This window comes from Arvicanthis niloticus, chromosome 8 (assembly GCF_011762505.2).
Source record: "Arvicanthis niloticus isolate mArvNil1 chromosome 8, mArvNil1.pat.X, whole genome shotgun sequence".
Lineage (NCBI taxonomy): Eukaryota > Metazoa > Chordata > Mammalia > Rodentia > Muridae > Arvicanthis > Arvicanthis niloticus.
This window is the reverse complement of record NC_047665.1, coordinates 35499155-35571243: the sequence shown is the minus strand read 5'-3', so window position 1 is coordinate 35571243 and position 72089 is coordinate 35499155.

The window sequence follows — 72089 nt, the reverse complement described above, 5'->3', positions numbered from 1 at the left end:
TGATATCAGTAAATGTACAAAAAAAAATGGATGAGCAAAATTCTAAGAGGTCTCAACCCTACACAAGAGACTATAGGCAATTGTAGTGATGTGAACAAAAATGGCCCCAAAATGTTCATAGGGAGTGGCTTTATTAAGATGTGTGGCCTTATTCCTTTGTTGGAGGAAGTGCATCAGAAGGGCATGTGCTTGGAGGTCTCTAATGCTAAGCCCAGGCTCAGTGTCATTCAGTTTTTCTCCTGCTACCTTCAGATCACAGTGTAGAAATCTGAGCTACTTCTCCAACCTTATGTGTACTTGCACACTATCGTGCTTCCTGCTGCAGTGATAATGGACTGAACTTTTGAAACTATAAGCCCACCCCAATGAAATGTTTCCCTTTATAAAAATTGCTGTGGACATGGTGTCTCTTCACAGAAATAACAATCCTGATTAAGACAACAACTAAGAAAAACTTAGAGCAAGAGAGATTGTCTTCCTTAAAAAAGAATACACAAAGTTGTTGTCCAGTGCCAAACATTCAAAACTGAAAACATTCATTAACTTATCTTATATGGGCTGAGGAGATTTTCTTTAGGAAATATATGTAGTTGGATGGCTTAACAATTAGTGAAAAAGAGACCATGAGTTAAAAATAGTATGGTGTGAGGAGGACTATTTGGCAGGGTTTAGAAGGAAAAAATGGAAGAAATAAATATAACTATATTTCAATGTCAAAAAACAAAAAATAGAATGATAGTTTAGAACCTTTATGTTTCTATAGATTACTACACAGCCACACAAAACCAAAACATCTGTATTCCCTTGACTGCATTTACTTATGGGAATTAAATGGGATACTTTTTCAAAATCATCAACACACTGAGTTGATACTTTACTCCAGCAAACCAAGTGTTTGCTCTATCTCTCATATTTAAATGGAAATGGCCTAGAGTACATGATGATGATCCTAATGAAGTCTTAAATAATGGTGTCAAAATTTTATATTAGGAATTCAAATAATGAGGAAGATGGAATCTCAATGGCCATCTTTTGTCATACAAAGGACTGTGTTTCATCCAATTGATTTGTTGACCAAAAGAATCTTATGGAAATCTCAAAAAAAACCCAAGCTGTTTCTACAATAGGTTGTTTTTCACAAGATCATTGCAAGACCCTATTGCTAAAGATAACACCCAAGCAACTCACATGATTTGGAGAGATGGAGATGATGCGTACATTGAACATTCACCCCATGTTCTAGTAACTTTGATACAGGAATGTGTTCTGCAGGCTACCAAAAGAGAAATGTAAACTCCATCCTAACCATGAAGCATTTGAGATACCTATTCTGCCTGAAATATGCTAGGGTAATGGTGTCACAAACCTTATGGCAGGAACCAACTAATGTCTGATTTGAATTAAGGCTAGTTCCATTAAATGAAACGCATACCTAATTTTTTTCGATGATGAAAGACCAGAGATTAGATAGCCAGAGACCTAGGGTAAAGCCAGTTACAACTGGTCTAAAAGCACCAACAAAAATGTATTCTGCTATACTTATAAATCATAATCTTATTCAGCCATCACATGAGAGGTTTTCTTCTATAGCAGATATAAAAAAATATAGAGACATATGAAGAAGAAAACATTAGAGCACACAGAGTAAAATGTGTTTCCAAATCCCTTCCCTAAGAGCACAGGGAATCTTATGGGAGAAGAGAGAAAAGGAGTGGGGGAGACAGAGAATAACAGGAGAACAAGGCCCTCTAAAACAACTAAGAAAGGGCTCATATGAACTCACAGAGACTGAAGCAGCAACAATGTGGCCTACAGGGATACGCACCAAGTCATCTGTATATGTGCTACAACTTTCAGTTTAGTAGTCTTATATGACGCCTGAATATGTAAAGGAGTGGGTCTCTGATTCTTGTCCCTTCTCTTGAGGCTCTTTTATTTTTGTGTTTGCTTGCCTTGTTCAAAATTGATATGATGATTTTTGTTTTAGGCTTATTATATTTAATTTTGCTCCATTTTGTTGTCATATCTTAGAAACTTGTTATTTTTAAATAAGAGACAGAAAAAATGTGGATCCAGATGAGAAAGGAGGTGAGGAGGAACTTGAAAGAGTAAAGAGAATGGAAACTGAATTTAGATTATAGTGGATGAGAAAAGAATCTGTGGCTTAAAAATGGGGAAACTATAAATGATACATGAACTTATCAAAGCACATTCCAGTCCAGAACATAGAATTCTCTTGAATCCCATGATCTTCCTAGGCTCGATAGCACTCAGATAGCATTTCATTTGTTTGTCTGATTTATTAATTTCTAGAGATTTCAAACAAATGTGTACTTTTTAAAATCTACATTTTGCTTATTTTAGCCTAAGGTATTCTTCAAATATAAAGCATTTAAGTTCAAACCATGTATTTCTCTCCTATCCTTGGGCATATGCAATTTTTCAAAGTTCAAGATTGTTGGAACGTTGTTCTGTATTGTGTGTCTTCCAGCATTTACTATGGACCTATTGAGAAAGAAAAAGCATACAAATTAATGAATGGATGGTTATGTAAGTGAATATATGAATGTATGAATAAATGATGCAAAGCTCAAGAGCACAGGAAGTTTCCATGATGTAGAACTCTTCACATGACTTATTCAGGATCTTCACTAGAAGATAAAACAGAGCCAGATTATGAAGACAAGGCAGGAAGATTTTTTTTTTTTTTAGGTGAAGAATCTCTCTTGTTCCTTTGAGCAGCTTATAATTTATTGAAAAATAAATCTTGCCTTGGTGTTGGATTCAGTACCCTAAAATAACATGATAATGATATAGCCACTTGATCTAAAAGGAAAACTGGAAGTTTTAGTCAGCTTTAAAATAAAACAGAAGAGCAAAATGAGTTTCTAGTTGTGTGAGGAAGGAGTTGGGCAGATTCCAGAGAAACTTCTGCTCTGCAGGATTATACAGAGGCATAATCACCTCTTGGCTCCATTCTAGCATTTTCTGAGACTAGAGAAGTAAGCATGATCCCCAGTGCTTGCATAGCCTCATCCTTACCAGGATGATTCTAACATTTTCCCATTAGAATCCATTTTAATACTGCTTATGAGGAGAAGATCATAAAACTGAATTCTAGAAATGTTATAAAAAGATAGAAAAGACTATCTTTTTAAAGGCTATGCTTGTATCTACTGATTAATGTCACAAATGAGTAATATAGTTAGAAGAATTGGGAAAACACAGAAAGAAAACTTCAGAGACATAGCCTAGAAAAACCACGTGAATGAAAACATCGTAATAGGGATCTGAAGGAGTAACTTTATCTGTTGCAGAAATAAAATGGAACTTGTAGTTTGGAGGATGGATAATAATCTCTCTTTGTGATAAAGCCTTTTATTCTCCATGCCAAATAACAGGCTACCATGAAACTTGGTAGGCTAAAGAACCGCTTATGTGTTCATGAGAGTATAATCTGAGCTGAATTTGGATTTGGTGCGGTGTCAGTCGGGTGTCCCAGCTGTTACTAGATTGTCTACTGTGGTAACTGATCCTTTACTTGGCTGCAATGTTGATGCCATGCCAGTTGTAAGCAAAAGTTCAATGACTCCTGCTAGACTAAATAATGCACCATTTAGTCCTTCCCTGTAGGGTGTGAGGGGGCGAATCCATCTCTTAAGTCAATGATCCTGACTTTTTCTTCCCCAGTTTGTAAAATATCTTCTCTTTTGAATATAGCTTTTCAATTGAAATGCAGGTTCTTGGTGCTTGTTGTGATTTAAAAGTAAAAGGTTTTTCCACAGGCTATACGGTTAGAACACGATTTCCAGCTAGTACCCTTCTATTGGGAGAATGTGAAACCTTTAGAAGAAAGAGACTCACTGGAGAAAGGGAGTCTATGATGATGGGTCCTTGAAGCTAATAATATCATGTCCCTGCTGCTCTTAACCTCTCTGCTTACTATCCAAGTATGATGTATAAAAGAAGGCATCTTATGTGTCCCTGTCAGCATGGATCAGGCCTTCTATGCCATGAAGGCTTCATTTCCTCAAACCATAAACTTTGTAAACAAACTCCCATTTCTTCCTTCACATTGTTTCCTGCTGGATAGCTAGCTGATCACAACAATGAGAAAAAAATGCTAATTCATTCTGTAGGTTTCTGTGTAATGTCGAGGAGCTTCCTAAGCTCCTATAATTCCTCTTTGTCCAAAGACCTGTGAGCTAGTGAGACAACATATTTTTCCTTCATATTCCGAACAAATAGTATCCAAACCAGAGTATGTATTGGTAACATAACTCAGTGGCTTTAAGTCATATGCTAGGAACCCAAACCATCTGATCCCCATCTGCAGGAATCATATAATGGAATAAGAGTATTAACACCCACAAGTTGTCCTCTGACCTCCACAATCACAATGGCATGTGCACATGTACAAACACACCCACACACATACATACACACACACTCACACACACACACACACACACACACACACACCAGTAAATGAGTGTAATTTACTTTTTAAAAAGACCAACTACAAGAGGTATGTAGCAGTCAGTGGTCCAAAGCAATTCTTGAAAGATTCAGAGTATATGAAAACAATTTCTCAAAAGGACTCAGGCATGCTGCCTACAAGTGCCCATGAGCTCCACTCCCTTAGCTTGTGGCAATATCCATAACAACTCACCACACACTCACCAATGCTTAGCTGTGTCAGCCTCTTTCCTATCAGCCGAAATTTGGGGGTTCCAAAGTCTTCAGTTTATTTTTAACTCCACTTTCATTGATAGACTGTTCTGTTACTGTAATTACATTCCAAACTTTACTGGTCTCCAAAGACTCATTTGATACCCCATTTTATTAAAATGAAGTAGATAAAATAGACACATCTCCAACAAATGTATTGGACACGGGTTTTAAGACTTTTAGAAATCTCTTTTACTAGGTGAGGAATTTAATGAGGCTCAGTCCTCATATTATTAAAAGTCTTATGACTCAGGAATCATCTAGAAGTATCAGCTAAAATATTATAAGGGAATGTTCAAAAGGTTTTGAAGCATGACATTAACTAAGGTGCTATATTCCCCAGTCTGTGACCTGGTTTGGTGCTTGTTGTCAGGACAATCCTTACTTTGAAGAACATTTGGAAGATCCATGAGGTAGAAAGAGATTCACATATATATCCCTGGCTTCTTTATGTTGATACTTCATGTTGCCTGAAAACTAAGATTTCTTACTTCAAGCAAAAACTCCTTCCATCTTTGTTATAAATGAGAAAAAAAAAAAAAACAAAAAAAAAACGTAGATGTTTACCCGTGTCTCCACTGGGAGCACATCTCTTCTTCCTCTGGAGATGTACACACATGATATTCTTTCTATCCACAGTCCTGCAGAAGAAGGTCATGCTTATAGTTCTGACAGGATCATTCTTTCCAGCCACTAATGACAATTTCCTCCATACTTTCTTGGCATATGGCAAAAGATTCCTTGAGGGTTCCACCTGTCCCCAATCTGCAAGTTCAATGATTTATACACAGATACACACACACACACTCACATGCACACACACACACACACACACACACACACACACACACACACAGAGTCTTCTTGATATCAATATCCACCCAAATTATTGGCATAACAATGTATTTCTTAATGGCAAGAGTTCACTCAGATTTCTACGCCCAACCTGAAATCATCTGATCAGAAATCTTTTTTCAATTGACAGGCTGAGAGAAAACTTGCTCGGACATGTTTGCCAGACCTGAACTCTTTGTAGTAGCTGAAGTTTCTACCTGTCTTCCACTTTGCTTCTCCATAGAAGACTTTGAATTTACACACATTGGTCTCCAGGTACTTAATTTAACAATGGTTTCTGCTTTCACAAAAGATAGCAACGCTGTCAGGTCACATTTTTTTTTCCTAGAATGAGTATTAGATTGTGACCTCTGTGACATTCTGTAAGCATCAGTCAATCAGTGCAAAAGCCCAGCTGTTATTTATGTAAAATGCCTTGGCATGAATATGTGTCATTCATTAGAGACCAAATAAGTTTACAGATTATCACAATAAAATGCATTACCATTGTTTCAAAGAAATGCTATATTAATAGTTTTTCTGTTTTTTAATTAATTTTAAAAGCTATCCTTCAAACTAAGAGGGCCTCATATGCATTTTTTTATACTTTGTTCTCATTTACGCCTCTTTCCCTCCCTCTCTCTTTCCCCTAGTCTTCAGTTTTGCTTTGTGTCCTGTACATTTATTTGCCGTCTTGATTTTTTTCCCTCTGCTAAGATCTCCTCTTCCTCTTTTATGCCATAGAATAGTCATTCTTAAGTCCCTAAGCTGCAACATCAGCACCATCATGAAACTTTTCATAAGTACAAATACTTGAACTCCATTTTAGACTTACTGAACAGAAACTTGAGGAATAGGCCCAGGCGATTAAACCTTCTAGGTATTTTTGCAGCCTGGGAAAGTTTAGGAATCTAGTGGAAATAAAATGTGTTAAATTGAAATACTGCTGCATATGTAGAATGGTAACGGGAGCCATCTAGCTGACTTTTGCTATGAATGAGCAATTTATACTCAATTAAGATCACCTTTGCTAACAATGTTTATGTGACTATTAGTCTATTTGTATAAATCATCCCCCAAAACAGAGGAGGCAAGTAAATTCATCAGGGTAAATTAATAGGCGATATAAATGTCAAAGTGAAAAATCTCTGAAACTAGTTGACTATTGTCTCTCCTGCTCTTTCCAATGGTTGTGTGTGCACACACACATACACACCACACACACACACACACACAAAGATGGACAGACAGATTAAAGACTTTACTTCTTCAATTGCCCTTTTGTTATATTTATATTTGCATTAATATTATTTTATCTTTGGATAATTTTTGTTTATCAGTAGTTTCTTCTCGAGGATATAAGAGAGTAGACATAGTTTAAAAACAAAAGAAGACATATGTGATAAATACTGTCACAACATGAACATTGTTTACAGCAACAATTTTTTAAAACAACCTCTAATATAAATCTAAGATAAAGATTCTAAGTCAGTAGAGAATCAGCAATGTGTTCAAGAATATTGGGTAGAACAAATATTCCCTCTTTCTCAGTTTTTCCTTGTTCAATCCGCTGAGGTTAAGGATATGCTGGAAGTTCAGTTACTGTGGAGTCTCAAGAGTAGTCAAGTGTTTGCAAAATTAACCTCTCTAAAAATTGCAAGTGGAAATGGCCTATTGAACTCCATTAATTGACTAAATTCTACATGCCATTAGTACAGTGCTTCTTTGATTGCCAATAAAAATGAATCATGGGGAGTGGTTTGCTAGGAACAGGAAGGTAAAAATAGAAAGGATTCCAGTCATATTCAGAGTGTAAGAAACATGCATTACAGATTCTCAGGCAAGACTTCTAAGACCAAATGCTATCTAAAACCAAAGACCCTCAATTAGAATATTAATTAGGATCGTTGTGCTTGTAGAAGCCCTGGGCAGGTCACATTTAATTTTACTATCAATTTTTAAAATGTTTCTCGTATTTAGTAAAATCTTAAGGCATACACATTATAATAGGCAGCAAAGGGGAGCCACACACTCCTCAGATCAACCGTCTTATCAAAACAGTATCTATGACCATGTTTTAAAAATTTAGAAAGAAAATAAAAATGGACAAAATAAGATGAGGACAGAGAGCAACTGGATGTAGAGTCCTGCTCAAGCAACAAGATAAAATGCACTCTTGAGCAGTATTTTAGATTCTCACTCTGAATTTCTGACTGAATGTTAAGAGGATGAAGTCTGAAGGGGTTGAGAAAATATGCTTTATAGTTTATGCAAATAAAACCAAAGCTTTGTCCACTGAGAAGACCATGAATTGTCACTTCATTTGTAAAGATTTTAAGCACATTTCATCCCATTTGATTCTTAGACTTCTCTAAAGAAAATCTTTTCAATTTCATCACTATGAAAAGCAAAATAAATCTCCCATCCCCAGAGCTTAGGAAGACAGAATAACTTAGTCCAATGAGAGATGTACAAGGAGGCATGGGTCTTAATTTACAACCTGTCCTGTTAGGACTGTGATACCTTCTAAGTGTCATAGAGGAGATAACTGTTGAGGAGTCATAACCATGGGGACATAGTACAGCTTTGCTTTGTTAGAAAATATAGACCAGCACCTAGTTTTGTGGTACTTCCTTGTTCTGCCACCTGCCTTATATCTATTTGCAATGAACAATTAAATTTCATCAACACATAATCATCTCCCACACTTGTTTTCTAAGCAACAAGGAAACTTAGAGTAAAATGATAGTAAGGAGTTTGCACAACTAAAAGCTTTATTAGGGAGGGCATACACCAATGCGAAAAGGAAACATCAAGGAGATGAATGATCGGTAAGAAAACAGGTGGATACACTTTGAAGAAAGGGTCTGATTTAAGAACAATCAAAAATAGATAATCTCAGTGAAACAAGCTTGTAAATACTAGACTCTGCTCTGTTTGTGGGTGTGACTGGTCATTACTGAGTTTATGTTTGGGGGTGCATGAGATTCAACATCAAATTCTATAAAATACATGACTATAATATATGATCCAGTCATTTGGGATGGCATTGTTACTTTTTGTCACCTCATCTCATATCTCCATTGAGAGCTTTGTCCTCATAGAGTCAAAATTGTGGGCACCAATTTAAATAAGCAGTGAAACAAGAACTGGAAAGCCTGTATCACTTGCATCTGCTTCTCTCATTTGCAAATCAGGGTACAGGCAGCAACAGGAGCTACTAAGTTTAGCAACAAGGCATCCTGTGTTTCCATAAGTGTCCCATTTAAACTAAGAGGCCACTGTGTGCAATTCCTTCAGAGAGGAGCTTGCTTCTTGGAAGACCATTGGGAACAGGAGCACCTGCACAGTAGAGGCCCATGATGCTTCTTTCTGTGGAGGGTGCCAGCCATGGTGATTCCTCATCACATGCTCAGCATCTGACCAAGGATGTCAGAAGTTTCTGAAAGCCAGTTGGCAATAGAAAATAATGACAGCTCTGTTGAAGCTCTTTCTTTGCTTTTCTCTCTGACTCTGACTACCCTCTTTCATGCTTTGACCTATCTTCTTCTGTATAGGCCAAAGCCTGGGACATTTAGCCAATTTATAACCGTTCGATGCAGAAGGAAACATCAAGACAGCTGTATGGATAATAGGAATTGGATGCCACTTAGTGGTGCTCCTCTTTTGAGTGTTAAGCATTCAGGGTAAGGGCTCTTTGTTGGTTTCAAACCATTGCTTTGTAAGGCTGGAGTCATTTCTGTCATTTTTCCAGCTCTTAGTGCGTTCCTGGCAGAGTGAGCAACAGAACTACCAAATGGACAAAGGACAGCATGCTAATTTATGCAAATGTGAGTCAATCTGAACATGCATTTTGCTTTTACACGTTACTTGGATAACTATTAGAAGGGAACCCCTTAAGTGTTATCTCTTCCTTCCTTTCTTCTTTCTCCTTCTGTCTCCTATATTTTCCTTTCTCTTTGATGTACCATAAGAAGAAAATGGGTAATGGGTAATAGATCCATATCTGTCGATGTTAACCACATTTTATTTTATATTTGAAAGCATATTAGGCAAAAGACACATGGATATTCTGTAAATGGGATTGTCTTTCCTACTGAAAGTTTGATTTTTGAGGGTATCAGGAAAAAAAGTTGAGGAAAACACACACTGATTCTTTTCTGTGGACCAGAACCCAAGTTATATCAGGTATGTCGGGGTGAGTCAGTTTCCAGTATATTTTAGAACCCCTCCACCATCAACCACCCTGAGATAAGAGGCCAAACAATCTACCATCACTCACGTCTTTACAGTTTTTATTAAGTGCATCATTAAGATATAGCTTTGGGAAAAAATACTGTAAGTTATTGCACATCAATCGAGTTAATTGTGTTCCCTTCTGGGAATTTCTTAGTCATTGAAGATCAATTTATATCTAAAGAAGAGGTCAGGTCACATATATGTTGTCAATGTACTTTCAGCCATAGAATTTCTGTCTGAGGTGTTTTCAATGGAAGCTAATGATGTTTCCTACCCAAAGCCCAATGACCTAGTGTTAAAATAGAACACAAAAAATAAAGCTGCTGTGCTTACAAACAGAGCCGTAAGCCTCTGTGATAATGCCATCACCCCACAAACCTATGCACAACACAATATTTGGAACCCAGGACTATTCCCTAGATTCTATCCTACCCCACGACCTAATTCTATTCTCCTGTGGTCTTCTTTTCAAATTTTAGACTATATCCATACTTACACCTGCTAATCCATATACATAAATACACTATAGGCTAGGATCCCCATGTGAAAGAGAACGCATGAGTTACAGGGCAGGAAATGCAGCTAACTTCTTTTTCCAGTCACAGTTTCTGCCTTCCATAGTGAATATGTGAATTCTACTTCCTGTGTACTGAAGCAGCAAGAAACATGTTTGCCTTCCAAAAGACTCTGGCATGTGTTTGTTGTTCCTTTGAGGCAGCAATTGTAAAAAATCAAGCTTGGTTTTTAGTCCCATTGCCATTGTCAATAGGACTTAGGTATAACTAGTCATTGAACACATCTCACAACGACCCTTTTAGAAAAAATTATTTTTTTTTATAATCATCTGGGCTTTGAGGGGGTTGAAACTCTGAAATCTCCTTTTTCTTCTGTTTACAACTATATCCAAATATTTTATTATACTGCTAAATCACATGTAAGTCACATTGTTCTACATACAGTAAATTATGATGTAAATTTATAATTAAGTAGTTTTGCTATATATAACAAAAATAAATGTTAAAAACAAAAAAAATATTTCCATTGTTTTGAGCTTATCCGTACACATTGCGTTATGATTCTTTTTGTAACCATCCTTTTCTCTCACTAATTCCAAAAGGATCTTCCATTCTCACATTTTCTTCCTAGTCACTCTATTAACCATTACTTACCATATTCATATACTGTTCTGTTATTAATATTATAAGGCTTTGAATGAATCAAAATAAGAAAGATGAGATTTTTTTTGTACTTAAAAATATAATGGGTCAAAGAAAGCAAAGTGTTTTAGGTCTTTCAGTGTCCATTCACCTGGACACTGAAGCAGGTGGGACTTCATGAGTTTGAGGCTAACTTATTCTCCATAACAAGTTGCAGAATATTCAGGGATAAACAGTGAAAAATCTGACTCATTAAAAACTAAAATAAACTATATGTCAAGTTGCCGAGCGAAAGGAGACATTAGCAAGTTGCAATAGATGCTTACGTTAAAGTCAAAGGATTCCATTTCTTTTACAGGGGTAGTTGAAAACACCTGGAGCTTTCATGTTAACATAAGCAGATTTTTTTTTATTATTTCATTGTGTTAATTGTGAGGGTACCACAACAGGGACGTTCTGACCATCTAGATTAAAATAGCAGGGGAGTTGGCATGATGAAACTCTTTTTGTCTCTCTTTTCCGGAGCAGAGTTTTATTTTTGGAATTTTGAAAGTAACTTATTCCTGAGAAATGATTTTTTTCTATGAAAAAAAAAGGAAAAACAAATTATTTTCTGTATGTTTTAACTTTTTATTTTTTATGAGTTTCACATCAAGTACCTCAGTCCCCTCATGTCCTATCATCTCATATCTGCCCTTCACCCAGGAAACCATCCCCAGAAAAGTAAAATGTACACACACACACACACACACACACACACACACATACACACACACACACACCACTGCCGCCACCACCACCACTACCAACACCACCAACAACAACAACAACAAAGAATAAAATCACCTCAGTATGGAAGCTGTAGTATATAACAGTGCATCTAAGATATATCCCTCTATCCACACATCTTCCCTTGCAAGTGTTCATTGCAAGGAGTCATTGGTCTGGTTTAAGATCTTGTTTCTGTGACACCATCAATATTGGATGTCATAATTTGGATGCCTACCAGGTATCCTGTTGTTGCCCTGTGTCATGGAGATCCTGAAAAGTCAGAAGAGCAGGATTGGCCATTTTATGTGTACCATTTGCAGATAATATAAATTTTGGGGAGGTCCAACTTAGAGCCCTGGATCTGGACCTGGGTAGTAGCTAAGCCGGTCAACTCTCCAGCACTGCTTCAGCTAAGCCATCCAGTGCTGCCATTAGCAGGAGGCAAGGTCAATTCTCCTGCTCTAGTTTCCTTGGGGCCTTCTCGGCTGCACACATGTCTCCAGAGCTAGCTCCACTGTGCTACTCAGTTGAGGGGTGGGGCCCATTCTCCCACATGCTGTAGACTGTGAGGAGCTGGGCCAGCTCTCCCACGCAGACATCCTTGGGGCTGGTTCATCCTTGCCTTCACCATCATGGCCAGCTCCACTGTGTGGAGTACTTACTACTCTTAAGTATTACAGCCCATGAGAGGGCATAGAAAAGTCTCATGCTCTCATGACTCCAGTGCCAACTATCTAGACTATTGCAGTGCCCAGAGAGGGAAGGGAAGAGAATCGCAACCACACCCATGCCATCTCTTGGCAGAGCTCTCTCACACTCACTTCTACCTTCAGGACTGGTTCATCTGTGACTACTCCACCAGGGCCAGCTCTACTCTGCTGCCCAGATGAGGTGCAAGGCTCTTTCTCCTGAGTGCTTCAGCTAGTGAGAGGCAAGGCCAGCTTACCAGATCTCATGACCTCAGGGCCAGTCCTTCCAAGTGCCTCAGGTGGTGAGGGGGCAGAAGGTATTTTCTCCACCTCCTTCCCAGGATACCTCATGGCAGACATGTGGTGGGGTCATCTCTTCCACACTCATACCCTAGGGGATGGCTCACCCACACCCTTGTCCCTAGGACCAGATTTACTGGGCTGCTTACATGAGGTGCAGGGCCTGCTCTCCTAGGTACTGCTGGAGGTGAGACATGGGGTCAGCCCTCCAGAGCACTGTATCTAGTGAGGGACAGGGACAATTCTCCACAGTCCCTGGACATCTATGTGTTCCCAGCAGCAGCCCCAACCATGGACACCCCCGTGTTCTCTATTGGTAATATGAGCCACAGACATTGACACTGATCCTTGCTGCTTCATAGTCATGGACTCCGACATGATCCTTGGTGGCAGCTCAGGCTGGGACCTCATCATGACCCCAGATGGCAAGGCTAGGCATTCACAACAGGCTACTCTGTTCTACCCTTAACTCTTTAATTTCATCTTTCTTCATAATGGTCAAACTGATCTACTTGTCTTTCTCTCCCATCTGACCACCACATACTAACACACTGTGATGGCTCTCACTGTAGGCTGGCCATATGGCAAATAGGCCCCTGGGAGACATTCTTTATCCATGTTGTGTGGTGTGGCAGCAAGCAGGTGTCTATGCCCAACCTGTGCTATGCACAGTAGGGCAGGTGTGTTGGTGGCATGGCAGTCCACAGGCTTCTTCTCTATGTCTTGTGAATATTCTTGAAGACATTAGGTTCGAATGGTCCTTTTTTAGAAACAGCAGCTGTGGAGCCACCCTAACATTGTAACTGTGTGCTTAGAATCATTTTGATATTTCAAACAACAGTTGGAAACAAAAACTCTCAGTTCTACTGTACTTTCTATTCTGGATAGAATTTGATTATCACATTATCTGGAATATTCTGCAAAATATTTGCTACCTGGGATCACAGCAACTCAAACATAGAAATGTCTACTTGATTAATAGTAAAAATTGAAACAGAGGAAAAGTATAATCTCTTTTTAATATTTACTAGAATGCAGGGAAGATAAGTGTTTTTAGAAGATCCTATCATGCCTCGTTGGTTGTGTTTTTCATGCTAGTTGGTGTATGTGTGTTAGAAGAAGCACAGTGACAAGATGAAGCACAGGAAGAGGCCTCATGTTCCTGTTTGAAGGCTTGATGTAAAATATTCACATGCAATTTTTAATCTGTATTTGTAAAAGCCAATGCAATGATTATATATATGTATATATGTATATATATAAATATATGTGTATATATACATACACATGTATATTTTTCCATGTAAAAAATTATGTAAAGGGCTATCGTTTAGCTTCTTCTATATAATAGTGTATAAAAATTTCAACCTTTCAAACAACTGAAGAATCTAATTCTTACAAAAGATATATATGTATGTGTTCATTTTTGTGTATATATGCAGAATATGTATATTAATATCTATAGATTATACTATGAATATTATAATATGTATATTATCATATGTATATATTAATGCAGGAATGTGCTTATATACTGTGAAAATTTAATTGCTTTAGTAACCTAGATTAGTTAATGTATTGTAGATCCATCTTTGAATATGTGTGAGACCTGATAGTTTTTCTTCAATGTCAAACAAATGAAAAGCTTGCAAAAGTGGCAGTAGAGAGAATAACCTGCCACGTCACTCCTACTGCTGTAATCCATCTTAACATTCACTTATTTTTTTATGGCTCTGAGAAGCAGTGCATAATACACTCTCACCAGCTGACAGAAAAAGCATGACTCTGGTGTGGAGTATTTCACTATGTAATATCAAAATAGAAATATTTAAAATATTAAAAACATTGTGTTATGTTTCCTTTTATAAAACAGATGAATGAGAAGGATGTTGGTTCAGTGTTATCCTTTGCCTTTAGACATTATGGTTTCCACGAGTACACAAATCATCTAGTAAAGGATTCAGTTAAGTTTGAAACCTAATGGCACTCTGAGAGCTAGCTGTTTTAAGTGTGGCCCACCCAGTTCTGAGTGACCACCTATTTAATTTCTCAGTATTTTCAGAGCTTCATGGCAATATAAACATAAGTTTCCCTGATGGTCACGGAACCTCTGTTGCAGATGTTCTTGAGCATGCCTATCTTCCCTTTCTGTAGCCATCACTTACCAATCTACTTGACTTTCTTCCCTTTCATAGTAATTGCTCTTGTACAATCTTATCAGGTCACCTCTCAGTCCTCCAAACACCTAAGTAATGCATAGAAAAGTGGAACATTTCCCTCTCAGTCGTATTTTAAAAGAGCTGAGAGTTCTCTATGCTGAAATAAAAGGAATAACATTGAAAATGGACAAACACAGTAAAAATCAGTTGAGATATAGTTTTCTAGAATAGAGTTCCAGGGACACTAAGACCAAAAATCATCAAAACATTAAGTATGTATTAGGTTAATAAAGCGATCAGAATTATTACAATGTTTGCATATTTTAGAGAGCTATTATGAGAAAAACTGATGATAAGCAATTAGCTTCTAAGGTAGCACTGAGAATGTAACTGTATGGTGGTATGTTCTCTGATGAAAAAAAAATCAGCCCTGCACAAATTGTTATTTTTTATATGTGTTATTGTGAATTAATTATTCCTAATATAAATGTAACAGTAAATTAAACTGGTGTCTACATTTCTTTACTTTATGCTATTTCACAATAACCACCAAGAAGAAATAACATTTATCCAAAACTGCACCTCAACAGCTTAGCAGATAAATGATTTACCTTTATCTCCTCTGCTAATCTGGCTACCTCCCAGTCCCCTCCATTAATACTAGTATATTATTATTGATCTGGCTCTTCAGACCTCTTCTTCATGACTCTAATTCCTCCATCCTTTCTCTGACCTGCCTTTCCTCCTCTATTTCTCCATTTCCTCTGCTGGTGGACATCCCACCCCCATTCTTTATTCTGTCCAGCCATTGGATGATCAGCATGTATTGACAAGGCAGAGAATAAATGGTAAGAACCATTTACACAAACTTGAGCAGGAGATTCTTAGAATAGGTATTACAATGTCATGTCTGGAGTAAAACAAGATACAAGGGCAGAGAAATCAGCTTTTGAATAACCCAAGGGTAAACTTTCCATAGCATACAAAACATTATGCCTGCATTCTATTGTGTGTGTGCATGCATACCTATGTGTAACCGCCCATGGAGTCAAGAAAGAAGCATGAGCCTAATTGGACAGCTGTTTGCATGTTACTATGTTAGCTGTGAAAACTGAACCTGGTCTTCTGCAAGAGTAGTCAGTGCTTCTTAACACTGAGCTATACCATCAGCACCCTAAGCTCGGTTTTCATCAGCAATAACAACAGCAAAATGAAGGAAGCTTTTAACATGGTGTACGCATAGAAAGGCAGATGATAAATAACCCTAGAAATTTAACAGGCTCTATAAACATTCATACCAACCCAGTTCATCTTTTCAAGGATATAGTTCTTAACAGCCAGCTTTCTGTCCTGTAGAGGTTACCAATACATATTTCTGACTAAATTAATCCCTTCTTATTGATGTTCATATTCTCTTCATTGTTCCAGATGGGCAAAATTCTTGACATTGAGGCACACCCTACAGAATACACTCTATTAAAGTAGGCTAATGTGTCACAGTGCTCACTTATAAACAAGCCTTCATATCTGTGTGTGGAAAGAGGGAAGTATGGTTACTATACTAACTTCACATAATCTAAAATTACCCAGGGGATGGATCTCTTGGCATGCCTGCTGGAGATATTCTAGATTCCATTGCCATGAGGGGACCCATCTTGACTGTGGGTAAGACTATTTCCTTGGCAGAAGATCCTGGATTACATAAATTGTAGAAAGCCAGAGGAGTACCGGGAGGCATGCATGGCTTTGTTTGTACTACGACTAGCTGCTTCCAGGTCTTCACTTTTCAGCTCTTACTTGATATGTGAGACAAAATAATGTTTTTCTCTCTTAAATTTATTTTGTCTGAGAATTTTTATCACAGCAATAGGAAGAGAAACTAAGATAATTTTAAAACACTTCTTTTCTAACCACAAACTCAAATACACATGAAAGAGTAACTGGAGCCATACAAATAGATCTTCAAATCTTTCAAAGTAAGAATTTATAACATGTTAGACAGGTGTCCTTACTGATCCACTGCTTTCCTACCTGTGTTGTCACCTAACAATGGATCACACACACCAGGAGCAAACACTGCATTGGTATTGAGTTTCTAAATATCCCAGCCTTTTTTGGCATGAAGGTAATTGACAATACAATGTAGTAGCTATTTATATAGCATTTGCTTTGTTCTAGATAAAAATCTAATGTGTATGTATAATTATATGTAATTAATATGTATAAGAAGATAATCACAGCTTAAATATAATATCACTTTCTTCAAAGAGCCCGAGATCTCAGGGATATGGGTACCTATTGGGGGTCTGAGAACCAATCACCTATAGGATGGACAGCTGTAATAACTACAGAGTTTGTAAAAAGAAAACTATTGCCTATGCCTGATCAATCCCAATTGTGAATAAAGCACATTACAGCCCTAATTTCCCTAAGTCCACAAAGGAATTTGGGTAGTGGAGTTCTGTTCGCTGACCATTGCCCTCTTGGACTCTGAGCAGCTGTGATTACCTGAAGGTGACTCACACAACATTGGTACAATTAGCTGTCTGTCACACAGTGGGAGAAGGTATACAGGCAGTTTATGGTTGCTGGCTGACTAGCCAGCTAGCAGCAAAGGTCACATACAGCTCTGTCACTCTCTAGATGGTGCCATGGAAGAGCTTTTCCTTAGGTTTAGTTTCCAATGGGTTTCCATAACAACATAAATGATTCCAATAAGAGTACTTATTTCAGTAAGCTACATTACAATGGAGTAGGGTTTTGGTTTTCACTGAGCCTTGTTTGTCTAGGGTAAGCAGACATTTATTTAGGTTTCTAAAACTAGGCCAGGAACTCAAGTGATGTAAGATTGACCTTCTAGTGTATGATACTGTGTTTGCATTTTGTGAATTCCTTCATTTTTCTTTGTTGTACTTGTACTCTTTGAAGTGTTTTCCAGTTCTGATATTGACGGGATACCATAGGCTACTTCCCTACTTAGTCCTCTTACTATCTTTATTAATGTCCCAAGAGGCTAGTTTATGCCATTATTAACCAGCTTTTGGTTGAATACAGAAGTTCAAACAAGTTTGGCTAATTTGGTGAAAAGTCCAATTGCATGCCATTTGTTAATCACAAGAAAGACTGGATTCACATCAGTTTTGAAGAGAAAAATCCTCCAAAAGCAATTTATTGAAAATGTTGTAGATTCTGTTTATTATGTTATGTCTATGTTAAAGATTCTAGTGAAAAATTAGAAAGTTATCCTTAATTAAAGAGTATAATAATTTTTTATTCTGGATTTCCTGTTAGTGAAAACTATAGAAAAGACCTGAGATCTTTAAGTTGAATTTTAAAAGAGAATAGGTGGACTGAATTGGATCACATGTTTCTTTATATTTCCAAAATAAAGCATGAGAAGAGTGAATGAATTCAAACTTAGCTCTCCAAACATTATCTCGCTTATTGGTCTGTTGGAAAGCACAGAGAATGTCCTTAAGCCACTACTACCCATCAGTGTTACAAAACTTTGTTATGATGCCACAATCAAGACCTCATTTGCCTTAGTTTGGAATTAGACATAACAACCTTCATTGTGTAGCAATACTAATACTTGAAAATTAAGAGTTTAGTTGGAATTTTATTATACTATATTACAGTAATACACAAACAGTGGTGTTTGTCTCTGAGTATGTGCATTTGGGTATATGTGTGTCAGTAAGCCACATTATTCAGTAGCTTATGTGACATAACTACTAAACATATGTGAAACTGAAATTTTTATGTCAATCTAAGCATGGTGATTCAGATCTATACCTCCAACATTGAAATGGAGGAAGAAAGATCAGGAATTTTAAAACCAACTTCAACTATATTAAAAGTTGGAAGGTAATCTGAAATACATGAGATTTTATCACAACCACAAAGAATTCAACCTCAAAGTCAGCTCTACTTTACTAAATTCTCTCTTTGTTCCTCTTCTGTTATAAACCAGAGGCACAAGTATCTAGCTTGGAGAGTCTCTATGAGAATATAAAGTGCACCTGTAAAAAGAATAAGGGAAGATGCTGAGGAGGAGGGCGACCCTATAAGAGGACCAGCAGTCTCAGTTAACCTGAATCCCTGAGATCTCTCAAGCAATGGACTACCAACCAAGCAGCATACATCAGCTGATATAAGGTCCCCAACTTATACAGCAGAGGACTGTCGTGTCCGTGTTCAATCAGAGAACACGTAACCCTCAAGACACTGGAGGCCCCAAGGAGTCTGGTGGGGTAGGAGGTAAGGAGTGGGGACATCCTCGTGGAGACAGTCGGGTGGGGAGGAGGTATGGGATGTGGAAGTTGGAGGGTGGACTGAGAGGGGAATAAAATTTGGAATTTAAAATAAATAAATAAATACATTTTAAAAAAGAATAAGGCAACTGGCAGACTCATTGTCATCAATGAAGAAAACATTACCCTTGAAATAAATTATAAGGCATTAAATACATTTACTTAGAATTTTAAAGTAATCTATAAAGTACATTGAAAAAGAGAAAGAGAAAGGGGGAGAGAGATGTTTTTTGGAGGACCATTGCTTTTTATAGAGAGTAGAGCTAAGTATTAAGCCTTGCTCAGAGGCCTTTTGTTGGTGCCATTGTCAGAAGCATGTGTGTAGGTAAAATCACAGAAACTCCAGAATAAGAAATAATCCTTGACCTAATTCTGTCCACCTGACATCCTGCTGCAAGGACTGTGCTGTTCCGGGCATGTTGTTTGCCCATTCCCTTGACTCTCTGCTGTCACAGTAGTCATCTTACCCAGGTTAAGTGTTGTCCTCTGTCAAAACTTTTGTCTTAGTGACCATAGAGAATAAAAGAAAATGATGGACTTGATTACACACTTATCACTCCCTGGTCCTCAATATTCAGTTTTTAGATCAACCTAAGACCCAATGATGGCAAAGATGCAGGCTCAAGGTGGCACATGTATCAAATGGATATGATGTTTCTATTAGGGTACGATTTCTCCTAGACTCTGGAAACATTTCCCCAGAAATCATCTGAAAGAGGTATATCCTCTTCCACATCTTCTGTGCTTGTAAGTAGAGCAGGTCTAGTCATTCTGCCAAGCAGAATGAGAGCAGCTAGACACAATCTAAGGCCGATATTCCTAAAGCAAATCATAAATGTGCCTACAAGTTACAGAAACATGATGCTCAAAAGGCCCACTGCTCTGTGTGAGAGCCAGATTGGAGAGCAGCTATAATTTTTGTTTTTCCTTGAAAAGTCCTTCAACAAGCATTCCTCCACGCCTCAGGGCAAATACGTTTTGCTGAGGCACACAAACCTTGGCTAGCTTAGGGTATGTTTGAAAATATGTTTGAAAATATTAAGCAAGAATAAAAGCAAATGTCTACTATCTTTCTCCTTTCTTATTCTTAATTTTCAAAGCTCCATGTGCCGAGAATTTCTCTTAATATTTCTAGCCCACTAAAAGCAGTAATGTTTAAATGGAAAAAGAAATATTCATTTCTACTTCTGGAAATGATAAAACACCATCAATAAATATGATGTTTAAACTCTTAGAAGGGGAACTGTCAAAATTATTACTAGAAAGTCAGGCAGGATTCTTAGTGCTCATGCCAACAGGAGCTTAATGTGAATGGAGTCCAAAGAAAAGAGGTTTAGGCAAATATTCCCCCTTAGAATAGTTATGAAGAGGACACACACACCATATGTTTTCCTGGGAAAAGTGCTCTTTCACTGTATTCATTAAGGTACTTGTTAATATGAAAAAGTGAAGCCTCTTTTTTTTTTTTTTTTTAAATAGACTTCACTTTACTCTTGGAACAAAAGGTTATGATTTTTTTGCCTGCATTTTGTTAAGAATACTTGAGCAAATCAAGGTTCTTGATAAGCAAAGAAGCCAGTGAAAATCAGAGGCTAGCTCTCAGTAAGTACTTCATCCTTATCTTTCAATACCTTTGAAGTCCTCTTACAGAGGTGAACTTCTAGGGGTCTAAGAGGCATATTTGCCCGAGCAGTGATGCCTCTTCAACACTTAACACATCCTGTTCAGACATTTACCGTCCTCTACTCAAACTCATCCAACCAGCCTATTTAGAGATTAAATCTTTAGGATACAAGAAGTGACATCTGAACATCAGCAACATATCTTCTCTCTCCTTACCCCAAGAAATTTAATTTTAAACAGCCAATGCAACTATTATCTGCAATGAACGCATTTCTGGTGGGGAAAAATATCAATTGAATTCTAGGAGATATGTCTTACATTTTAATTGTTGGTGATAAAGTCTCCCTGATTCAAAGTTTATGAGCTTTTATATTACTCAGGTAATTTCCTGAGAATTAAAAAATAAAAAACTAAGATACTCTGTAGAAGAACTGAGAAGTCACTGTGCCAGAGCCTCTAGAATCTTTGCCTGTGCCCATGATGATAAATACATCATTTTCCTGCACGAAACTTTGGCAACAAATAGCACAGCCCAGTCTTTTCCAGCTCTATTATTCTGTTTTAAAAAACACTGACATTTTCTTAAACAGACATAATTTACAATTTTAAAGAGCACAACAGTGCCTTGGTGTTTGAGGGCCAGAAAGCAAACAAGAGTCCATTCAGTTCGATTATTTTTTTCTAAAGGACAGTCCCATGCTTAGTGAGTTTGCTGTAGCCTAAGGCCAAAGAGACCAACCAGAGGGAGAACAGAGCCCCAGCACAGCAAGTGAAGGTCATGAATAACTGGTCACATTTCATGGAGAGTCAGTGCAAGACGACGGGCTGAGCAGCGAAGAGTCATGACCAGTGCAATGATTTCAGAGGCATCTCTTTCCCTGGACACAAGTAGACCAAAGTTTTCCCTACCATCCCACTGAGGGAAACAGCAGCTTTGTGGATATGTCTGTAGTTCAGAGCTCCATCTAACAGGCTCTTCTGTAAATTTCAAACAAAGAGAGCCTGACCAGTGTCTATGGGCTTGGATCAATATCTGTAGCAACGTTCGATTTCCAGTGGGGTCAGCTCAGCTCAAGTAGATAAATGCAAGGCTGTGTAGGATGATACCAGTGTGTTGTTTGAAGGAGACCTCGGAAGCAAAGGTCATTTGTAAAGGATAAAACTCCTAAGCTATTATTTGTACACTTCCTCATGAGTTGTAGTGTCCTGTTAAAGTTTTTTTCTAATAATCTTTGCTTAAACGGTGGCCAGGGTCTTGCCACAGAAACAACGGTACCTGAGAGGAAATAAGCGTGTGCACCTGTGTGTGTGTCTAAATTTTCTAGGAAGACATGAACAAATGTCTATATATCACAGATAAAACACCAAGATATATTAAAACAAGAATTCCACACAAGTCTGACTTGCGTTTATTGGATTTACTTACAGAGCACAGATGAAGAGTTACAGGAATATGAGTGACCCCAAAACATCTGTGTCTGGGCAAAGTCTAACCCATTCATAAATGATGACTTCATAGAAACTGTCTCAGTTTCAGCTAACCTTCATTATACATACACACAAACACACATGCACACACATGTGCACACACACACACTACACACACACACACTTCCAAGATTGCTTGCTTATTTAAGGGACAGAGGAGAGTAATGACTAAAATTGTGGTGGACAGTCCTACATCGTTGTTCTTTCTCCTTGTCTGATTAGACTTTTAACAGATCTATCTCCATCACAATACACCCAGCTACCACTGCATTTTGTACTTTTCTAAAACGATGGATATTCAGTTATCTCTAATTCCAAGATGGAGGTGAGATAATGGTATGTCTGGAATTTAAAAAATCTATTTTCTCTCTGTTTATCTCTGTGTCTCTTTTTCTGTGTCTCTGTGTCTGTCTCATGTGTGTGTGTGTGTGTGTGTGTGTGTGTGTGTGTGTGCGCGCGCGTGCGCTCGTGCGCGCGCTCATGCAACATAATGAGATTTTAGGCAACAAGGTACAGTAGTAGTGGTCCATAAGATTAGTTAAAAAGTTCTTATTATCCAGTGATGGTATTATCAATTAACATTGTAGAATGACTTGCTACTCATACGTGTCTGGTATACTGATTGAAGTAAGCTTGTATTACAGGCTGAATAGCAGTACAGCACCCACATTTATGTGCAATATGTAATAGCTGATAATGAGAATAAATGAAAGTCTTACTGCATATTTACTCTACTTCACATTTTATTTCTTTATAGAGGACTCCTAATTATTTTAAAAACACTTAATGCAGAATAGAATTCTATATGTTTTGCAACAGCAGCAGCAGGTTCATCTTGTTATTCTTTCTCTCTCTCTCTCATGTCTGTGTGTGCACACATGTGTGTACATGTGCATACTCATACATGTATATGGGATGCTACATATGAGAAGGTCAGTGGTCAACCTAAGGTGATTTCCTCTCTCTCTTTCTCTCTATTTATCTGTCTCTCTTCCTCTCTCTCTTCTTTTTTTTGAGGGTCTGATGAAACCAAACCTGGAGCTTTTAGCCCAGCCAATGATCCCCAGAGATTCTCTCTCTCTCTCTCTTATTTATTTTATTTATTTTTTTTTTTTTTTGGTTTTACGAGACAGGGTTTCTTTGTGTAGCCCTGGCTGTCCTGGAACTCACTCTGTAGACCAGGCTGGCCTCGAACTCAGAAATCCTCCTGCCTCTGCCTCCCAAGTGCTGGGATTAAAGGCATGCACCACCACTGCCTGGCCACAGAGATTCTCTTGCTTGTGCTTCACAATACTGGAATTACATACTCACACCTCTTAGCCTTCATTATGTAGGTGATGGATATCCAAACTAAAGTCTTCTTGTTTATGGTGCAGTCACTACACACTAAGATATCTCCCTGGAACTCCCTTTGAATTTTATTCATGTAAATTTATCTTATGCTTCACTTAAACTCATGTTTCATTTATCACAGTTCTAGGAAAAAGAAGCTATCACACATGTAGATGGGATATAGGAGTACTAACGGGAGATGTGGGAGAGAAAAGGAGGGAAGAGAGGAGAAGAAAGAAAAGAGAATTAGTCCCTATTTGGATATACAAAAGTAAATATTATATAGTTTATGAGTAGACTATATATTGTACCATCTAGGTTTGTGCATGTATATTCCATGATCTTAAGACAGAAATCAGTATTACTAAAATATGTATAACTCTATTCGTGTATGTCTCTTTTAGATATATAGATTATATGTATGCATATGATACAAGTATAGATAGATTGAACCATGTAGATTTTTTGAATGGGATATATACATACAATCCATTTTCTAATGGAAACATCTTTGCTTTCTAAATTTTTTCTGCATATGTGTTATTATCTATAGTAAAATATCCAAAGTGACAAAAGTTCAAAGTTCAGGATGAACTCTTCTCTTATGATACAACTGGAATGATCCATACACAGCTCAGAGTCAAGCCTTTTCATTGATTTTTCCCATACTCCATTGATTCTAGGAGAACCATAAACACAGTAATAGACACAAGAAAAACTACAACCACCCGAATGTGGAAATAATATCAACAAAATGTAGAGGTCGGTCTGGTTCATCTGTTTTCCTGCCTCCTCATCTTCAAGCCAGAGCAGATGCAAAACATCAGGAGGAAAGGAAGAGGGTTCAGTTCCGCTGGTATAGATACAGCTACAGGGCTTATTGAATTGCATGCGGAGGAGTGTGAAGGCTGGAACCAGCCTGTTGGCTCTTAACTTGTGTGGCTTTGCCATGCTACTCCTTGTTCATTTTCATGTCAACACCAGCGATTTTAACTGTCACTTTCATAAAGTGATTGTCAGTCCCCCCAACCCCCACTCCCCAGGTGTGGTATATATGTGTGCATTTATTTGTGTGTATATATTCATTTTTAGAGTTGTTTTTTTCTTGGACTTGTGTATATAAGGTCAGAGATCTATGTCAAATGACTTCCTCTATCACTTTTATTATATATATGCGTAGGGTTGCTCCCACCAAGTCTGGATTTGGGTCAGCCATAGTGGCTGGCTAGTGAGCCTTGGGGATCCACTCAATTTAAGGCCCATAGTTCCAGGGTTCCAGATGCTCTGTCATTCTAAGAGTTCATTTATATCCTCAGAAAAGGACCTCTGCAAGCACAAGTCAAGACTTTTATTCCCAGCTTGAGGAATGTCTACCATGAAACTCTGTCCAATATGAAACTCTAAAGTACTATCTGGTATCTTGTATAAAAGAGTCAATCTTGGAACTTTTTGGTTAAGTTGGTCCTTTAATTTCTTCCCTGGCATTATGAACTTCAGTGAAGGATTTGATATTACTCCCTGTATGGTTTACTTTGTTTACTGTTTCAAAACTGAAATATTCATTCCGTCCTGGTATGGTTTCAATTTATTAACTTCCTTTAAATCATCTTTTCCCTGAAATTAAAACATAAGTGAATTTATTCCCTATTAATATATTTCTGTTAACTTTCCCTAAGCATTTTCTCGATATTCTATTGCTGAGTAGCAATTCAAGAATATCTGAGTAGCATATTCTTGAATTCATCAGGACAGAAGATAATGAAACTTCCATCCTTTGACACTCTCACCCTAGGCATTTAGATGCCATTCGTTAAATACTTTACCAGATCTTCCCAACTTCCAACTTCTTAGACACAAATGGTTCAGTAACAATGGCCTGGCAATTAAAATTGTCCTGGAAAGGTAGAAGGCATTCAAATAAGGACAGTATTCCAATAGCTCTCATACATGTCTTTTACACAGAGTTTATTCTATGTATTTATTTGTTTATTTATCTATGTATCTATCTATGTCTCTGTCTATGTATTTATCTATTACCAATCTATTTCTCTATTTATTTGTGTGTGTGTGTGTGTGCATGTGTGTGTGTGTGTGTGTGTGTGTGTGCGCGCGCGCGCGCGCATCGGTGCATGTGTGCATGGGTGCATGACTGTGTGTGTGAGATTGTAAGGCATGTGACAGCTGACATGCATATAAAAGTCAGAGGAAAACCCAAAAGAATGTGTTACCTCCTTCCATCATATGGGGAACAAGGATAGAACCCAGGATGTCAGGCTTAGTGGCAAGTGCTTTAACCTGCTGAGACAGCTTTCAGGTCCTGAATATTTCTTTACCTTATTTGTGTAGTCTTGAAATTATCACTTTCAAGCTGAAGACCATGTCTTATGAAGGAATGGGAGAATACCTACAAGCTCCATCCTTTCAAAGTAATTTGTAATACACTGCTACATGTCCTTGGTACTTTTCTGCTCTAATCAGGTAACACAAGCAACTTTTATTTGCCCTTGGTATTTAGTTGTTCCTTAGGTTTTTCCTTCTAGACATTGACCAGACTTTCCTGTGCCACTGTGCTCATGTTTGCCATGTGTCTATAGTCATGGATGCTTCTGTTCATCACTACCTGCTGAGAAGAAACTTTCCAGATAATCAAACTAATATTACATTGAGGATGTGGCTAATTTAAGCTTAGGCTAAAACTTTGCCCTAGATCTTTCTTTTTGTCAATTCATTTCCATGAAATTGACCATCAAAATTCTTTTCTGAGCACTTGAAGCCCATGTAATCAGGGCAAGAACAACCTTGTGCTTTTCCTCTGGAACTCACGCCCTTGTAATGGCACCACAGTTAAACAACTTTTCCAAGGCAGGAAGTGGGGGAGGGGGACTTTTGACTTGTTTTCCCCTAAGGCTCTGCATTCAATTACTAGGCCAGTCCTGTCACTTGTATTTCATTGCTTCTCAGTTCTACCTCTTCCTCCTTCCTCTCACTGCTATGAGATTAGTTCAAATTTATTGCATTCTCTGACTTTAAGAACCATTGTCATCTTCTAAATGTCCTAGTGATTCCTCATTCCTTCATCTATAAATTCTCTTTCACATTGTAGTTATTCTAATCTGCCAGTATCTATATACATATGACCCTTCACACTGTTCACAATCTACAGATCACTTCTCACTGAACTCCCAATATGTTCATATTCTTATCAGAGCCTCTTTGACCTTGTTTCTACTCAACTTTAGACCCCCCCAAACTCTGTATTCTGGCACAACATCCCATACTTTTAAATTAGCTTTAATCCTTATTTGCCTTACTCTTTAACATCCTAGTATGCACCCCAGCCCCACCCCACTCTCCTTTGAATGTTTTGATGATTGTTCATAGTTGAATTTCTCCTCCCTTTGGGCTATAAATGGTTCATGAAGATGTTTTTTATCTGACCACTTATCAAACTCTAAATACTATAACACATATTTATCTCCTAGAACAAGCTAGCAAATAATTAAATGTATGCCTATAGTTTGTTCATATCTAAATCTGTTCTTCAGATACTTGTTCCAGAAAATTAGACAGATCAAAGGTCCAGTCTTGTGAAGTTGCACATATATTAATTCTTAAAACATATGAGTGTGTTATCTTTCAAGCAAAGGGAATCAAAGTTGCTGAGCAGGTTGAGTTTGTTCATCATTTGATTGGAAGAAAGGGAAGATTGTGTAATATGATGTGGTCCGTACTTAGGGTAACCCTAATGTTTTAAATGGTAGAGGTGGGTAGAAGATAAGATCAAAGTACTGTCATATGGACAAGAAAACTGAGCTTGTTCTTTCTGGCTTGGAACATGGAAGAAAATACTAGTAGCCCAAGACTTTAGGTGGGGTCTAAGACTAGAAAAGTAGACAACATAGACATCTTTCTTCTAGGCACACTCAGAATACTCTCTGATAACTTGATTCTTGTCAGTGAGGCCTATGTTGTACTTTTGAGCCTTAGCACTATGAGACAAGAAATCTGGGTTGTTTGAACCTACTAACGTGACACTTTGTTATAGCATCCACACAAAGTGACTCAAACTAGTATATAAACTTTAAGAACAAACAAAATACAGAGTGGCTTAAGTGGGACTTTTAGCCAAACTTGGTTATTTTTAAGCTCCATAAGGCATAAAGATATACTAAAGGCTGAAAAAAAAAGTATGAGCAATAAAGAATTCCAACGGTGACTATATACATATAACTCTACTTAGTCAAGTAATACAATTATTTTAGGCAGCTAGACTGCGCTCTTATGCAAATGTTGCATTCAAACAGCAAATCTCTGCATTGAACTGCATTTCAAGAAAAAGTCAATGAATTTCTTAGGTTATTCCTGGCTCTTTTACCAATGTGGTTTTCAATATGGCTGACTACTGAGCCCTATTTCCCCAGTGGGGGAGCAACACTTATTTTAAGAGGAGTTTCAAGTGGGCATGGCATGCCTAAGGTTTCTAGAGAGGAAAGTGTTTGTTTTCCTTGAGGCTAAGGATTTAATTTGTCTTTTAGTTTCTCAGTAACTTCATGGAACCAAGGCCTGAGGTAGAGAAGAGAAGTGATTGTATTCGGTGAAATGGACAAATAATAACAGAATAAGAAAGCCTGTTAAAATGGTGGATGTGCTGCCGAGGGCACGACTGATGTAATTATAGTAAAATACTACCTCTCACGTATAGCTCTGAAGTAGAAAGCACAGCAACTTACCTACCTTTAATTAGCTGTATTTAGTATTTTTTATGGCCACTGAACATAGTGCTTGATTACCATATATTAGCATATAATTTGCATATACTCCTCAAGGTATTTGGTTTTATTGCTATTACCTTTTGTGGCCCTATCTCAGTAATGACTCTAATGGAATACAAAGAGATTTCTGACTCACAGTGCTTATAATCTTGAGAGTTGTACAATGGAAAAATTCTGCATTGAAATTTAAAATCCTTAAAGAACATGGCTTTCCCTTATTAATGTGCTCAACTGGCCTAGGTCCTTGCTGGGAAGGCCCTAATGAGAGCATTCTCTTTCATTCTGGCCTCAATAAAACATTTCATAAGTAAGGCTTGAGGTATAAATCATTTCACGTTTATTTAAAAGAAAGTTACACACACAATTTAATGACTCTTATCAGTCTGTCAGCAGCAAAAGGCCCCAAGAAAGAAAACTAACAGCTGCAGCTAAAAACTTTGGGAAACGATCAGAGGTCAGTGTCTGCATCTGCATTTGCTCAGAGACAGAGGAAAAAGAAGGCCTTTTTTTGTAGCCAGTCAGTACTATTTTAGGATGTGCTGCGATTGACTTAATTACCAGTGTCCCATTTGCTCTGGGGTGCTACAGCAGACTGTAAATCAATACCTAAGGTCACATGGCTCAAAGCACTAGAAAAGTCACTCCTTGTGGGAGCATTTGGTCTGGTCTGCCCTCCTTTCCACCCTTACTTTGTGTGCAATATCAGAAAGACAGAAGGCCAGAGACTTCACTGAGGAACCGGAGCACAACTTGAGTGGAAAGCAGACTTTTGGACTCCAGGGAGCTCTGCAACGGGGGTCAAAGCTCACCTCTTTCTGTGTAGACCGTCCACTGTTTCATTGATTTATTCTTTAAATTTTTATACTCAGTGCTAAAGTTTAATTAGATAAATACTTTCCTTTGCCAATTTGAATGATTGGAAAGAAAACTGTTTCTGTGTGCGAATGTAGCTCAAAACAAATTTCAATGCACCAATATTCATTTTTTTCTGTCAACGTGCTTTAAAAGTTTCTCTGTCAGATTTTGTAAAGTAGGGAATGTTGGCTCTCATTCTTATAAATGGTTGTTAGTCTTTTTATTGGGGACTGGTTTTGTAGACATATAGAGATAATACTTAGAAGAGGTAAAATACAAAATGAGAGAATAACTATTTCAAGGAAAAATAGAATTCAACTAATTTATTTGATGCTTCAAAGAACAGGAAATTATTTCTGGTTTTCTTTTTTATTTCCTGCAAAGTGACTGTACAGGAGATAGCGCTGAGAAGTGGTTCACGGGGCAGTTTAACTGCATCTTCATAAGACAACTATATAAGAACTATGGCTGCCCTAGTTAGTAATTATGCCTTTTTGGGTGTTACTACCAGACAGCCAGGAGACTGGAGTGTTAATACAAATGAAATAATTATACTGATTTTGCCAGAGGGAAAGTGAACCTCATAATAGAGATAACATCTTTAAGTATTGATGTCTTAGGGCTTGCCCGACGCATTTAAATTCTCTTTCCTTCTTTGAGTCTCGGTGTGTATCATACATATTGAAATAGATTTTGGAAGCAGAAAGGGATAAAATACATACACAGACATAGATCTGTACACACACACACACACACACACACACGTTTAGATACACCATAAATAATTGCTAAAATTCTCTCTTCTTTCTTGATGTATTTCTTTAAGTTAAAAAGTTTTAGGGCTGAGGACATAGCTCAGTGACAGAATTTGTCTACTAGGTACAAAACCCTGTTTTTAATACTTGGTGACACAATAAATAATAATAATAATAATAATAATAATAATATCATCACCATCTGACATATTTCAGAGCTCCTTAATTCTGTTCAACTTTTCACTTGCTGAGTTTGATTCATTTAGAAAGTTCCTCCTTCTGAAAGTCTCTAGTGGAAGGATCTTTTTACTATGCATAAATACCATGTGAACACTATTTTTACATGGCCATACATTTTTGAACAAGAATATCTCTTAATAGCCATCTAATTTTGTGAGGAATGGGGGAATGGACATAACTATTGCTATAATGGTTCTGCTGGAGGGAATATGGCAGCCTAGTAACCAATTTCTTTGTAAAGAAATTTCCCCAAAATTAAGAGTCACTGTTCAATGCCTTGTTTTAGGGTGGCAAGTATTTATGTACTTAATTATCTCTACAAAGGGTCCCACTGACAGTGCAAATTCTATAATCTTTTCAGACTGGGCAGAAGGAGATTTTGCCTGAATGAAATGGTAGCATAGAGTAGCAATGGATGATTCCCTGGACTTCGTCAACAGAGAAATATGAAATTGAAAGATGAGATCCTTTGGATGTTCTCTCATCAAAATGGGAAAAAGCTTTTCATCCTTTTAGCACAGTGACGAACACACATATTACTGTAGCCATTCAGACTATAAAGCACAAGTCACAATGGAGAGCAGCGGCTTCCCTAAGAATGGAGGTTATGCTGCCCTGACTCCTCACTGCTAACCTTGTCCTTGGGGACCCATTGAGCATATGTACATTCCATCAGCCAGCCTGCCACCCCATAATGGATCTCCAGGGTTTCCACATTATCCAATTTCAAAGCTGAAAAGATGTTCATAATTGGTTATTTTGACCTTAGACAAGAGTAGCTCGTGCTTTGGAAGACTCTCTCACATATAGAATTGAAGTAGAGGCACATTCCCGGAAACAAGATTATACTTGAGGAGTAAGGCACATTGCTCTTTAATTTGTTTTGCTCCTGGTAATCTGTTGCTCATAACAAAAATAATATTAATTTTAAAACCTTCCAGCAAAAAGCCTCAAAATTATTTTAAACAAATGTGTTTTTTCACAACCCTTCAAAAAATCCAGAATTACTATTATTATGATGTTGATAATAAAACTAATACATATTAATGTATATAATGATATATAGCATAATAGACTCAGTATTATAAATAAACAATTTTAATAAGGAGTAAATGCATAAATCTATTGACATGCATTTTGAAAATACCCGTTGAGTATTAGGGGTAAGACCTTTTTCACTATTATCATACGGAAATTATCTAAAAAACAATTATGATAAGATCTACCAGTTTTTACAAAAATGGAAGGGAATACTGTTAACACAAGTGACTTAGGTATAATAAGGGGGCAAAAACACTGACAAGGCTGCGTTTGACTTTTTTTTTTTTAGTGTTTTCTGTTTTCTGATAGTTGGTATTTTTTCCTTCTTTTTCTTCTTTATTGGATATTTTATTTACATTTCAGATGTGATCCCCTTTCCCCATTTCCCTCCCATTCAGAACCCCCCTATCTGATTCCCCCTCCTTCTGCTTCTATGAGGATGTGCCCCACCCATCCACTCACTTCCACCTCCTGCCCTCGAATTTCCCCACACAGGGGCATCCAGCCTTCACAGGACCGAGGACCTCCACTCCTACCTATGCCCGACAAGGCCATCTTCCCCTACATATACAGCTGGAGCCATGGGTCCCTACCTATGTGCTCCCAGGCTGGTGGTTTAGACCCTGGGAGCTCTGTTTTGTTGCTCTTGTTGATCTCCTTATGGGGCCTCAAACCCTTTCAGCTCCTTCAGTCTTCTCTCTCACTCCTCCATTGAGAACCCCGTGATCAGTTCAATGGTTAGCTGTGAGAATCTGCCTTTGTATATTTCAGGCTCTGGCAGACCTCTAAGGAGACAGCCATATCAGGGTTCTGTCAGCATGTACTTGCTGGCATCCACAACAGTGTCTACCTTTGGTGACTGAACAAGGGATGGATACCCAGGTGGAGCAGTCTCTGGAAGCCCCCTCCTTCAGTTTCTGTCCCATGCTTTGTGTCCATATTTGCTCCCATGAGTATTTTGACTTCTAAGTGGCAAAACCAGAGACAATTTGAGATTCTCAAGATTGCTTCAGTCTTGCATTATAAAGCATTGAAGTTCCCATTTGTGCGCAGTGGCAACCAGGTGGCTTAAGAGAGGACACAAAGATGGAACAAAGATTGGATTGTGATAGGAAGTGAGCCAAGACCCTAGGGCTTTCCATTGAGAAGGCAATCAAAATGCAAGAGTGAGTGCTAGTGGGACCATACACAATGTCCTCTTTCCTAGAGTACTTGGACAGACGATAGCAGAGGAGCAGCTTGTCCATAAGCTATACTTTTTCACAAATTAACCTTGCTATGGCCTTTCTGAAATAATCTCTATTGCTCTTAAGCGGGATGATACTGAGTAAAAAATCTGAATGTAAAAAAAGAAAAGTAGGGTGTTGTGATTCTCTTTTCAAGGAAATCAATACACAAGAATATGTTTATCTAGTGATGAAATTCTGTTGGTCATTTTATTCCAACTAAATTATAAATAAATATATATAGTAACACACACACACATATATATATATATATATGTGTGTGTGTGTGTGTTACTATATATACATATATATATATATATATATATATATATATATTATAACTAGTCTAAAATTGTAACAAATTCTATGAGTTTGTTTGTTTGTTTTTAAATTTGTCATCAGTTAGCCAGGTGACTTTGAGCACCGTGTTCAAGCTCTTAATTCAGTTTGACTCAAATATGTCTAAAGCACCCTGCTTTTAAGTTGAAGAAAACTGTTACTGGTAGGTTTTCTGTTTCCACTAACTACTTTGGAATGTTGTTTAATAAATACAGCACAAAGTTATTTATCTAATGCCTCCATATTTTTAAAATTAAAAATAACAGTTAAAATGGACAAGCTTCCAGTTATCCATTTGTTAAGTGCCTTCCAAAACTTTGCTTGGCATGGAACAATAATGATAGGAACAAGATGAAGGCATGGCACAGGCCATGTCTGACCTCAAAGGACAGGAAATGAGTAAAGCCTTCTCCTATTCTTAGCACCATATGCAGCACTTGTATTGAGAATCCAGCAGGCTGTTAAGCAAACCAAGAGCTTGAACTGTACCCTGATTTCCTCCATCAACCCATCAAATATGTCACTTTGTAAGTCAATGGACAAATCTTAGTCTCATTCTTCAGCAGAACAGAAACCATAGCTGTAGCTAGCTCACAGAATTGCCACAACCTCAAGCGACTTAATTCAGATAAAGTATTTAGAGCCACAGCAGGCAAACAATGATCAGTACATAAATAGTAAAGAATAATGATTGAACTGATGAGTGTAAAATGTTTAGAGATTTATTGAGGGACATGTAATAGGTTTTTAATGATGGCATAAAGGAGGTTATCTATAGTACTGTTGGCAAAAAATAAATGTAATGAAATTTGTATTGTCTGAGTTTTGTGCTTGTTCTCATGCCAAACTCTTGATTTATAGTCTTGATGCCAGAACCTCAGAATGTAACCAAATTTGAAGTCCGAGCATTTGGAGAGGCATTTGATGTTCAAGCAAGGTTCTTAAGATGAGCTGTAGCCAAATCCAACTGACAAACACAAACAGGTGACACTTAGAAAGAGGAAAGTGGATACATAAAGAGCAACAGCTTAGGTATGCTGATACACCTCAACAAGACCAAAGGAAGCTGGAATTGGAGCATACCATGTTCAAGCCAAAGACAGACACCTTATGAAAAAAAAAATGAAACCTGTCAACTCATTGGTCCTAGAATTCCATTCTCAGGAATTGTGAGAAATAAATGTCTGTTGCTGAAGCCATCTATTAAATATTTTGTTAGGAAAACACATAAAAAACAATACAAAATCTGTATGGTATCTAATGAAAACATTAGTTCATATAACAATGCTTTTAAAATTCACACGCATATATTATTATCTATATTAGTCAGGTTTTTGGTCATTTTTGTGATCAAATACCTAACAAAACAATTAAATGAAGCCAAGGTTTATTTTGGCTTTTAATTCTAGGGTGTTTATCACAGGACTTCTGACAGTGAGGCAGTTGGTCACTTTGCATATGCCATCAAAAAGCAGAGAGAGAAGAAAGCTACCCAGCCACCTTTCCTCCTTTAATTTAATATAGAGCCCTGCTCTTGAAATATGGCCACCTATATCTAAAATAAGTCTTCCCACATCAAGCAACTCAATCTTGAAACTCCGTTACAGACATATCCAGAATTTTGTCTTTCAGAGAAATTCTAGATTCTGTCAGGTTGACAATCAATATTACCTCTCACAGTAACTTAGCTTGTCTGATCATATTCTTATTAAAATTAATTTTTACAATACAGATAATAGATCACAAAGTGAAGAATTTTGAAATAACTAGAATGCAACATAAAACGTTGATTTCTGTTTTAACTTGTATTTGAAATGGATGGAAAACCTTACATCCATGTACTTCTGGGTATAGTACACACACCAGGGATGTGTTTGATCTGATATACCAATGATCAATAGTTATCTGCCCTTAAATGGAAACAATATCTAACACAAAAGTTCAGTTATGCTTTAGCTACCAAAGCAATTCACTTTCTTCCTAGAAATCTGACCTAGAATCATCCACATTGAGCGTTTTAAACACACAGTATGATTTAACATAGAAATCAGAGCTTCCTAGTCTGTACAAGCTCAGCAAATACTCATGAGCTAATTTGATATGCTTGATTAATTATGCCGTGGATAATAAGTTTTATAAGCCAGATATACATGATTTCACTGAATATAATGAATTCTAATTTTGAGTCAGGTCTATATATGGCCAGTTAGAAAGTGAAATAATATTTATGATAGTTCCAGGCACTGTGCTAAATACTTCTTTATGTCATCTTATTTAGTTCATTTGACACAGATTTATTTCTACACTCGGTACCACATACAAATTTGTATTTAATTCCCACAGCTGTGTGACAGAGAATATAAAAATGAGGATTAACTTTACCTGACAAATAAAATCTTTGAGTTTAAAGGTTAATCCATATTAAGCTGTAGTTTTCCTTAATTTCCTGAAGACCTGTGTAGTTCCTTAGATGAGAACTGGAGGGAAACATAGTGTGGAGAAAGCTTATAATCACAGCACCTGCCCGGAGTGTCTTTGCTGTAGTGAGCATGTCCTTCACTTTCTAAATGGCAATCCTGCTATCTTGAATTCTAACATCATATTGCTGTCGATTTGGATTTTATATGTTCATTATCTCATTGGTCTTTCCATTTTTCCCCAGGTTCTCTTTGACCCTGCACTTTTTTTTGTTGAAGTGTCCTACCAGGGTTAATTTACATAAACTCAACTGGACTCACCAGGGCTCCCAGGCTCTCAGGAAGCTGGTGATGTTGAACCACCTTCACCTGGACATCCAGTCCCCTGATTCTGTGCTTCTCCCAGTGGCTTCCTAGAATTGTACACAGTGGTAGTAGCAATGTTCTTTATTTTAAAATGTTATATTTACAGGTTTGAAATTCTTACATGACAAGAAATTTGATCTACTTAGAAAACATGTAGGAAAAATAGAAAATACTTTTATTTTAAACTTTTAAATTTTATTTTAAATTTTAAATTTTATTGATTTTTATTATACAATATACTCTGACCATAGTTCCTCTCTTACAACTCTTTCAACATCCTCCCTACTGCCCCACCTATCCAAATCCACACTCCTTTTTGCTCTTTCCTATTAAAAAAATATAGGCAAATAAAACAATACAAACAAGAAGAGGACAAAGAAATTAACAAACAACTAAAAAGGACCCAATGTAAATGCACAGGAAACATGTACAAGTGCAGAGACACACATATCACACACACACACACACACACACACACACACACACACACACACACCAAGAAATCCCACGTAAACACAAAATCAGAAGTCATAGTATACAAGCCAAAGACAGTTAAGTCAAAGGCTACCCTCAAAATGCAGTAGGACACACACACAGACCCACCCCCCCCCACACACACACACACAGACTCCCAAAAACACTCTTGAGTTTGTTTTGTGTTGGCCATTTATTGCTTGACATGAGGCCACCTTTAAGTTTGATTAATATACCCAGTGAGGCTTTCTTGTAGAAACCTAAGTTTTACCATTGCAAGCAAAGTCAGTTAAAGATAGCTTCTTGGTTAGCACTGGGAACTCATGTCCTCTTTTAGCACTGGACCTGATCTAGTTTGAACCTATGCAGGATTTATGCATGTTGGAACAGTCACTTTGAGTCTATACATGTCTCAGTCCTATTTGTCTAGAAGACATGATTTCCCTAGTATCATCCATCCACTTTGGCTCTTAAAATACTTCTATCTCCTCTTCTACAAAGTTGACTAAGCTCTGATGGAGGGATTGATGTAGCCACACCATTAAGGAATGAATACTCCAAGGTTCTCACTTTCTGTTCACTTTCCATATATGGGCCTCTGTATTTGTTATATCTACTGGAGGAATGTCTTGGCTGGGGTTTTATTGCTGTAAAGACATACCATGACCAAGGCAACTTTTACAAAGGCCAACATTTAATTAAGGCTGGTTTAAAGATAAAAAAGCTTAGCCCATTATCATCATGGCAAGAAGCATGGCAGTGTCCAGGCAGACATAGTGCCAGAGGAGCTGAGAGTTCTACACCTTGATCTGATGGCAGTCAGGAGGAGAATCTTCCATATTGGGTGAAATTTAAGAACTAAGGGACTTCAAAGCCCAACCCACAGTGACATACTTCCTCCAACAAGGCAAACCTACTTCTACAAGGCTATAGCTCCTGACAGTCCCACTCCCTATGGAACAGGCATTCAAACACATGAATCTATTGGGGCCAAACATATTCAGATCACCAAAGGAGGAATCTTCTCTGATCCTGGCTGAGTAAGAATGATTTCTGAGCACAGCTAAGTGTCAGAAGGAATCATTTTCTTGCTATACTCCTTTATGAGAGCAGGAGTATTGGATTTTCCAGTATATCCATGAACTATCTAGTCTCAGGTTATTGTCCACGTGAGTAGTATCATACATGGGCTCCATATCATGAATGGGCCTTAAATCCAATCAGATAGGAGTTGGTAACTCTCACATTTGTGTTAAAATTGCACTAGTGTATCATTTAAGCAGGTCACTATCTTTGAAATTTTTGCAGCTGGGTGGTTGTTTACTGTTTTCCTGTGGTAGCATGCAGGATAAATTCTAGTACCATGAACACTGGTCAGTAAGGGTGAAGGCTCTAGATAGGCATGGGCTTAACTTCTCTGTGTTTAGTGAGTTCTGTAGCTGTTGTCTTCAGCAATAGTATCTTACCGTTAATATATGGAGAACAGCATTTTTTTTTTTTTTACTTTTCCTTGTATAAATAATGTTACTAAAAAATATACTCAAATTGAATGCAGTAAAATTTGAGTCTTGTAATTTAAATAATGTGATTTAAATAAATTTGATTTAAATTAAAATGTCAAAATTAGTGATTTTTCTTGCATCCAATAAACATATAATAAGGTTATAGTATTGATGAGCTGCAGAATGGGTTGCCACAGGGAAGAAAAACCTATAATTTTCTTCTCTGTTCAGTGAACTCTCGGGGCCAAATCAGCAAAGATTCTTGGGAGGGCCACCATGGTGCACCAATATTATAATATAATAAGTTTTTAGAGTGTGTGCCATTTTTTCATTCATCTTTCATCTATGAAACTGTATGAGAATATGTAAATATGCAAGTCCCAATGTACAATTCAGAAAATAATATTTAGTTATTTCTTTGAGAATTTCATACACTGTAATTTGACCACACTCACGCTTTTCTCTCATCTCCTCTCAGATCCACACCTCCTTTCTACCCACCCAAATTTGTGTTGGTTTTTTCTTTTTTTAAAAGCCCTTTGAGACTCCTTTGTGTTTTTCAAATACTCTTAGGTAAAAAGGCTGTCTTGCAGCATGTTGGCCCTACCAAGATTTTGTTTGCCAATTTGGCCCCTAGAGTTCACTGAGCAGAAGAAAATTGCAGGTTCTTCTTCCTTCTGGCAGACCATTATGTAACTCACCAATGAAACTATAAGCTGTTGGATGAGGGGACTCTCGTTTGCATGTAAACAGTTTAGTTTTATCAGGTCCTCCAAAGCAAACCCTCATGAATGTTCCCAGGACTTGTTAGCTCAGTGTTCAACTCTCTATCTGGCAAAGTTGCGTGTAGGTCATTGGACATAGTTGTTCCCAAGGAACTGACCCTTAGAATATCATGTGATCTGAAGCACTTTTCTGGGGCATTGTTGCCTATCTGCATTACATAAGCTAGAAATTTAAAAGGATAATTAACCTTCTACTAAGGTTGCATTTAGGAAAAAATACTGTGTGGGACATAATTAAACATTTTTTGTCACTTATTTGAAATTGAATTTAAGTGGTTATTTTTTTCCCTTCTGAAACTCTGCCTGCTATAAACTTGAAAATGGTTATTTGAAAGTAATGATACAAAATGTACTCCTTTAGTTTCACTGGTCCTAGTCACTCAGCTTTAAATTTCTAAGAGAAACTCCTTTTCCTCTGAATTTGTAACTGGTGTCTTTAGTCCCCTTTCTCTTTCAATCAAGCATACTCTCTACTAATGAACTCATTTTTCTTCCACCATTTTTTTAAAAACTGTTTTACTCAGCACAGGGCTAAAAGAATAATCTTGTAAAAAGTAGTCTTCAAAGAAGGAGGCTATCATCTGCTCAGCCTGTTCGCACATCCACAATGATCTTCTCAGCAGCAGTATTTGTTGGACTGCTTTGATGGCTAGGAAGAGCCCATATCAATATTTGTGCCTACCTGAAAGCTCACAGAACAACGAATTCACATATTTGAGGACCTAGAATCATTCGCAATAGTTTATGGAAAGCATGGCTTAAAAGGGGGAGTGCCTCACAAACTGTATACTGACAATAAACTCCCCGGGGAACATGACAGGCAATTGCAGAGATTTTTTTTGATTTTTATTTTAATTGCTCTGCTTTTGGAATTTTATTCAAGCCTTATGATTTAATGGCATTTTAATAAAGTGGATAATAAGATTATCATTTATACTTCAGGCAGAATATTGGCAGGCCCACAAAGAGGAACCAGATGCAAATTAACTTTAAGTTAGAGACCTTTCTAAGACCTTGGGTATAATTTAGGGATTTTCACTTTCTATACATTTCTATCCCTGAAAAAATTTCAACATAGCCCCATAGAGCAGGCACATAGACACAATATTTTAATAGTTTATTATTATTTCTTTTAAAGTTATTTTTATTAATTGAGAATTTCATACAATGTATTTTGAACCTATCCAATGCCCCTGAATTCCTCCCCCATTATCCTTTGAATCTTCCCATTCTTTCTCACCCAACTTTGAGTTATTCTCCACATCCTCTTTTGCCATTGAGTCTAGTGTGTGTTGCCAAGCTAATCTTTTGACCGAGAACTTCTCTAATGTGTAGTCAGCGTGTAGGAGATTACATCATTAAAAAACCTGACTCTCTGTCTTAGCAGTTTTCAAATGATAATAGCTCCTCAGCTAGTTGTAGGCTTACATGTTCACCTCTCTTCCATATTGTGGTATTTTCTGGCTGGAGCTTTTCCAGGTCTTTTGGATGTTGTCATAATCACTGTGAGTTTATACATGCATCTTCCATGTTGTGTCTTAAAATCAGCTTCCTAGAAGTTATTCACCACTCTGGCTCTAAAAAATCTTTCTTCTCCATCTTCTGGAAAGATTTCTGAGCCTTGGAGTGAAATGTGCCATATAAATACTCAATTTAGGGCTGAGAACTCTACAAATTTCTATTTACTGCACATTGACCAGTTGTGGTTTTCTGTGTTTTCATCTACTGCATTGATAAGAATTTCTAATATCACTAATTATAGTTGAGAGATGCTGGGATCTATATGCATAGCAAAAAGTCTCATTTGTGTGTCTCTTCCTATGCTAAGCAAACACAGGCTTACCCTGCTCCTCTGCACAACAATTAGAACTCTTACCTGAATTAAGCATGGTTTCTAGTTGTCTATTTTATAGTTTTGTGCCACTGTTAGCCAGGGTTCAACCACAGGAACAGCATGATAATAGATGTGTGCTAAGTAATTAGCTTATGTGATGGGATTCTAGCTCAACAAGTCTGAAATATATACATATACATATACATATACATATACATATACATATACATATACATATACATACAGGAAGCCATCAGAAAATTCTTTTATATTTTTAAATTTTTATTTCTTAATTTTATTTTGATTAGTAAATAATACATGCATTTATTTAAGGGACACAGTGTGATGTTTTGATTTATGCTTACAATGTGGGATAATTAGATCAACTTAACTAACGAATTCATTACCTGCTGTTTTAACCTTTAATTTTTTATTATTTGAAATTAAAATAAAATTACATCATTTCCCCTTCCTCCTTCACCACTCATACTTCAGTCATATACTCCTCCTCTCTCTCAAATTCATAGTCTCTGAGCTCTATTTTCTTTAGTGTTTGTATCATCTTCTCAGTGTGCATGATGATTAAAGTGTATTACTTCAGGACTGACCACTTGGTATTAGGTAACTAACTGGGAAATTCTTTCTTGGGGAAGACTATTTCTCCCTCTCTAAGGATTTCTTTTTTTGTAGTGAAAAAAGTGCATATTTAAAATTAGCCATCTGGAATCAGTTTAAATGATCCCAATCTTGTTGGCACCATCTAGAGCATCATAATCAGGAGCCAAGCGAACACACACCTTCACTCTGTCGGCCTTATCAGGGTATTGACTTTGGTCACATCAATGTCATAGAGTTTCTTCACGGCCTGTTTGATCTGGTGCTTGTTGGCCTTGACATCCATAAGCATTTCTTGGTTACCAGTAGTAATTGCTTAGGCTTGGAGTCCTGTGAGATTTCTCCTTCTATGTTTGACTATCTACTAATAGCACCCTTGTTCGTGAAGCTGCATTGTTGAGACTTCATGGGTGATGCTTCCCTGTCATTTCTAGGAGACATTCTCATAGCAGATGTCTATTCCTCTCTTCTTCCTCCAAGCCTAGATACAGAAGGTATACGATGCAGATTTATCAGCTGGGGCTGGGCATCACAGAATCAGATCACCACTTCTCTACATTTTGATCATTTGTGGCTTTCTTTAATGGTCTCAGTCTGTTGCAAAAAGAACTTTCCTTGTTGGGGGTTAAAAACTATACTGTCCTGTGAGTATGAAGACAAATGTTGGGAATGAAGTTGAGAATTATGCTGATTTATGTTGAGAACCGCACTAGCCCACGTTCGGGCGGCCAAAAAAGTTGCAGCCCGAGCAAAATGTTGAGGCCCAGGCTGCCCCGCATTTGGCGGCCACTATATCCCGGCCCAAGCTGCCGTCAGGTCTGGGGGTCAGGGTTCAGCAAGAGAGAGAGTGAGGACGGACTGGAAGAATGGAGACCAGACAGAGTGTGATTCAATCCCGTTTATTCTTCAGTCTCTTTTCCTAGTCCAAGTCCCAAGTCTTGAGTTCCTAGTTCCTAGTTCCTAGTTGTACTCCTGTTGTTCTCTTCCGAGTGTCTAATGTCTACTCCTACTCCTAGTGTCTGAATCTCTGTTATTCCAAATTGTTCTCCAAGTTGTACTCTCTAAAGTGTCTGATTCTCTGATCTCTCTTCTGTCTGCCTCTCATCTTTATATGTCTCACTTCTAAGCCATGCCTTTTGGTCAAGCCTTTAATTTGGTCAGGCCCTTAAGTCTTGTCTCTAATTCTGATCTCTAAATCACACTCTTAAATCACACACCTTTAATCTCACACACCTTTAATCTCACACACCTTTAATCTCACACACCCAAGGAAAGTCCTGGGTATCTAAAGCAAGATGTTATCAGAGTGTGCTCAGCTGTTGTAGGCTATTGTAATCCAAGTCTCATGTCAGGGTATATGGCTCAAGATGGCTGCAAAGCTGATAGCCTCTTTCTGCTAAAAGTCGGCCCCCAACAGATTTACTAAAGTGTCTGTTGTAGGTTCCCCTCTAAGACCCATGGCTGTATGAGCCCTGGATAGTTAGCTAGATTTCCAGTAACAAGCATGATTTCTTTCTTGTTGAACAGGGTTTGGTTCATCCAAGATATGAGTAGCACCATGGTACCATTATAGTTGGTGTGCTATGATTGTTGTTACAATCCATAGGTGTCATAGCTTGGAAGGACTTCTGGTTGCTTCTCTCCCCAGTAAGCTTTCATAGCACCTTCTGGTAGCATAAAAGTGAGCTCTTAGACTGGACGCTTTCAGGTGAGATCTTACTAGGATTCGCTGAATCTTATGTCTACTCTATATGGTATCTTCAGCAATAGGGATTTACTTTCAACTTCTAGGAGACAATCAAGGGCAACATAAATAGCCTATGATGTTTTAGTAGTTTCTGTGCACTTCTAAATAAAAAAGGGAGATTTACATTCCTAGAATTTAATTTGTGTCTATATTTGATAATCTATGGCTCTTGAGGAAAGCATTGCTAGCCCAGGAAGGAAGATTTCATTTAACTATGTGTATGTATATGTATTGATATATATGTACTGCACATAATTTTAGGTAAATAGTATTCTTAATGACTTTTTAAAAATGTGCTTACTGTTATATTACATTCCTCCCTGTTCCTTCTGTATTGACCTCCCTTCCCAACACCTCCCCAGTTACCACCCCACCTTCCCCTTTTACCTTCTTCAAATTATACTTACCATGCTCCTCTACCTTCTATTGTCCATTTGTCTTTGGTTCCTTTTAAATTTCCTGCTTTCTGTGCTTTCTCCAGTTTATATTTGCACATTTGAAGATTAGGAGCCACAGATGACAAAGACCATGCAACATTGTCTCATTCAATTTATTGTTTCTTTGCTGATACAGAAAGAACTAATTTTTTTTGTTTGTTTATGAATTTACCATTTACAAATGGTTAGCTTTAATCCTTGGTCCAGTGGAGTCCTTTTCAGGAAGCTCGTTTCTACCCGTATCATGAAGGGTACTAATCCCTACGTTTTCATCTGGAAGTTTCACATTTATGTCTTTGAACCACTGAAGTTAGTTTTTGTGCAAGTTGATAAACATAGATCGAATTTTATTCTTCAACATGTGGATGCCCCATCTTCCTTGTGCCATTTGGTGAAGATGATTTTGTGTCACATCTTTTTAAAGTACATAATGTTATGACATGTCTTCATGTTAGGCTTTTGTACTCTGTTCTATGGGTCCATGTGACTTCTTTTTTCTTTTCTTCTTATTTTTTTTTTCATTTTTTTGCTGTTTCTTTACTATGATTATATTATGTGTCTGGAGGTCTTCAATGGTCATTTCTCCAGCATTGCTTTGTATTTTGTTCTTATTATTCAGGATTACTTTGGCTATCTGGGGGTGTTTTGAGGTTCCATTATGAATTTTGGAATTAGTTTTCTATTTCTGTAAAAAATGAAATGAAATGAAATTTATAAATGACTTTTAGTAAAATTTTCATTTTTTATGGTATTAACTGTACAAATTATGGGACATGTCTACATTTTCTAATACTTATCTTTATATTAGAGATTTAAAGTTTTTATATAGAAGTCTTTCACTCTTTTACCTCTGTGTTAGTATTATTCCTAGATGTTTTATTTTCTTTGAGGCCATTATGAATTTGTACCTAGCCATGATCACTTTCCATTTGTATTTATGTTTTGTATGTAGAACAGCTATTGAATTTTGTAAGTTGATGTTGTGTCCTGCCCTTTTGCTGAAAACATTGATTGTTTCTGGTATAATTTTTTGGCATCTCATATATCGTATAATCTAGACACATGAATAATTTGACTTTTTTTCCTATGCAATTATCTTTACTTCTCTTTTCTTATTACTCCAGCTAGTGTTTCCTGTCCAATATTGAGAAGGTATATTAGTGGACAGAATACACCATCCCCAGTATCAAGGAGATTGCTTCCAGCTTTTCTCCATTTAGAACAATGTAGGTTGTAGATTTTTCATGTAACTTTTTAAATATTATAGTCTCTAGCCATATTAATTATTGGGCTTTATTATAAATAGATGTTGGGGGTTTCACGTCTATGAAAATGATCATGTTACTTTTCCCTAAAGATCTATTATATGATTTATTATATTTACTGATTTGTATATGTTGAGCCATCTCTTCATCTCTGCAATAAGGCCAATTTTGTCATAGAAGATTAACTTGGTCATAGAGAATAATATGTTTTGATATTTTAAATAAAACCTTTTAATCATACATATTAAGTATGTCTGTATCCAGTTTGCAAGTATTTTATTGAAGAATTTTAAATCTATGCTCATATGCCTTATGAGCATAGATTTAATAATGACCAATAGTCTTTATTTTGTTGAATCTTAACTTGGTTTGGATATTTGGATTGTACTGGTTTCATGAAAAAAAATTTTGTAGTGCTTATTTTGTTTCTTTCCTTTCTTACTGTTATTTTTGTTTTGTTTTGTCATTGTTTTTAATTTGAAAACAATTAGCTGTAGCACTTCTTTGAAAGTCTGGTAGAATTGTCCTATGCATCCATCTGGGCCTGAACATTGTTTTACTTAGAAGCCTCTTTATTACTGTTTTAAATTCTTTATTTTTATAGATTTGTTCAGATAATTAATCTTTTCTTGGTTTAATTTTAGTGGCTTGAATGAATCTAGAAATTTACTTTTTAATTTTTGTCAATTTAATGAAATATAGGTTTTTATAGTATTTTCTTATTATAATATTCTGAATTTCTTTCATGTTTATTGTGAAGAACCCTGTTTATTTCTAGTTCTACTTACCTTTTTTAATACATATTGCTTGTTTTGCCTACTTGTTTACTTGTGTATAACTTGTGCAAATAAGGCCTTGGAGGCGTTAAAACAGTATCAGATCCCTTAGAACTGGGGTTAGAGAGGGTGGTGAGCCACGTGTGTGTTCTAGGAATCAATCCTGGGTCCACTGAAGGAGAAACCAGTGGTCTGCTGAGCCATCTCTCCAGTCCTCATCTTTACCATTTTTTTTTATTATGTGGTAGAACATTTAAAATCTACTCTTCCAGTAGTTTTTAATCACATGAAACATTATGTTCCATTCTGAACAGCCAGTTACTATTCCTCTGTCTGACTTAAACTTTGTCCCCTGTGACCCATACCAACCCATCTTCCATCCATCTCCAGGCTTTGCCTCTTGCATACAAATACCCTCTGTTTTATGGAAGCCTGTTCACTTATTATCAGAACCAATAGAAAAATCTAGGATGATATTTCCTATTGACAACCCACTGATTAGGGACAGTTAAGTTTTCAAGGTATCACCACACAAAAACTCATATTAGATGTTCGGTTGAATGACTGGACATTGTGACTTTCCAATGATAGTGCATCAAGAAGACCATGAAACTACACGTCTACTAGGCAATGTTGTGAGAACTCTACATATTTACCAATTTAAACATTATGAGAAATTCTTCAGCAACTGAGGCATGAAAAACAAGATAAACTGATCCTGTACACTTAATTTTTAGTCTGGTTCCAGGACTTGGCAGACCGCCACCATGATGTCACTGATTCTCACTTTTTAGTGACTTAAAGTCTGAAATGTTCACTTTTGCAATGTTCACTTTTGAATTTTAGATTTGAAATTGGAATGTTGAAGTTTGAATTTGAAATGTCCGCTTTTTATAGTGATTTAAAGTCTGAAATGTTCAGAGGGAAATTTTCTTTTCTTACCACAGTTTTTCAGACTCTAGTATACTTAGTCTTTTGGTTGATGTGCTATTTTTCATTAAGGCTATGATAATCCTGATAAAGAAACTTTTCATTGCTTTTCAGAATAACTAACCAAAAATATTAATTTTCTATTGTCCCAGTTATCTTTCACTGTCAACTGGATACTGCATCGTGTCACTGGGAATCTGGGTACAGTGTGGTCATCTAGTGCTATTATTGATTTGATTCCACAAGATAAACAAAGAATTGTACAACCTGGACAAAGAATACATAAAGAGGAAGCAAAGGTGTCAGAAAAGCCTAGTGACAGTTGACGAGTGATGGTCCTCCAAGAGAGAGAGGTGACCGTCATGTGCCTACCAACTCAGATAACTCAAAGGGGTCTGTACCAGAGAGTGAAAGAGGTACAGATGGTGAGAGCTGAGAACAGAGGAACATAAGCTTCAGAGAGAAGAAAGAAGAAAAACTGGCAAACTTTATTAGAACAAAGAGTTCCCATCAAGTGGATGGGAAGGTTAGCAGAGGGACCATTGATACAGGAGCTCTTGTCAGACACTGTGTAGGTTCCTGAACATCCCACTTCCAGACTTTCTCTCCTTCACCCCGATTGATCCCAACAGCCAGCAATTAAAACTTTGTAACTTTTACTGACTGAAATGTAAAGGGTGACATGTCTTCACAAGGTGACAGAGGACACAACCCCAAAAGCAAAAAAAATAAATAAATAAATAATAAAAAAAAGCCCTTTGTAATGGGGTCATCCCTGGTTTTCCAGATAGCTCAAGTTTCACTGACTCTCCTTTACTAGTGTCATCTCAGAAGAAAGCCTAAATTGCCAGGGTAATATTAGGGTTTGGGTATGTCTGTATGGAGATTTTTTTTTTTTAAACTGGAGCCAATATAGGAATACCTATTCTAACCACGGGAGGCATCATCCCACAGGCAGGTGGCTATAAGGGCATAAAAAAAGCTAGCTAATGACCAGCCTGTGAGCAAGCCAACAAGTAGTGGTCCTCAATGTATTTTTGTTTGTTTGTTTGTTCATTTGCTTGTTTGTTTTCTGGTTTGTTTGGGTTTTTTTGTTCCACTTCAAGTTCCTGCTAGAGTTCCTACCATAACTTCTCTGAGCATTGGGCCATGACCTGGAACTGTAAGTTAAATAACTCCTTTCTTCTCTTAATTTCTTTAAGTAATGTTTATCATATCTGACAGAAAACACAAACCTATATGTAGTAAGAGCTGATATTATTTCATCTTCATAGACAACACTTGTACTTCTAATACATTCATAGATGGCTGTTAATATATTTTACGTGTGGGGCAATGAAGAGTTTATAATCTAAGAAAAATACCTGCAGATTTTAAAATCCTCCTTGTATTAAAATTTTTTTTGATCCAAAGTTTTATCTTAATGACTGGGAATCAAACTGGAGTAGACAATAGAATAAGACCTGTTTGAAAATAAAATGCATGTTCATAAAAGTCTGGAAATTATTGAGGCACTTAATTATTTTTTTTCATATTCAATAAAACTAATCACCAAGGAGAAGAAAAACTCTTCTCAGAACTGCTGTACTCTATAGAACTGTTGAAGACAGACAGACTCCTAATGTTTTCCCGAGCTGCCAGATGTGTGGAGATGGGCTGTACCTTCTGACATTCAGAAACCCATACTGAAAAGACCTGAGCAGGCATTTGTCAATACTGCTGTATGTGCTTTCCTACACAGGGATCTGTCCTGCACTATGCAACGTTCACCGCTACTCAAAATACTGGCATTCTTCCACTATCCTGACTCTGGGATATACATGCAATGAAGAAGAGTGATTGCAGAATGTTGCCCCCAGTTCAAACCGTCCAGGGGAACACTTGTACCCACAGCATTCAATCCTCCCAGAAGAACATCTCATTCTCTAGATTATTACTGCTTTAGGAGTTGGAAGGATAAAATAAAATTGCCACAGGTTTATGACTAGAAATGTTGCTATCTGTCTGTTGCCTCTATCTTTTCCGATGGCTTAGAAAATTTGCCTCAAATTATTAAGCATTTTTAATACATAAAAGTTATTGTAGCAGATAAGGAGGACACTATTGTTGAGATTTAGCAGATGTTACCATGGTGTGCCTTCTTCACCTTGGATCATTCAAAAACTTTAAAACTCTGAAGCCCTTGAATTTGTTTCTTTTACACAGGGCCAATTTAGGGTCAAAAGTTTTGTAGGTGGGATGATGTCCCCATCTCTCACTGGAGGGCTTGTCTGGCTACTGTAGGTGGTTTCTTCAAGTTTCATACCTCCCACTGTTGGGCATATGGATAAAGTCACCCTCATCGACTCCTGGAAGCATCCCTCATCCCAGTTCTTTGGGACTTCCTAGAGATTCCCAGCACCCCTCACCCTTGGCAGCTGCATATTTCCATTCATATTCCTGGTCATCTGAGCCTTTCTCCTGTCTCTTCCTATACCTGATTCTGCCCCCTTTCTGCCTCCTCTTCCCTCTCCCACTTAGGTCCTTTCCTCTCTCTGCCTCCCTTGACCATTTTGATCCCCTTCTAAGTGGGATTCAAGCATCCTCATTTGGGCCTTTTTTATTTACCTTCTCTGGGTCTGTGGGGCGTATCACAGGTATTCTGTATGTTTTTGGCTAATATTCACTTATCAGTGAGTAAATACAAAGCAGAGACTGAAGAAATGGCTGACCAGTAACCAACCTAACTTGAGACCAGTCCCATGGACAGGCCTCAATCCCGTACACTAATTAATGATGCTATGTTGTGCTTGCAAACAGAAGCCTGGTATGGCTATCCTCTGAGAGGTTCTACACAGCAGCTGACTGAGACAGACACAGCCAAACATTGGGCAAAGGTCAGGGACCCCTATTGAAGTGTTTGGGGAGGATTTGAAGAAACCCAACAGGATAACAACCCCATAGGAAGACTAACAGTATCATCTAACCTGTACCCCTGGAAGCTCCCACAGACTGTGCAGCTAACCAAAGAGCACAAAGGGGCTGTAAAGAGCCCCCCCAACCCCTAGAACATATAAAAACAATCAAACAAACCAACAACAACAAAAAACAACAACAAAGCATCAGCTAAAGCCTTACTCCCAACACTTGCCCTTTATATTTGCTAAGAAATTGCTATTTCAAATAATATGGATATCTGTGTTCACTGTCAGTCTATCTGTCTGTCTATTCATTCATCTATCCATCCATCCATCCATCCATCTACCCATTTATCCATCCATCCATCCAATCATCCATCAACAATTCATCTGGACACATAAATTTGAGTACTTGGTCTCACACATGTACACACATTTTTAAAAATTTGTACCTTTTGTAATTATCTTGATCATTCAGTTTTACAGTTTTTATATTTATAATTGAATGACATTTGTAGATTGAGGTCATTTATATTTCTTCGGATTACTGTGGTTTTATTGAATAACTGCCATTATAAACTTCTTAGAATATGCTCTGTGGGATTACTTAGTGTTAGAAAAGATAAGTAATCTTTCATGTATGCTTTCTACATATAGATATCCAAAATGGTACCAGGGGATGGCTTCTTCCATTTCAAGGGATGGGCAGACAAGGCTGTTGGGGTATATATTTACAGCTGGCACTATTTCTGCATGTGATCAGTGATCACCTGCCTAGGTGATGTAAATCTTTCATACCATAATTAATATGCTTGGCCAATTTTTAACAAAATGCCTTGTCGTTTTATACATGTATACAAAGCATTTCCACTGGTTTTGCCTCTATCTTACCTTCTTCTATCTCCCTCCTTCTGCCAAAACTGTTTTTCAAACAAATCTCATTTAAATTTGGTGACTATTTATGGGAGTATGGACATCTTAACAGTGTCCACATCACTGAAGAAAATTATCCTTCTCTGTCCTCAGGCAGCCATTAATATACAATAATCCTTTAGGGAGAATAGAGTGTTATAGGCCATCCCCTACCTCTGATGAAATGTCCATGGGTTCAAGTGTGTTCAAGAATATTACAGGTACTCATAGCTGCTGCAAGTTATATATATATATATATATATATATATATATATATATATATATATATATATTCTTCTCAGTGTTGACATACTGATGTCATATGCATGAACAATATGCCAGGCTGATTTTTCTGGTTTTTAAAATGGAATTTGAAGTAAGTTTTATAATTTTATTTTTTATTTTTATATTTCAGATCTACCTGGATGTGGTTTGAATGGATGCTCGGAGGAAGAAACATTATCTGATCTTTTCCCACATGAGACACTTAACTCCTTTCCACTTGTAGAATCAGCTACTTGTTTCTAGGAATGAACAATCTCACCGGAGAGTCCTGGTCCTTTTTCTAACTGCTCTTTTATCTTACTAGCATACTTTCTGTCCATGATGATTGTAACCAAGGAAGCTTTTTTAGCTACTCTTGATGTTTTTTCCTTAAGTGTTCTGTCAAACAGAGTGGAGACTAGAATCCTAATAGAACTGGTAGAATTTCAGCCTGAGGTACAAGAGAATTTCCACTTTGATGATGTCATGGATCCTTCATCGCTTTATCAGTGATATATTACCCTGTTTTTTAAGGCTCACCCAGTTTCTCTGAAAGTAAACTTTGACATCTTTGTTATAGATATTATTCTATATACTACTAATTTGTTTAATTTAAAATCATGCTTACTTGTTTTTGCAGCAACTTTAGATTTTAAACAGAATCTACCTAGCAGTACGAAGACATACCATGTCCTTACCTACCTAAGAGTAATATTTTGTCTATCTAAGGCATCATGTTGCCATCCAGAAAATTGACATTGGTTTATCTGAAGGACTGTAGTGAGCCAGGGCCTGACTCAGCAGGTAAAGATATGTTCTGCAAGGCCTAGTGATCTAGATCAAGTCCATGAACCCAGGTGGTGGAAAGGGGTAAATTAACTCCTGCATCCTGTCTCAACTTCCACATGGAAACTCTTACACCCACCACTAATAAACGAATCAATGTTTTAAAGGCTCTCATCTGAATTTACCAGTTTTTCCTGTACTTGTTTTAAGTATAGGTGTGTTCATCTCTGTGCAACTCTAGTACAGAGCCAAGGAAGTGCCACCTCAGCTAAGATGAAGAGCTATCCTGCTGTCACCAAGATCCTTGAGCAACACACAGGGCTGTTCAGCTTACTATTATACCAACCCCACTAACCACCGTTTTACTCATGATTGTCACATGATTTTGTCATTTGTGACTGTTATTGACTACTACAATCTATTATCTTTGTATCTTCTCTACCCAGCCTATCTTAACTATCTCATGATCCATATACATTATTGTGTGCATTGATACATAATTTTTTACTCTGAATAGTATTCCAAAGCAAGGACATAGTATCTTTTATTTAACCATTCACCCATTGTGGAACAAGTCTATTGTTTCCATTTTGAAGCTATTGTGAAAAAAACGTCACTATTAGTAGTCATAGACAGGGTTTTTTGTGAACAAATGTTTCACCAATGAGGGTGAAATTGCCCAGAGGTGCAATTGTGTGTCTCATAGTAGTTGCAGATACAGTTTTGTAAGAATTGTCATGCTCATTTCTGGAGCTATTACCCATTTTATATTGAAGTCATCAAGGCCTAAGAATCCCACTGCTTCCATATTCAATTCCAGTGTTTGCTATTTTCAGTACTTTCATCTATTCCGGCCATACTGATGTCTCACTATGGATTTCTTTCACTTACATTTCTCTAATGACAAGATACTTTTTTAAAAAGCAGGCAGACAAAGAAGAAAAGGAAAGGAAGATGCCCAATGTATCAAGGAAGGTTGAGTAATCACAGTGTGTGCAATATACTGTGTTTGCTAGTTACAGCTGATGGTGGTGTACACAGGTGATAATGCACTTATGTGCATGTATGTGCAACGTAAGAAGCCTTATGTTGGTAATGAGTATTTCCTTCAATTATTTCTCTACATTTTTCTATTTCTGTTTTCAAAAAGTTCATATATGGATATATTTACATCAGTTTCTTCTATCTCTGCCTTTGTTTAATACCTTTGTGCTCCTTCTTAAATTTTTGGTCTCTTATTCTTTAATCATTATTGTTAAATCGATTCACAGATACACAAATATTAATAAATATAACTTGTTGAGTTCATTTAGTGTTGCTGGAGTGAATGAATATTTCCAGCTGATTGCTTGAGACTGTATAACCTATCAGGAGACTCGACTATGCAAAATACTGATTTTTGTGCTCTCAGCAACCATTAATGGCTTGCTGCTCTTCATGTAGAAGCTCAGACTTGTGAGATTTCTTCCATCCATGTTGATCTGTCAATTGATGTTTTCATTTTTCAAATCTTGTTTGCAAGCTGGGCACTATTCTTGTTTACTTTTCTCCTTTAAAAGCTTGCATAGGTCCTTCAGGCACTATGGGAGCTAGTTCTCACATGTGGACAGAAGATGGACAGAAACCCAACTGGAATTGAGCTCTAAGCCTCCTCCTTGAGGATTATGGCTGAAGGAGCCCAAACTTCTTCATAATGCTTCATAATGCTCAAAGAAGCTAGGCAAGGCTCAGGAAGATAAAAGCTATATTTTATTTTTTATTGTATTTATTTTATTCTGAGATGGGGCTTTTTCATTCAACCTTTAGCTCATTGAATTAACTATACTATAGGGCTACTGAGATCCAAAAGCCTGCTTGCCTTGATTCCCTACTGATACAAGTACAGATGAACACCACTATATCTAGCTTTCATATTGATGCTAGAGATCTAAATGTATACCCTCCTAATGGCATAGCAAGCATGAATACACCAACTATGCTGTATTATCAGCCAGAAAGATTTTTTAAAAAATAGAACATAAGTCAAAAGGCTGGGAGAATAGCTTAGTGTTCACTTAGAATAAACAGGACCTTGGATTTGATTCCCCAGCATCTAAAGAAAAACAATAAGATGATTCAGTCTTTATGTTAACATGGCTGCTATTTGTAAGGTATACTTGAATTCTTTCAATCTCAAGGGGCTGGATATAACTCAATTCCTAAATAGAAAGAAAGAGCCAGATATTTGGATTAAAATGTTTTCCAGGTGATACCCCAAACTATCTTTATCTCCTTGAAGAGGAAAAATTGTTACAGCTCATGGAATCACACATCTATTTTCTCCTAACTCAGGAGCAAGAATGCTCTAATATCTTCCAGATCTGTAAACTTTTTGACTCTGGTCACTCTCTGAGTTTGAATCATGGATGAGTTGTACAAAGTACTTTTTTATAACATATTATAGAACATCAGTTCGTGACAGTGGTAAGAATATAGACAATGACTGTTGTTAGAGTCTACACAGAGAAGAGAAACAGTAGATGATAGTTTAGTGTCAAACAGAGGCAGAACACTGCTTGTAGGTGGTGATCTGAAAATACGGTTAGTGGTAAGATTTAGGTCTAAATATTTAGAGTATTTCTAATTAAGGAGTTATCTAAAAATGTATAGATTTGTAAACATAAATGTCTCTTTCAGTCTGGAACTGGTACCATTCACTGCCTTTGAGTAAAGTATAACTAACTCATGTCTTTAAGATATTTTGGCATCTTAAGTAATAAATTTCTCACCTACTGTCAAATACTACTATATCTTAGAATATGACCTCCTTCAAGCATTTGTGACTACTGTTTTATTAGCTCAGATGAGTAGGGTCATAAGGCACTTGATCTGTTGCTGGGGAGTCTTCTCCACAAACTCAAGCCTTTCCATTTACATAAAAATAGCATGGAGCACAAGCCTCTGCAAGGCTCCAGCTTTATTGTTCCCAAATATATTATGTGGATGATAGAACTGTGGACAGGATTTTCAAAGTTTCTATATGGGTTTTGTGAAAAGAAAATTTGAATGTGTGGACATTTGTTTATTGCATATCCACTCTCTTTGGAAAACATTGGGAAACCATTCTTTGAATGATCCTAACAATCTTACCAACATTTCTTCTTCTATGTTTGGTGAAAATACCACATTGTTCTATTTGGGTACTTGTGTGTTTTCAATTTAAGTCAAAGCCAAAAACTGCCTCAAAAGCAGATTTGGGAACTGATCAAGTAAATCAAATGCGATGTGGAATTCAAAGAAGCTTATGTTGTAGGTTACCAATAGCAGTGTGCTCTTCTTCATCCTCTAAGGCCTACATGGTTTAAGGGAAAACCATTTGGATATTGATACAATGCTTCACAACTTAGTGTTGGTTTGGGCAAAGATTTGCATTGTAGATTTATGTGAATACTTTAGTTCCTTGGTCTTCTCATCGGTAATATTTACATAGTCTTGTCAACTGGTTTCTTAAAAAATCAAGTCCAATGTTGCCCAAATAAAGGAAAAAATTAGGAAATTATGAGTTATTTGGTGCTTTCTCTGAAATGATACCTGATATTACAAAGATCATAGTCTTTTCTTATATCTCTCATGCAAGGAGCATATTGTCAAGATTGATTGACCTCATTAAAAGCTTTCCTGGATTTGACATACAGAAAATTTATGTCCATTGTATCACATGCTATTTCCATAAAAACTAAAGATAATTTGAATTTCTTAATACTGTTTCTATTACATGTTGCTGGTGATAAACACACAAAAATTCTTTCTTATATATGCTGTGTAGCACTCAGTTACTCATACTCCTGTAGGATGCCCTGTACTATTTATAGTACCAAAGTTCCCCTGAAAGACCAACACTAACACCCCTTTATTCTAACCACTTCCTTCTATGATATCATGCACATTATTAGCACTTTGTTGCATCTATATCCCTGCAGTTTAGATTTGTGTGATTTTTCCTAGAGCTTAAATAAATAAGCTTTCTAGTTTGCATTCTGTAATAAATAACCTGCCATGAAATAATCTCAAAAATCAAGACAAGATAAATCTTGGGAGCAAGCACCTCTGCATAAGTACATGTAGGCAGATAACACTGTATAATCTATGTACAAAAACATTATTAGGCATCTGGAATGGGATAGCTATCACTAGTCTATAAAAGGCTCTGACATAAGCACTTCTAAATATAAGATCATCTGATTCTTAGGACAGTTCTAAGACAGTCAATGTTATTACGATTCCTAGTTTATTTAATAAGATTTGGAGTAACCGAATAGCCAAGTAGTGTGTTCAACATATCAGAACTTAGGTGGGAAAGGATGCCACAAGGAAATAGGATTCAAGCTTAAGATACCTGTATTTGAACCCCTGTCAATTTGCTTGTGTTGGGTTTATGACTACAACTAGGACTGTGTAAAATCAGGGTTTCAAAGATGGTGCTTCACCATTCTGATTTCAATGCATTCTAACCACCTCATCTCCTTGTTCTTGCATACACGATATATTCCTGATATTGGCAATTAGGTGGACACCATAGGTGGAATGGATCTTCATACATGTAGCACCTCATACGGTGAATGGAATTCCAGATAGTATACATAAATACGTACATAACATTTACCAACTGCATAATGACTATATTAGTAAACTCTATTGTTTCTCATCGCTAGTTTATTTAAGATACACACAGCAATGAGCCAATAGGAACATGCCATGCTATTCTCCAGCCATAACTTGCATGCTTTGTTCTGGTGAAAGGGGCTTCTTTCTGCTTAGATCAAACAACCCATTTTCCTTTGTCATATTTGAGAATATGATTATATTTTGTGTATCTGCTACCACGAGGCTTTCAGTGAAAACAAGTTATTCTTATCGTAACAAGGGAACTATGTCACCTCACTTTAATTTTATTTTTGGTTTTAGCCAATCAAAAGTCATTTAGTGTAGGAGCGGATGTGCTGAGTTGAAATGCTAAAAATTATCTGAAGACAAAATTAAAGGCTTTTCTTTGATCATATTAGGCATGGATTTTACATGCTCTGAAAACATTTTATGGGGTGTGTATTTAGTCATTCTTCATGCTTTTTTCTCAGAAATACTTTTATTATAAACGTTAGCCTGAGAAAAACAAAAAATAATGACTTCTGATGGTTTGTCAAATGGGTGTTTCCACAGTTTTATGTTTCAACATTTACAAACTTACATATGATGGGTGAGTTTCCTCCCATTAAATGTAGCATACTCAGAAGGCATTAGAAGATTAGTTCAGAAGGCATCAGTTTGCTCATAGCCTCTTCCTGCCTAACTTCTCTTCCATACTCTGGCCAGTAATGATGTAACTACATGGACCTTTGCCTCTAAAACTACATTGTACACTATCTCATGTTTAAGACAAATTAGGATAGAATCAAAGACTAACAGTTAAGAGTGCTTCCCATCCTTGCAGTGGACCTGTCTTTGGATTCCAACACCCATATTAGAAGACTCAAATCTGCCTGTAACTCCAGCTCCAGGGGATCTGACACTCTCTTCTGGACTCTATAGGTACCTGTACCCATGTATATGTGTGTTTGTATGTGTGTATATGCATGTACACTCACACACACTCATGAGCACATGCATGTGTGTATGTATGTATGTATGTGTATACATAAACACAGGCACACATAAAAATATAAATAAAAAAATATGTTCCCTTAAATTTCTAAAACAACGAGTCAATGAAACATCTCTTCAGGTAAAAGTACCTTTCCCAAGAATGATGATTGGGGTTAACTTCTGGACCCATATGATAGAGAAAACTGACTTCAATAAATTGTCCTGTAATCTTAATACATATGTGCCTGAATCACAGGTATGCTCTACACACACACACACACACACACACAACAACACAGACTAGTGAAAACTAGAATAAATGCATTTCTTTTTTAAAATGTCCCACTAGGCACAAGGGATAATTTAAGGCGTTGTTGTGGTTATGCTCCTTTTCATTCTGTTTTTATTCATGCGTATTCCTTAAATTTTGCTTTTGGAAAAAAATATGCTAATTGGACATCAAGGTCTATCTTTTAAGTTGTAACACATGAATTTAAAAGAAAGTTTGAAATGATTGTATTCTTATATTTCAGTGTGTCAAGGATGCTCACAATAAACTTTTTGTTAAACTTTTCAGGGAATATTATAACATAATAAAGAACCTAAGCACATGCAAAGACTTAGAAGGAGAATCAAAATGAACTCACTTACTTTGCTGTGACAAATGCCAAGGGAAAACATCAACTTGTTCTCAGATAATAAAACTTGACATACTAAAAACCTATAAAAACGAAAACTATGAAGAAGCCTCATATTTGTAAAATAAATGAGAAATAGCAGCTGAAACAAGGAAATTACATTAGAAGCCATTGTCACAAACTAAGTTGTTATTGTGGACCCAGCTGCAGTTTGTAATCATTAGATTCAAAATATATTTATAGAGATATTCAGCATCTAAAAGACTATGATGGCATATAGAGACAATATTTACTATTGTGTTTTTCTCTGGTAAATAAGTGTTCCAGTGTAGGAAGAGCATCAGAAACTAGATATTTGAACAGGGATGTGGCTTTTCTTTTGTTCCACCAAATTGATATTTTGCAAGATCCATTTTGAATTATTCTATTGTTTGAAACTGTATCCTGTCTCTCAAAAAACATCTGGTTATATTTATCTTTGTTTTGAACCAGATCCCTTGGTAGCCCAGGTTAACCTTGAACTGACCACCTTTCTATGTCTACCCCCCAGGTATCAAGATTACAGTTATACAGGGCTCCCTTTGTTTGTGTGCTTATTTTTTGAGGCTTTTCCAAATGACAGAAATGTATCTTTTTTATATAGCTAAATAGTATTCTATTGGGTATGGGTAAATCAGTTTCTTTATCCATTGTTGCTTGATAATCAATTAGTTTGATCCCATAGCTTAGCTCTTGTGAATAGTTCATCAATAAACATTGTACTGTGACCTCATTGAAATGCTGGTTACATTTGTGTGTAAAGGTGATACAATTGCTAGGTCACATGGTAAGATCCATGTTTACTTTTCTAGAGAACCTGTATTAGGTTAAATTCCCAACCACAGTGCTCTAGGGTTCCTCTACATCTTTGCCAGCATGTGCCTTCTGTTAGCCTACCTGGCTACAGCTAGGTAGGCCTGGCCCACTATAAAAGGGGCTGCTTGCCCCTTCCTCTCTCTCTTGATCTCTTGCTGTCTCTTGCCTCTTGCTTCTCCCTGTTCCCTCATTCCTTCCCCTTTCCTTTATCCCCTCTCCATGTGCTCATGGCTAGCCTCTGCTCCTCTACTTTTCTTCTCTCTCTCCTCTCTCTCTCACTCTCTCTCTCTCTTTCCCTCCCTCTCTCTGCCTCTCCTACCCTCCTGGCTCCCCTCCCCATGCCCTGTATAAACTCTATTCTATACTATACCAGGGTGTGTTTGGTTCCTCAGGGGCAAGCAATGCCTTGGCATGGACCCGCTGAAACATCCCTTTCCCCCATATCTCTACAAACACTCACAGAAAATACTCTCTTTATCTTTTTATAAACACATCATTGGTGCCAAAACCCTGATACCAACAACTTCTGTGTATTGACAAATAGCCATTTTCTCAGGTATGAAGTAATATTTTATGGGAATTTTAATTTTAATTTTCATGACAAAACTTGTTAACATCTGCTGACTATTTCTGTGCCTTTGTCCTAAGAAGTGGCTCCTTATGCCCCTATCCTATTTGACTGGATAATTTAAAATTCCTGTTGTTTCATGGGATCTTGCTCTTGAGTTAATTGAGCTTCTCACATGTTTACTATATGGCTGCTTTTATTACATGGATTTCAAAAATATCTCCCAATATCTGTTTTGTCGCTTCATGCTATTGGCTGTTCATTTTGGTACAGAGATTTGGCTTGATGCAAACACAGCATCTACTTGCATTTCTGTGCCATACATTTGGTAATCTATCTAAGAATTCTGTACCCAGTGAATGTTACAAAGCAAGTTATTTTCCTGTTTAGTTTAGTTTTTCAAATTACTAAAGCTTTACAGTTAAATTTATAACGTTTAAGTCTTTGATAAATTGTAATTTTAATATAAGAACACACTTTGATTAAATTCTAGACAGTTACATTAAAATTAAAGGAATAAAGGCCAGGCATGGCCATATAAATTTATAATCCTATGTTTTTCTACATGTGCTAAATTTGGTTACTGTAGGAGATGAGCTTTAATCAGTACAGAAATAAAATAAGATAGTTCACAATATCTCCATTTTTTCTTGTCCAAATATCCCAGCTTGCTCCGGTTTGTTTTCAGAACTTTGAAATGAAGAACAAATCTTATTTTATACTTTGGCAAATAGAATTCTAACTCAGTATTATTGGCTGAAGGGACTTGTATTTGCCTTGGTGTAATCTTGGCACCTAGTTAAAAACATACTAATTAAAAATGCTTCATGAATCAACGTATCTTTCATGTAGAGAGGTATTTTTCAAAACTTCTAACATAGTTCCCACACATCACAGTGGATCAGGGAGATGTCCTGAGTCAGAGGTGACCAAGACAGTGCTAGCACCTGGTGAGCAGTTAAAAGAATGCAGAATCAGCTGTAATCTGCTTACAAAATGTTGACAGTTCTAATTTGTTTGTGACAAGAAAAATAACAACTTACTAAGACTTCAGCAAAAGCATAATGACAAAAACTTAAATATTTTGTGAAAGAATCCTATATATGTTTGATTGAATGTAAGCAATGTATATATAAGAAGCTAAATATCAGAAGAATTATGAAGAGAATATCAAGAGAATTCCATATATATATATATATATATATATATATATATATATATATATATCTTTTCTCTAGCCTGTAAATACTACATAGTTGTAGATTTCTACAAAACATAAAAATTAATGCTTCATTCAAACTCTCATATACAGCAAAGACAATAACAAAATGATGACAGATTAAGTTATTTAGAATGTGGCTTTCTTTATATATGATATATAAAATTTGTCTGAATGTATATATTTATGTGATAACAAAAAACACACGTGTGTGTGTCAGAGAGAATGATTTGTAATATTTTGCTGTTTCTTTTTAAATGTTTTTATTCTTAAATATATATTAATACATGCACATAAGCGTAGTTGCCAATGGCAACCAGAGGTGTTGGATCCCCAGGAGGTATAATTACAAATTGTTTAGAGTCATCTGATTTGGGTTCTAGGTATCACTCTGGTGTCCTCCTTGAGAGTAGCAAGTGCTCTTAATTACTAAGTGCCCTCTCCAGTCCTTATTTTTCTTGTTCTCCACTAAGCTATACATCACTGATTATTTTCTTACTGTTTCTTCCTCATGGAAAATAAAACTCAAATTCACTTTGAGTTCTTTTTTTCAATTAGGTATGTTGAAAATAATCCACGTTATCTACCACATTAATGATCAGCAGAGCAGCATTCTTGAAATTCACAAGTTCACTATGTAATGCTAAAACATCCAGAGAGGTGTTACAGTTATGACAAATACACTGCAAGTGTCTTTAAACTTCTTCCTAATTATAATGACTACCACTGTAAATTCTAGAACTAACATGAATCCAATGGTGGCCTGAGGTCAGTATTTCTATTTTGGTTAAGCTTCAAGAATGGCATATATAGCATGATCATGTTAGCCCTTTTTTGTCCTGGAAATTCTTTTATTCCTGCCCATCGTGTTAAAGCTTATCTTTAACATCAACATGTTGGCAGCCAAAGTACATGGCTTAAACCTGAAAATGGATCTCCAGACAGAGTTATTAAATTAACATGCTGGCAAGCCAAGGATGCATAAGATTCTGCACAGAGCCTTACCAACCCGAGAAGGAAGTGCGTTGCTTTGGATAATGCATATTCCATGATGTGTAAGGAAGGCATTCTTGTTAGAATGACCTAAGAAAAGCTCAGTCTTGTTAATGAAATAAAAAAGGTGGAGAGGTGGAGAGCCTTTGGGGCTGCTTGGCAAGAATCTGACATGGGCCAAGGGCAAGGAAATGGGCTGCTTGGCAGGAACATGACATTGTCCAAGGATAAGAAAGTAGGCTTTAGGCAGGAATCTGACTTTATTCTAGAACAAAGAAGTAATTTCAGGCAGGAATCTAAGTACTAGCCTAGAACAAAGTAGTAATTTCAGACAGGAATTTAAATCTTAGGCCAGAGCAAAGAAGTAATTTCAGGCAGGAATCTAAATTTTAGGCTAGAACAAGGAAGTAAGCTTCAGACATGAAAATGACTTTGGGCTAGGACAGTGAAGGAGGCTCAGATATTTGGTCATCCTGATAAGCCCTTATAAACAGTGATCATGGGAGTGTCACATAATTGAGGTTAATGCCTTGCTTGTTCTTTGACTATTTGTGTTTATTGCCTTGCTTGTTCCTTGACTATTTGCATCTATTGTATTGCTACACCCACAACCTAGAACTGACCTTAATACATGCATATAATTAAAATGGTATAAAAGCAAAATGGAGGAGGGAGGATGGAATAGGGGTTCTAGTGAAGGGAAATGGGGAAAGGGGATGACATCTGAACTGTAAATAAATAAAATATCCAATAAAAAAAGAAAATAATTCATAGGCAGTTGCAAGTGCAAAACATGTCAAACTATTATGAGCACATGCACATCGGAGTGTGTATGCTTTATTGACTAAAGGATTTTGGCCAATAATAAGCCTTGCTCTTACAAACAGAATTTCCACTGCAAAGCAAACTCCCTTGCAAATACTAATAAATTTTACATAGAAGGAAGAACCACAAGATTATCTTATCAGTTCACTAAAGCAAATAGAATTCCTCAAGAGAATTTCAAATAAAACTTAAATGTAAGGAATTTTCCAATAGTGAAAGATATTATTTTCCTTTTGGAATCAAAAGAGTTGGGAAATTGTTTTTAATGCAAATATTTATACCCAAAGCCTGGCATTAAAATTCTTTATGTCTAAGTGATAGAAAGAATGTGACCCAATCTAGGCACTGTAATTCACATATACAATCCTAGGGAGGCCAGGGTGGCAATGCTGTGACTTTGAAACAAACAATGCCTCAATCATAATCTCTAGGGATGCTGGAGTTACACAGTAAGATGCTGTCTTAGAAAAGAATATATAATACAGAGCAGAGTAGGAAAGCCAGAAAGTGAGAAGTGTCCCTGGAATTTTGAGCCTGGGTCAGGAGACAATAGATCATACAAGAAAAGTGTGCCCAAGATCTAAGCAGCTAGTCCAAAGGCAGAATCTATAGAAACAACCAGACTGAGGATACAATCTAGTCACACTACTGCAGAAAACAAAACAGACCACAGTATATGCATCAGGTCCAGACAAACATGCTGACATATGGCTTACCTGAGTATTTTTTTAACCTCACCTCAGGTTAGAGTGGATAATATTGAAGCCACAGATCTAATTATCCAAATGTGATATGATTATCAGCTGATCATAGTTAAAGTTTCATGTAGGCAAAAAAATTATTAAATAAATAAAAGTTGGTTCTTCATTCACCCCACATGTGTCAATTCAAAATGATAGATTCAGATATCAGTCCAAACAAACATGAATTCTAAGTGCTCTCAGAGTAGGATTAGTCATATCTACTTTTGTTTTAATCTTTATTTCTACTATGAAATATTTTTTCATGTATTATAGGGAATGTGTGTTTCATGAATGAATGAGTTTGTCTCTCGCATTAAAACATACTTTATAGTTCTATTTATCAGGAGTAAACAGATGTACTTAAGCCTTCTGATATTCAAATACTAAAACTGATAAACATATTATCTACAAAGTCATCAACATTTTTTAACTTCAAATGTTATTTGGGAAAATGTAAACTTATTCTACATAAGTGCAAGGGGGCCATACTGGAGGGAAATGAGAGGCTGCCTTCTTTAGATTGGTAAGTCATTACATGAGTGTATATACACATATAATTCATGCTGATGAACATTTAAGATCTGAGCATTTGACTCAACTTGAATTACAACTCCAACAAGAATGTGCTGTAAGCCAAAGAAAGCACATCTTTAAGCAATATCTTGGAAATATATGCTTTTATCAGAAAGTATTCTGCAGAAATCATTTAACTAACCAAATACTGTATGTGTAAAGAGATTTGGTTTTCTCTTTTTTAAGGTTTATTTATATATGTATATGAATGCTCTGTCTTCTTTTACATCTGTACTACAGAGGGCATCAACTCACATTATAGATGGTTCTGAGACACCTTGTGATTCCTGGGAATTGAATTCAGGAGCTCTGGAAGAGCAACCAGTGTTCTTAACCATCAAGCCTCTCTCCGTCCCAGCAGATTTCTGATGTAGCAAACAGAGACAGGCTTGTTTGGTGTTGAAGACTGAACTGCAGCCTGTTTAAATTCGCAAATGATAACCACACAAAATGATCAGCTGGCAAAGAACTACCAATTACTTTTTCCAAACTTCATCTATTTAATATGAGCTATTATTAAGTGATAATTTATGAGCTATTGTTATAAATAAATAATATAATTATGACTAATTGGAGCTATATTTACCAGTCTTTTAAAATTCATTGACATTTGCCGAAATCATGCCTTTCTTCAATGACAAGCAATGATTTTCAAAAGACTGCTGTACTATGGTTAGACAGGAAGAGAATGGAGCTTGGTTAATAAACAGACTGTTCCTGCATCTTTTTATTAGCTTTGATATGTAAAGATCCTTCCATATTTCCTCCCTCTCTTCCTTCTTTTCCTCTTTCTTGGTTTTCCAGGTTCATGTCCTGTACTTTTACTTTTACTTCATTTGTTAGTTACTCAATGTACTTGAGGTCCACCGAGGAATATGTCAAAAAAGTTTGAGGAAGAGCTCTGGGTTTCTGTGACAGCACCTGGCACAGCACACTTATCTCTACTGCTGCCTCGGGCCCAAGCCATCTTTACCATCTTTGACTGTGGCATGTTGATTGGGAAATGATTTGTTCAGCATACAAATGAGTCACATAACACCAGCAGCAAAGGAAGTGATCATATCTTAGTTCACTGGTAAGGCATTAAGAAGAAAATTTTTAATAAATAAATCTGGATTATTTTTATAATGAATGCAATCTTCTTAAACTAATAACCAGAGAAGAGCTATGATTGTTACATGTCTAAAACTCCCAAATGGCAAAATATAATTAAAGTTCAAACTGTTGAACAAATAAACCTGTTAAATACATAATATTATCAGGCAAAATAGCTATGTGTTTATCACTCTGCCACTGTAATTACACTCACTGAAACTCTTCATGCATATATTCATATCTTGTTAACATTATAGAAGCTAAAACATAAATTGCAGAGGACTGAGCCTGGTTTCATCAAGAGAGAGTGTGCTAAAAGTACCTGTTATTAAAAAGTAAAAGTCTTAGCTTTAAGGTAACTACTAATTGCTTGACTGAATTTTCTAACTGTCTGAATACAGATACAGATCATTGTGCACTACCACGTGAGTACTACCTCTTTCCACAAGAGGAGGTAAACTTGGACAACTGTCTCTGCAGGTCTCCAGGATAATAAGAAAAGAAATGTATTTTGAGAGAGAAGTTTTATTTTAACAGGAAGGGTGATATGTAGGAGGAGCTAAGGTGGGAGGAGTACAGAGAGGAACAGAAGGAGTAAGAAGAGGAGGAAAAGAAGGAGAGGAGAAGTTAGGTGATGAGAAAGAGAAAGCGGGGGGCGGGGGGGACATGGAGGCAGTTGTTCACGTGTCTCCACCAGTCAAAGATAGTTGATATATCTGGGTTGGGTATTGGGTTACACTTCTGATTGAGCATTACCAAACTTATAAAGCCTTGGATTAACATTTTTAAAAAATTGTATAAAAGCAAAAAGGAAAAGGGGGCATGGGATAGGGGTTTTCTAGGGAGGAGAAATGGGGAACGGGGATGGCATCTGAATTGTAAATAAAATATCCAATAAAAAATAAATTAAAAAAAAGAAAATGTTCATTTGAGCTGGAAAATGAAATGCCAGAACTGAGTGAACTGAGATTGCTACTCCTTTATAAATGAAAGTCAAATATTTTTAAGTATTTTTGACTAATTGGTAATGATCACAAGTAACCAGTAATTAGTTATTACATCAATGTGGGCTCAAGGAGGTCTGTTGGTTACTAAGAGTCAGCAGAGGTCAGGAAATTAATTCCCACAGGCTGAAAGTGTAACCAAAACAAGCCAGAAGCCACTCTGAAATGATTTCTGAAGTCTTGACAAAATTGATGCCAAAGATTACATTGGAAATGGAAAAGAAAAAAAAAAACCATACAAGATTACTTGTATTACTTGAATAGCAAATGAAGAAGATGGGTTGATAGGAGAGAGAAGAAGAAATAAAAACCAGTACCTACTAGTGAAATAGAATTCCTGAAAAGAAACTGTATCTGCCAAGATTGATCCTTTAGAGCTGCAGTTCTGTGGAGATTTGGAATGCCGCAAGTCCAGTGGCTGATTTTATATATATAAACTTTATATATGTGCGTGTATGATGTATATGTATATATGTATAATTATAAATATATAATTACATATATATATAATTTATTTATTTTATTTTTTTATTGGATATTTTATTTATTTATTTACATTTTAGATGTTGTCCCCTTCCCCATACCCCCATAGACACTCTATCTTATCCCTCCTCCTCCTTCCTTTTGTTTTATACAATTTTAATTTCATGCAAGTATTAATGTCAGCTCTAGGTTGAGGAACTAGCAATACAATAGATGCAAATAGTCAAGGAACAAGCAAGATAATAAACAGGATAGTCAAAGAACAAGCAAGGCAGTAAACAGAGTCCTGTGATCACTAGTTCTTAGGCTAGCTCTAGCCCTCAGGGCCAGCCATTTCTTGTCCAACTTTGTGTCAGAGCTAACAAAGATAAAAACTTTTTGAAATCTATTAACTTAGAAGACCACTAATTTCCAACAACTCAAAAGCTAAGAATGTTATTTGATAGTATCTTTGACCTAAAATAGATTCCCCCATCTGGCTGTAATCACCTCTCTACATACCCTCCAGTGAATTTTAAACTTAACTTAACTAATGACTTTCTCTTCCTGTAAAATTATAAAACTTCATAAAATTATTTCTACATTAGAATGTTTGGGGTAACATAAATTTGGGGTAATCTAAATATGCATTCTGGAGCAATTGTCACTCAAGATGGCTCCAGAATATACTATCTCTCATTCTTTTAAAGATGAGAGCCATGGTTTTGCATCTGCACTATGAAGTCATAGTCTATGAAGCACTTAATCAATCTTTATTAATAAAATACTACTAAAAAACATCAAATAATATGGAAATGGGGATTGAATATTTTTAATAGTAGTTGCATACCTTCACCTATAACAAGAGAACCAAGTAATATACTTCCTCTTGAAAACCTACTAACAATAATTAGTTTACTTTTATTCTGACATTCAGTAATTTCTACATATTAGTCTTTATCATCAAAATAGCTGAGATATATGGAGATCTTAGCATCAAACATAATAGAGATAACATATGATATAAAGGGATTTGAGCACTCAGAGATTTTATCCTGACCAGGTTTTATGTTTATAATGATAACCATTTGAGGACGTGCATTTGAAGTGAAAATGATTGTGTCTTTTCTGATATACTTTTCAAATCTAGTTTAAAATAAACACTACAAAATCTTGTTTCTCTACTATTCTACCTTTAAAATGTTATCAGACGTTCTTAGCTTCATTATTCCTATGATTTAGAGGATATCTCACTGATACTTAAGGATGATGAAGTTCAAGAAGATCTTAAAGACTGCCTAAATACAAACAAGTAGTTGATTACAGTGGCAGCAGCTTGCATGCAGCTAAATGTGGGTGACACCATCACTTGGAGTTCCTAACTGATTGCAAAGGTAGAAGCCAGTGGAGCATAGACCTTGTCTCACTCTGCCATGGGGATCTGAATGCAGTGTGATTAACTGCCAGGCAGTCCTGGCCCATAGCATTCTCATCGTGATGGACTGAATCCTCAAAGTGTGAACAAAAAAAAAAAAAAAAAAAAAAAAAAAAAAAAAAAAAAAAAAAAAAAAAATCCATGCTCCTTACGCTGTTGTTACCTGGTTTATACAGCAATAAGACAGTAACTAACCATACTATAATCAGTAACAGAAATTTGCCTTCTAGTGACTTCTGTGGTACCATAGGTTCTGAAAGAATAGAGCATCATGGAAGAGGATAATAGAAAGTGTGTCTCTACAATCATTCGTCAGAATGAATTCCTTAGATGTAACTCTTCACCTCATCAATGTACAGAGAAAACATCTCATCTGAGTACATTTAACCTCAGGAAAAGATGTCAAAAGATGGGTAAACTAGTCAGGAGACCAGTTTCCAGGGAACAGGTGGACAGAGAGGCAATTCAGATGCTAGCCAAGATTCCTTGCAATGCTTTTAAATGGAGCAGAAATGAAAGAGAACTCCGCTGACCTTGACACATCCCTGTGGAATGTACAGGGCACAAGTACAGGCCAAATATATTCAGAGCCTACTGACCATAAGGAACTTTTGATGAGGTATCTTCTCTTAAATGTCCTCACTGGATGAATATGTGATATTGGCCACACACCAGTATTTCCCTGAGACTCCATGACACTGTTCAGTAGTGCAGTATTTGGACTCTAGTATTGCAAGTAAGCTTAGAGACATTTGCTGAAAAGTTATGCTGACACAAGAAGTTGGTGAACCAGACAGCTCAAACAAACAGACTCTCATAGATAGAGCCTTGTATGTCCCCCTTATCAGAGAAATATTAATGAAATAAACTAAACCAGAAGTCATTTGCTTTTGTGTATTTTAGACTCTGAACATTTTATTTCTTGACCATATACTTACCTTGAAATGCAATTAGTGTAAGTTTCAGCACAGGACAGTGCCCTAGCAGGCTGTTATATCCAATATTAACATCACATCAAATATTTGACAAACAGGAATTATCACCAGAATATAAATGAGAAATATCTGAATGACTTTATCCTATAATCTTTTATTTCTTAATTAAAATTAATTAGAGTAAACCTGTGTCCTTTGTCTTTCCACACTATCAAAAACACTTGGGTTCACAGAGGAGCAAAAGCAGTCCCTCATTGACTTGCTTATTTTCAGTGGCTTAATGTAAAATATTGCATTGGTGTTATACCAGATACAAGGCAGTTAGCTATCTGGAGACTCTGTGTTGGAAAAATCTTGCAAATAAATGTATAAATAATATTATTAATGCCCTGAGTCCCTCTTGTGCCAGACTTATATAGCACAAACATTATATGAGAGACAGACAATAACATTAATATATGTAAATATCTAAATTGTATAATTCAGACACAAAAATATACTGTAAGTTGGTGCTTATTATTTTAAATTTATATTCCATGCATTTGCAATGTATGGGTTCATATATTTATTGGTTTCTACATTTATACATTTTGAACAAAACCCTTTCTTTGAAATATTGAACAAAATATCAAGTAGGCATTAATCCATGAAGATAAAGCATTGTGCTTGTTCATACCAACCACCTGAAAGCAGAGTCCCTTTTCATAATTAGGTGTTTGGTGGCAGCATTATGGAGTGGTTTTCAACTGGTGTTGACAAGCTTATTCTGAGTCTGCCTTCTCTCAATTGCATGGTGTCTGTGCCCACACTTGCTGTGGACAACACCGTGAGCATGGGTGGAATTTTTTAAATTTCCTCTTGTTTGATATCAGTGACCTGAGCTGCAGAAAATGTTCTTTAAGCTTGCTGAGGAGGGTGATTGTTGATTTCTTTGGTTAGTGCACTCTATTTTCTCACTTAATAGGAAGGAATGAGGGATGGAGCATCTTTGTTTAGCTCTACAATGGATGATTTTCCAGCCCCTTTCATGCATTCTCTTTGGAAGGACAGGCCTGGGAATCATTTCTTGCTCTATTTATGACTCGAAGTGCATTGTCAGGTTTTTTTTTTTTTTTTATTCAATGCAGCTTTCAAGGTAAAATGTGTAGGCTCATCTCTCATTTTCTTAAAGCAGAAATAACAATTTCAGTCTCTGGTCACTGAAGAAATTTCTCCTCTATTCAGGCGATCATCCAAGGGTCAGGTTCATGATCATTGTGGCAAGGTTTTGACTAATGAGAATCATAGAAATGTCCTCTTCATGTGGCATGAAGTACCTTTGTACTGATCCTGAGACCCACCAGTTCTCAGTTCCCTGGTTTGCCCTTTCTCTCTGTTTCTAAGGAAGTAATGAACGGCCTCACTGTTTTATCACACCTAGAAATTGCAGAGGTGATTGTTTCTCAAAGAAGTCTATTAAGATGATGTCTCACTATATATGAAGAAAAAAATTTAAGAAGTAAAAATAATTTTGTATTTGAAAAGAAATTTCTATGAATATCAATTCCCATTTTGCTTTGGATTCTATCACATGACCCTTCAATTTCTTCTCTTTTCTTTATTTTCAGTTTCCCCTCTATGTATATGTGTCTTGCCTGTCTTTGCAAAACTCCACTTCAGTTAGTCAGCAGATAATGTGAAAAGGCTCTCTTAGCCAGAAATGTTATTTATATGTATTGTATTGTAGCTACCCCTGCAGCTGTCTCCATGGCAAATGAGCTCCTAGTGGTGTACCATCAAGCAGTCATAACTGCCACATGAAATGAGGAGCTCTGTAAGAAAGAACACTGAAGGGAAGGGATGGGGAAGGTGCTGATAGTGAAATGCATAAGCAGGCTGACAGGTGAAGGGTAGCAAAGCAGAAACAGTGCTTTGGTTTCTATAAATGTGCTTTACATTTAGCGGAATCAAAATAACATGAAGGGTCTTTTCCTTGCCTGAAGTTCACAGTTCCAGTTCATCAACTAGATGGGATGCTAACTCCTAAAGGGTGTCAGGGAGGGACAGATGTATGAAAGGAAGGGGAAAAAAGATAGCAAAATTCAGAATAAGCAGATAAAGGTCATTGCAGTCATTGTTATCAGGCTTTCTAAAATATTCCACTGTGGTCCGTGTGATTGAAATACATTTTCATGGATACCACGATGGATTTAGATCACTCTCATTTTCCCATTGTCCTCACATTCTCACTGTTCATTTCTGCTTCCTTGCTGTTTATTGAGTCCCTTGTGGATTAATTGTGTTTGTGTGAAAGGCTGTGCAGAACTAATAGAATCACAGGTGGTATGCATGTCATGGGTTCCTCAGAAACTGCCAAGTACAGCCTTCTTTCATGATTCTATGTGAGCCAGCCAGACATCTGATCCAGAGTAGCAGAAGCCATGCCAAAGACCAAGACCCAGAATAAACCTAGTGTCATTGTGGAGTGGTTGCAGGTTGCAGATCCAATTGGCTAAGCCTCAGGACCATGATTTCTGGACTCCTAACCCATGGTGTCTTCCTCCTCCCTCTTCGCCTTCTCCCTCCCAAAGAAGACTAAGAAGAGCTGTGTACAAATCACAAGTTTGTAATAAATCCATTGTTGGCACAGCTATTGTCAAATAGGTCTGTCATGAAACAGGTGATCAGTTAAAAGTCAACAACTATGTTGTATGTGCCAGGCTTGGTGACAGAGATCCAGAATCCCAACACTTAGAGAATGGAACAGAAGGATTGATGACATAGTGAAACCTGTTTGGTTATACAGAAAATTGAAGGCCTTCCTGAAATTTAGAGTAAAACTCTTTCTCAAAAACACACAAAAAGAAAAGGAAACCAATGACTTGGTTCATATCTGGGCTGGAAAATAAAGATAAGAGAATGCATGCTAAGACCTTTTATAGTGACTTAGTTCCATGCATCTGGATACAATACCCATTCCATCAACCCCAAGAAACTTGGCAGGAAGTTGACAAATTACAAATTGTATCTCCTTCTTCTTCTTCTTCTTCTTCTTCTTCTTCTTCTTCTTCTTCTTCTTCTTCTTCTTCTTCTTCTTCTTCTTCTTCTTCTTCCTTTTCTTCTTTTCTCGCTCTCTCTCAGTCTCTCTCTCTCCCTCTCTCTCTCTCTACCCCTGTGTGTGTGTGTGTGTTCATGTATATGTGTGTCTGTCTGTCTAAGTCACTGTTCTATGGCTATGAAGAAACACCATAACCGTGACAAGTGTTATAAAGAACACTATTTAATTGAGGCTTGCTTTCAGTTTTAGAGGTTTAATCATTGTTATCATAGCAGAGATCATGGCAGCATTCAGGAAGATATTGTGTTGGAAAAGTGTGTAAGACTTCTACTTTTGACCTGTATGCATCAGGAGGAAAGATACTCTGGGAATGGAGTGGGTTTTTTGAAATATCAAAGTCAATTCCACTGTGAAAAACTTCCATCAGAAAGTGCACAACTCCTAATATTTTCAAATAGTGCTGCTGAAGTGGACATTCTTGAATATGGTAGATGATACAGACTCACTTTGTTTTTTACTGATATAAACTCAGACACTAAGGATACCTCATGTGATGTTTTACTGAGGCAGGACCCATGAGAGAACATGTGATGTTTGGAGAGAGTATAAATAGGACCCAACTGACAGTGATGGTGAGCTTGCATAGCTAGCTTTGCAATACTTCTTTATTCTCATGTCTTCATCTTCACTGATCTTTCCTTTATTGAGAGAGTAACTGCAAAGAACTTCTCCTGACATCCTGGCTAGCCCTGGTTCCTCCAGATGACTCATGTTGATTTGGTAGAGGCCTAGCAGTTTCTGCCACTGCTACTGACTGGTGTTTGCTATCCTGACACTACTGAACTGGACTGCTAGTATCCTGACAAAAATTGGAATCTCCCAAGGAACTACTTCTAAACAAGTCTACAATCTCTTGTCCTATTTACCATATTTTCTCTCCTACAACTAGACAGTGGGCTGCAAGGAGGGTCTAAGCATTTGAGAACCCTTATGAAAAGTAGTTTTTTTCTTTAAAAAAATCTAAACCTACACATCACTCCTTGGTAACTAAGTAATCAAATCTATAAACATACAAGGGCCACTCTACTTCAAGCCATCATATTGCACCAGTCTCCAGCTCCCATAGACTTATAGCATACCATAATACAAAATGCATTAGGCAAACTTCAGAAGTCATAGTATATCACAGTCTCAATACTGCTTCAAAGTCCAAAGTT